Genomic DNA, 72,089 nt, shown 5'->3' with positions numbered 1-72,089 from the left:
AATAAATGCTGGAGAGGGTGTGGAGAAAAGGGAACACTCTTGCACTGCTGGTGGGAATGTGAATTGGTACAGCCACTATGGAGAACAGTATGGAGGTTCCTTAAAAAACTAAAAATAGAACTACCATATGACCCAGCAATCCCACTACTAGGCATATACCCTGAGAAAACCATAATTCAAAAAGAGACATGTACCAAAATGTTCATTGCAGCTCTATTCACAATAGCCCGGAGCTGGAAACAACCTAAGTGTCCATCATCGGATGAATGGATAAAGAAGATGTGGCACATATATACAATGGAATATTACTCAGCCATAAAAAGGAACGAAACTGAGCTATTTGTAATGAGGTGGATAGACCTAGAGTCTGTCATACAGAGTGAAGTAAGTCAGAAAGAGAAAGACAAATACCGTATGCTAACACATATATATGGAATTTAAAAAAAAAAAAATGTCATGAAGAACCTAGGGGTAAAACGGGAATAAAGACACAGACCTACTTGAGAATGGACTTGAGGATATGGGGAAGGGGAAGGGTAAGCTGTGACAAAGTGAAAGAGAGGCATGGACATATATACACTACCAAACGTAAGGTAGATAGATAGTGGGAAGCAGCCGCAGAGCACAGGGAGATCAGCTCGGTGCTTTGTGACTGCCTGGAGGGGTGGGATGGGGAGGGTGGGAGGGAGGGAGATGCATGAGGGAGGGGATGTGGGAACAGATGTATATGTATGACTGATTCACTTTGTTATAAAGCAGAAACTAATAAAAAAAAAATAAATAAAGACTACTAGAAGAGACAAAGAAGGACACTACATACTGATCAAGGGATCGATCAAAGAAGAAGATATAACAATTGTAAATATTTATGCACCCAACATAGGAGCACCTCAATACATAAGGCAAATACTAACTGCCATAAAAGGAGAAATCGATAGTAACACAATCATAGTAGGGGACTTTAACACCCCACTTTCACCAATGGACAGATCATCCAAAATGAAAATAAATAAGGAAACACAAGCTTTAAATGATACATTAAACAAGATGGACTTAATTGATATTTATAGGACATTCCATCCAAAAACAACAGAATACACATTTTTCTCAAGTGCTCATGGAACATTCTCCAGGATAGATCATATCTTGTGTCACAAATCAAGCCTTGGTAAATTTAAGAAAATTGAAATTGTATCAAGTATCTTTTCCGAACACAATGCTATGAGACTAGATATCAATTACAGGAAAAGATCTGTAAAAAATACAAACACATAGAGGCTAAACAATACACTACTTAATAACGAAGTGATCACTGAAGAAATCAAAGAGGAAATTAAAAACTACCTAGAAACAAATGACAATGGAGACACAACGACCCAAAACCTATGGGATGCAGCAAAAGCAGTCCTAAGAGGGAAGTTTATAGCAATACAATCCCACCTTAAGAAACAGGAAACATCTCGAATAAACAACCTAACCTTGCACCTAAAGCAATTAGAGAAAGAAGAACAAAAACATCCAAAGTTAGCAGCAGGAAAGAAATCATAAAAATCAGATCAGAAATAAATGAAAAATAAATGAAGGAAACGATAGGAAAGATCAATAAAACTAAAAGCTGGTTCTTTGAGAAGATAAACAAAATTGACAAACCATTAGCCAGACTCATCAAGAAAAAAAGGGAGAAGACTCAAATCAATAGAATTAGAAATGAAAAAGGAGAAGTAACAACTGACACTGGAGAAATACAAAAGATCATGAGAGATTACTACAAGCAACTCTATGCCAATAAAATGGACAACCTGGAAGAAATGGACAAATTCTTAGAAATGCACAACCTGCCAAGACTGAATCAGGAAGAAATAGAAAATATGAACAGACCACTCACAAGCACTGAAATTGAAACTGTGATTAAAAATCTTCCAACAAACAAAAGCCCAGGACCAGATGGCTTTACAGGCGAATTCTATCAAGCATTTGGAGAAGAGCTAACACCTATCCTTCTCAAACTCTTACAAAATATAGCAGAGGGAGGAACACTCCCAAACTCATTCTACGAGGCCACCATCACCTTGATACCAAAACCAGACAAGGATGTCACAAAGAAAGAAAACTGCAGGCCAATATCACTGATGAACATAGATGCAAAAATCCTCAACAAAATACTAGCAAACAGAATCCAACAGCACATTAAAAGGATCATACACCATGATCAACTGGGGTTTATCCCAGGAATGCAAGGATTCTTCAATATATGCAAATCAATCAACGTGATACACCATATTAACAAATTGAAGGAGAAAAACCATATGATCATCTCAATAGATGCAGAGAAAGCTTTCGACAAAATTCAACACCCATTTATGATAAAAACCCTGCAGAAAGTAGGCATAGAGGGAACTTTCCTCAACATAATAAAGGCCATATATGACAAACCCACAGCCAGCATCGTCCTCAATGGTGAAAAACTGAAACCATTTCCACTAAGATCAGGAACAAGACAAGGTTGCCCACTCTCACCACTGTTATTCAACATAGTTTTGGAAGTTTTAGCCACAGCAATCAGAGAAGAAAAGCAAATAAAAGGAATCCAAATTGGAAAAGAAGAAGTAAAGCTGTCACTGTTTGCAGATGACATGATACTATACATAGAGAATCCTAAAGATGCTACCAGAAAACTACTAGAGCTAATCAATGAATTTGGTAAAGTTGCAGGATACAAAATTAATGCACAGAAATCTCTGGCATTCCTATATACTAATGATGAAAAATCTGAAAGTGAAATCAAGGAAACACTCCCATTTACCATTGCAACAAAAAGAATAAAATATCTAGGAATAAACCTACCTAAGGAGACAAAAGACCTGTATGCAGAAAATTATAAGACAGTGATGAAAGAAATTAAAGATGATACAAATAGATGGAGAGATGTACCATGTTCTTGGATTGGAAGAATCAACATTGTGAAAATGACTCTACTACCCAAAGCAATCTACAGATTCAATGCAATCCCTATCAAACTACCACTGGAATTTTTCACAGAACTAGAACAAAAAATTTCACAATTTGTATGGAAACACAAAAGACCCCGAATAGCCAAAGCAATCTTGAGAATGAAAAATGGAGCTGGAGGAATCAGACTCCCTGACTTCAGACTATACTACAAAGCTACAGTAATCAAGACAGTATGGTACTGGCACAAAAACAGAAAGATAGACCAATGGAGCAGGATAGAAAGCCCAGAGATAAACCCACGGACATATGGTCACCTTATCTTTGATAAAGGAGGCAGGAATGCACAGTGGAGAAAGGACAGTCTCTTCAATAAGTGGTGCTGGGAAAACTGGATATGGACATTTAAAAGTATGAGATTAGATCACTCCCTAACACCATACACAAAAATAAGCTCAAAATGGATTAAAGACCTAAATGTAAGGCCAGACACTATCAAACTCTTAGAGGAAAACATAGGCAGAACACTCTGTGACATAAATCACAGCAAGATCCTTTTTGACCCACCTCTTGAGAAATGGAAATAAAGACAAAAATAAACAAATGTAACCTAATGAAACTTCAAAGCTTTTGCACAGCAAAGGAAACCATAAACAAGATCAAAAGACAACCCTCAGAATGGGAGAAAATATTTGCAAATGAAGCAACTGACAAAGGATTAATCTCCAAAATTTACAAGCAGCTCATGCAGCTCAATAACAAAAAAACAAACAACGCAATCCAAAAGTGGGCAGAAGACCTAAATAAACATTTCTCCACAGAAGATATACAGACTGCCAACAAACACATGAAAGGATGCTCAACATCTTTACTCATTAGAGAAATGCAAATCAAAACTACAATGAGATATCATCTCACACCAGTCAGAATGGCCATCTTCAAAAAATCTAGAAATAATAAATGCTGGAGAGTGTGTGGAAAAAAGGGAACACTCTTGCACTGCTGGTGGGAATGTGAATTGGTACAGCCACTATGGAGAATGGTATGGAGGTTCCTTATAAAACTACAAATAGAACTACCATATGACCCAGCAATCCCACTACTGGGCATATACCCTGAGAAAACTTTAATTCAAAAAGAGACATGTACCAAAATGTTCATAGCAGCCCTATTTACAATAGCCCAGAGATGGAAACAACCTAAGTTTCCATCATCGGATGAATGGGTAAAGAAGATGTGGCACATATATACAATGGAATATTACTCAGCCATAAAAAGAAAGAAAATTGAGCTATTTGTAATGAGGTGGATGGACCTAGAGTCTGTCATACAGAGTGAAGTAAGTCAGAAATAGAAAGACAAATACCGTATGCTGACACATATATATGGAATTTAAGAAAAAAAATGTCATGAAGAACATAGGGGTAAGACAGGAATGAAGACACAGACCTACTAGAGAATGGACTTGAGGATATGGGGACGGGGAAGGGTAAGCTCTGACAAAGCGAAAGAGTGGCATGGACATATATACACTACCAAACGTAAGGTAGATAGCTAGTGGGAAGCAGCCGCATAGCACAGGGAGATCAGCTCGGTGCTTTGTGACCACCTGGAGGGGTGGGATAGGGAGAGTGGGAGGGAGACGCAAAAGGGAGGAGATATGGGAACATATGTATATGTATAACTGATTAAATTTGTTATAAAGCAAATATTAATAATAATAATAATAAAAAATCCACATAAAACTTTAGCGTCAGCCCTCCCTGTCTGCTGTTCAGCATCTTTGCATTCAACCAACCATGGATTGTATGGTACAGTAGTAAGTATTTAGTGAGAAATCTATGGATAAGTGACGTGAAAGTTTAAAGGTCAATTGAAAGCATATATAAAGACATATCTCAGAGATACATAAGTTCAGCTCCAGACCACCCGACTGCAGTAAAACAAATCTCACAAAAATAGCAAGTCACAAATTTTTTGGTTTCCCAGTGCATATAAAATATATGTTTACAAAAAAAAAAAAAGAAACGTAGTGTTTCGGGGCTTCCCTGGTGGCGCAGTAGTTGAGAGTCTGCCTGCCGATGCAGGGGACATGGGTTCCTGCCCCGGTCCAGGAATATCCCACCTGCCGCAGAGCGGCTGGGCCCGTGAGCCATGGCCGCTGAGCCTGAGCGTCCAGAGCCTGTGCTCCACAATGGGAGAGGCCACAACAGTGAGAGGCCCACATACCGCAAAAAAAATAATAAATTTATGTTTACACTATACTGTACTCTAGTAAGTGCACAATAACATTATGCCTAAAAAAATGTACATACCTCAATTAAAAACTACTTTATTGCTAAAAAAAAGCTAACCATTATCTGAGCCTTCAGTGAGTCATCATCTTTTTGCAATAGTAACGTCAGAGATCACTGATCACAGATCACCATAACAAATATAATAATAATGAAGAAGTTTGCAATATTGTAAGAATTACCAAAATGTGACAGAGAGATACAAAGTGAGCAAATGTGGTTGAAAAAACTGGCGTCAATAGACTAGCTCAGTGCAGGGTTGCCACAAACATTCAATTTGTAAAAATCACAATATCTGTGAAGAGCAATAATGCAAGGCATAATAATGTATGCCTATATTAAAAATGTATCAGAAGTCTCATAGAGGTGAAGAGACCCAACTGAAACTCATTTTAGAAGTGGTGCAAATGGTAAAACTTTCTGTTTTGTTCTAGATTTATTCTGTTGTCATTTTGCTTGGACTTTATCTGTAGCCCAGCCTACTTTGTCCACTTGACAAAGGTGGTAAATAGTTAAGCAAATAGACTATTTGAATCATGAAGTTAGCAAGCCTGGTTAATTTAGAAAAATAGTTTTATCTTTTTTTTTTGAACAATTAGTGGGTTTCAACTTATTTTGTTGAATGTAAAGTTCAGGCAGACCTAAGTTTTTCCTCTAGTGTCTGCCATCCTTTGACTCATAAGCCTCAGTTTGTTTATATGAAAAATGGGGATACTATTATTTACCTTGTATGAGTGTTGTGAAAATTAAATGAGACAACAACTTAGTGTAGTAGCTGGTACATTTTAAACTACCATAATTCTAATTTAATTCCTAATGTTGCAGATAATGTAACTGAGGTCCCAAAGTGGTTTCCCAGGGGGGATATAGATCATGAGAGGGAGAGGAAAGAATAGAACCTACTCTTGGGCTCATGGTTCATTGTTATATTTCCAGTGAGATTCTTTCTCAATATTACATGAGCTTAACTAACCAAGCCCTCCTTTGTGTTTGCTGGGGAGGAAACAGCTTTCCTTAACCTTCTTAGGATCGCTGGCTGGGTCTGAAAATTAAACTGATGAAGACAGATCAACAGGAGAAAAGCATACAAACTTATTTAGTATCAGTTTTATGTGACATGGGAGACTTCAAAAGGAAATGAAGACCTGAAGAAACAGTTAAACCTGAGTATTTTTATGACAGATTTAATAAAGAATGGAGCAATATGATGGGGCAAAGAGTATGTGGTAAGTGTAGCAGTCAGGGCCGCATCCCTCTGTGTTGGAGGTAAGTGTGAGTCTTTCCTCTGGGTATAGGCAGGGTACCTCTTACATGAGGATCTTTTGCCCTGCTTCAGGGGAGAAGGGGTGATACTCAGAATGACCTTCCTGTTTCTGTGTTTTTCCTAAAATCCTTCAGCTTAAAATATTTAATTTACCAAGGTGCCATATTTTGGGTTCTAATATGGTAGAGTAATGGAGAGAGATATTTAGAAGTATGACCCAAGATTAAAATGTAAATGAGATATTCAAATGAGGAAGAGAAAAATGTTTCTTGGCATTTTAGTTAGGGCTAGAGAGGTACTCGAAAGAGAAGTGGAAGCAACAGTGGAAATTAAGGCATCTTTGATTGATAAACTAAGACTTCCTTTTGCCTGAATTGAGATTTGACTATTGACCTTGTAGGCTCCATTTTAATTATCTGAAAGAAAAGTCTGAATTGCATCATTAAATTGTCATTTAAGGGGGTACATCCATATTTTCTGAATCCTAAATATTGGAGGAAAATTAATTCCTCATATGGTTGATTTTCTTGGGTTAAGATATTAGAGTTAAGATATTTCTATCCCATTCTTTCTTGATGCATGTGGCTGGCTACACAGGCCACAGGGAGGTGTCTGCCCACTGGAGGGCAGGTAAGCCTCCAGCACTAATGAGCTAGAAAAAGGATTTTAAAATCATGCTTATCAGCACCAGTGTCAGTGTGGTAGAATTAACTCCCCAAAATGGCTGTCACCAGCATCTCCATTCCCAGGGGAGTTCCGGTTGCCGTCTGCCTCTCCAGGAGCTTCTCCAAGATCAGCAAGTGGGTCTGATCCAGGCTGCTTTCAAACTACTGCCTCGATGCTGCTACTTTGGAGAATGTGAGATTTTGTATACTCTTTAAGAGTGGAGTCTCTGTGTCCTCATTCTTTCTTCATGTCTTTAGTTATGGAAAATCTTTTATGCTAGTCTTCAGGTCATTCTCATTGTTGGCTGCTCTGTAAGTAGTTGTGATTTTGGTGTGCCTGTGAAAGGAGGTGAGCTCAGGGTCTTCTTTCTCCACCATCTTGGCCTCATCTCAACATTTTTTTTAATAGCTCATATTTTGAGGAATTTCCCAAGGCATTCATTAGAGTTAGAAAAAAGCAAAATATTTGTATTTTTGCTTATATATCATCAGTTTATATTTATTAAATTACATAATTAAAACTTCCATGAATAGGTCTGAAAACAAAGATAAATGAATTTTGGTAAATATAAAACTCAAGCAGAAAGGACAATCTGTGTACTGGTGCACTAGAGAGACGAGAGAAAGATAATTATGCTTAACTACTTATTTTATTCACTTATATTTTCTTGAAATTTAATGAAAAGTCATGGATTTTTCTCACATAAAATTTTTGATGCCAAAATCTAAATATGTTAAATTTTAAAAGAGTTTTCATGGTTGATATTTTAGATTGGCAGCCTTATAAACACATGGATTGCAAACTTCAGCAATCAACCTCATAAGCTCTTTTAAAAGATAATATTGTTGACCTTTGGCATTGAAAAAATTTTCTCTTAGTATTTGTTCTAAAACGTGTATGATTTTCATTATGTCCTAGGGTAATTTATGGAATAATCAAACTTAACCATCATTTAAACCATCAAATTCACATATTAAAACATATTCCCTGATTTGAATACTCCTCAAACTACGTTAGTTTCAGGATTTTTTTTTAAGTTTCCTCAGTTTTAAATCATGTAACTAGAGAGATAATATCCATTTCATAAAAGCATTGAGATGATTAATCAATGATTTCTAAGTGTATCGCAGATAGAAATTGTAGACCTCAGTGATGAAAATTATAAATTATAATTGTTCTCACCCTTCACCTTTTGGAGACAAATTTGAACTACCAGATAGATGAAGTTTGAGGATTAATAGAAATAGAGAATACATTTTCATGAAGCATCTATGAGCTCATTTTAAAGTGCTTAAAGAAAAAAAATATAGATTTATTCATTTATAAGAAAAATTTTATAGAGAGAGTATATTGTGATTTGCAGCCAAAAGAGTGAGATTCAAGGAGAAACTCTTATTGTAAGACTTTTATTATTTAGTTGTATAACCTCTAAAGTCTAGAGGAGGAAAGAGTATTTCAAGTAAGTTTGGCATTGTCTAGAAAATACTCTCATTCTATAAAATTTTTCTTATAAATGAATAAAGCTATAGTTTTTCTTTAAGTAAAAACAGAAGTTCAAAACTGGTCTATTGACCCCACTGTAATAATAAGGAAGGCTAATAGGTCACCTAAAGGAAACTGGTGGAGGTAAAATCCTTAGAAGTCCAATCTGAACTTGATACAAAATAGATACCAGGAGGAGAGCATTCTAGAAGGAGGTCCTAATTTTTATTCAGAGGGCAAAATTGTTAGAGGAATGGGAGATTCAAAATCCGTTATCAGGATTACTGAATATCCAAGGCCTATAAGCACTATTTACATCTCTTAAAACAGATTAGGGGAAGGATTTTGAAACTGCTTTCAGACAATGTGGGTTCCTTCTGTTATACTGTTGACACTTAAAACAGTCTCAGTAAATCCTGCAAGCGTTCTGCTAATAAATTGTGAGGTTGAGTGCTATGTAAAGCTACAATTTGTAGATGAAGGGGTATTATATATTCATGATATTTGCATATATGATGTTTTATGTGCATTTGTCTCCTCTTACTTCTAAGATTTTTGTATGCCTAGACCTAATTACCTCTCACCATGATAATCACCCTGTTCTGTGCAAAGTAAGCAGTAAATAAATAATTAGGGTGTTTTTTTCAGGTCCAGGAAATTGCAATTTTTTTTTTTTTTTTTTTTTTTTGCGGTACGCGGGCCTCTCACTGTTGTGGCCTCTCCCGTTGCAGAGCACAGGCTCCGGAAGCGCAGGCTCATCGGCCATGGCTCATGGGCCTAGCCGCTCTGCCGCATGTGGGATCTTCCCAAACCAGGGCACGAACCCATGTCCCCTGCATCGGCAGGCAGACTCTCAACCACTGCACCACCAGGGAAGCCCAAATTTTTGGATTTTAAAAAATTATCATGGTAACCACATTCAGTTGCTTTGCTGTTGTTATAGGTAAACAAATCAGAAAGAAAAATTAGTAAAGATGATTAAATTTTGAGACTTTGGAAAAACTTTCAGTTATTCAATCAAGATATTCTCTTCCATCAAATACTTTTTACACAATTTTTCCAGTTTTAAAATTTGAATTTTGTGAAAGTGTGAGACCTAGATACTGAAAGGTTTGAGGAGTTGTTTTTCTTAGTATTGTTTTGTTGGTACTGCTGTTAATCACCAGCATGACAGTGAGACCACAGTTGAGAAGAAAGCTGTTGTACAGTTGAAGGAGGCACATTAGATGTAGAGGAGGTGAGCTGGGGGAAGGCATAGCCCAAGGGAACTAGAATCTAAAGAGATGACTGATGTTGGTGCTGTAGTCACAAACACGAATGGAAGTAGCAGCGACAGGCAGCAGTGGCTTAAGAATTTGTACCTTACAGGCAGAGTCTGAAGCGTGTTGGCAGCACATGGCAGAAGTGCTGGGGGAAGAGGTCAAAGGGGTTGAAAGATTGGTGGTTTAGGGAGGCAAAGTGGCATAAAGAAAAGACAAGGAACGTTGTTTGGGGATGATATTGGCTCACACACATGTTGCTTCTACCTTAGGTTGTGTCATAAAGACTCCAGCATTATTTTCATCGTTGGAAATGACTCTTGCCAACAAAGTGTGATTGGCATGCATAAGTTGAATAAACAGGTTTTAATGTATGACCTCTTCTATTGCTTCTGGTGACTTCCTTATATAAGAACAAGGCTATTACACAAGTCAAACTACTTACATTGCTTCTAGCCATCCTTTCTCCTTGCCTCCTCCTCATGTCCCACTACCCTTCCCAGTTACTCAAGTTGTTTGTCTCTTTGACAAGAAGGATTGAAAACCACTCTTCTATTTCGTGTCTGAATATGAAAGCTATTGGGTGGAAAGCTGACTTCTGCTTGGAAGCTGAATTTTTTCTTCTTTGGCCACAGTCTGATTCATAGTCAGCTACACATTAGGAGATAAAAGCCTTTCCACCAATTCCAATTAAAGAATTGGAGAAAGGAAGCCTTAGTGAATACAGATCATTCATTCAGTTACCTTTTGTGAGCACCTAGATAAGCCATGGCCAATGAATGCAAGACTTTGCAAGATTTCTCTAAATCTGATTTATTATTTTTGGATATCCTCTATTTCTTTCTAATAATTAGTAACAAATCCCTTTAAAATGAGAGAGGGCTTGCACAGGAAGAGCAGGTAATTGAGAAGACTCTGTGTGGAGTCATGTTCTATAACTGTTCTGGAGTCACACTTCCTTCTCTCTTTGCTTGGAAAATGTTCTGACTCAGTGCCCTGGAAAAGTGGTCTATTGTTATCCCAGGAATACAGTGTTTTAATAAAAGTTAGAGAAAGATGCAAAATGTGCTATCCTGAGACACTTTATAACTAATCTATCACTGTTGCACTTGAGGACATGGGGAGGGGGAAGGGTAAGCTGGGACGAAGTGAGAGAGTAGCGTTGACATATATACAATACCAAATGTAAAATAGATAGCTAGTAGGAAGCAGCTGCATAACACAGGGACATCAGCTCGGTGCTTTGTGACCAACTAGAGTGGTGGGATAGGGAGGATGGGAGGGAGACGCAAGAGGGAGGGGGCATGGTGATATATGTATACGTATAGGTGATTCACTTTGTTATACAGCAGAAACTAACACAACGTTGTAAAACAATTATACTCCAATAAACATGTTAAAAAAAAAGATGTACTTGGTAAAGTTATTAATGACTTCAATTTATTTTTTATTTCTCTAAAGAAACTTTTTGTCAAATAGGAAATGAGAGAAATAGATCTGGTTGCAAAGATTACTCATGCTTTCCTTTCCTATGTGAAGAGTACAAGAACTTCTGGAAAAACAATGTTAATCTATCAGGGACAACACAATGTTAATGTCTCTGCTATGTGGTCTATCAAAAACTGCATCAAGAAAATAACACATCAGTGCAATTTTTAAGGAGTTTTTCAGATCCAAAAGTCCAAAGAAATTCACATAACAATTACTTTTGTGATTTCATCTTTGTTGGTTTCCCTCCAAGTTACTTACCTCCAAGAATGCTTTTCTTTTCTGTCCTGTTTTCTTTCACTGACAGATAATTTTTATTTAGGGAATCCTGCTTTTTATCACTATTATGAGTCTTTTAACTTTAGAAGTTTATTGTTATGTTTTCCAAAGCCAGTTAGATATTCCTCTGGCATAATTTAATTACAGACTTTAAGATTTCACATTGCTTAATCCCCCTCTTCATCAATCTACTGTAAATTTGATTTGTTTTCACACTAAGCATAGTGCCTGGCACAAAGGCAATGGTTGTGAAATCTTTGGTAAATGGATGACAGTATTATTTGCCAGAATTCTGGACACATTCATGGGATATGAACAATTTTAAACTCTTCAATTAACGAATCCATGTGTAACAATATGATTTTTGCCCTTAAAGTACAATAAATATTTATTGATGATGTTGGCAATGACACAGTTACCGGAATAAAGAACGAAGACCTACAGACCTCCCTGCAAGAGAAGGATGGATCAGCTTCTATTTCCTATTGCATTGTACAAACACATAACAAATATTGATATTGATATTGATATGACTAGGAAAACAATTTTTCTTGTTTAGACAAGTTAAAATAAGATTTCCTTCATGGTGGAGACATAGTCATTGTTTAGGTAGGATGCATAATGCCCTTGTTTTACTGATTTAGTTGAATAGTGTGTGGTTTTTTTTTTATTTGTTTGTTTGGTTTGGTCATACTTACATTTTATTTCATTTGCATTTCCAAATGAGCTTCTCTTCAGGACTTCAAATTGATTCATTTGTGTATCCTCCCAGATCGTCCATTGTGCTTTTATTGTTCTGTGATATTTTTGTTGTTGTTTGCTTGGTCTTTTTTTTTTTTTTTTTTTTTAATCTCAGCACTGGAAGAATGCTTTATCACCAAACCATGGTGGTTATTAATAGGCTGATGGGCTAACTGGGCATTTCATATATTTATTTTTATACAAAAGAAGGATAACTTTTGCTGTTATTGCTCTGCTTATGTAATTGATGTGCTTAAAGTAAGAATCTTTTTTTTTTTATAGTTTTCAAGTTTTGAGAGTTTATCCATTAAACAGATTTGGAACAGGTAATGGGTATTGAACTGTGATTTGTGCATCCTTCATACCCTGTTGATTTTGAGATATGTCAAGATTTTATTTCCTCATTTTGTGAGCAAGATAAACATCTGATTTACACAAATAAGCAAAAAAAAACTTTACACACAGCATTCTTTCTATTACACCAGTGAGCTGTTTACATACTAATATTGTAGCTCTCCAAACAGTTCTTATATAAGATTTTAGAACAACTAGTCTACAAAAGCATGCTCAGAATTGCATGCTACTATGGTTGAAAAAAATGCAAGGCCCATGATGTCAAGGTCCGCACATGGCTTTTTTATTCCTAGTGCCAACAGGTAGTGTGGTGCATGGTACATATTCAAGAAATGTTTGGTGAAAAATATTGTGCAGCCTGGAATGAATTGTTCTGTAGGGAAATGTATTCTAGTTTGCAGTCTTGAAAATTCTTTTCATTTGTATTTGTACATATATATGAGGCTTCTTTAAGAATGAGAAAATAATAATTTATTTTGAACAGCTATTATTCATTAGGCAGTGTGCTAAGTAACATGTATAATTTCCTTAATTTTTTAATTTTATGATATTGACTTTATCCCATCTACAGGATGAGGAGAATGAGAGAGGAAAGTATATCTGGAGTCCTTTAAAAGCAGAAGGGTTTTCTCCATTTGAGTTAATGTAAGAGTGGTTCTGTTTGAAGTCAGGTAAGAGGTAAGATACATTTTTATACTTTCTGGAGCTGTGAAACCACTATTTCAATTAAACTACACCTAACTGTGCCATGTTGACTTAGAAAAATGACTTACAAACTTATATTTTTCAAATAAGCAGATTACAGAATGAAATAAAAATGTATATTTTAGCAATTAAGCAAAAGCACAATAATTTATAATAATATTTTTTTCTCTTAATAGAAACTTTTAGGTTTATCACTTTAAAGCACCAACGCAAATAGAAATGTAAGATATGAAAGACTAAAGGCCAAAATAACCACTCTATTATCTATTAATGTAATTTCAAGGCAACTGGCACCATGTTATCTGTTTTCCCTGATAGCAATATTACTATTTAATCTGTTATTATAAATTTAAGAGTAAACATTAATAGTTTGTGCCATTTGATTAAAATGTAAATCACCCCAAATCTTTGGGGATTGTCACCCATTCCTTGTTTACAGATGCATGAAACTAGAACATTTTCCTTTTAATATAAGAACAGTGGCTTTTCTTAGAAATCACATCACTGACCCATAGAGCGTTTGTGTATACTTGTCAGAATGGGATAGGTTGAAAAGGGGCAGCAGGAAAAAATACCTTCCTATCAATTATTTGTGTCAATAATTACCTGCTTGTCATGCAGAGGTGAGGATAATGAGTGTGGAAGAAGGAAGGAGGATGGGAAGGGGATAGCCTAGTGGTTTTTAAATCCAAGCAATTCTATTTTCTTGACCACAATAGAAGTATATCTTTACATAATTCACACATTACAGAAGAATGAAAAAAGTAATCAGGAAGCAAAAATGCATTGATTATTGGCTATTTTTGCAATAGAATAAACTTTTCTGAGAATCACAATATCACTCAATCTCCATCTATTCCCTAGCCTTGAGAGGCATATTTCTCCATGAGCAGGTCTTTGGTAGAAAAACTAAGTCCTGTGGCATCACCTCAAAGGGCTTTACTGGGTGTGTTTATCGGGGATTCTTTTTCCAGCCAGCCTTAGACATAGCTCATCTTCATATTCATCAGTTGATAAATGAGTTTGGTAGCTTAGTGATAGAAACCTAGAGTCCATTAACAAGAAAACACAAAAATAAGTCTAAGACAATAAAAGAATATCCCACAGATTTGGGAAATTCTATATTTAATGGCTTGTATAAATGTACTTCTATGCTATGTTCTGTATATGAAGGAAGAAAAAAGGATCCTCCTCAGCAGAGAGCTTTATTTTTAGTGGAATTTAGATATATTATCCTTTTACTAACTGTGTAGGTGATGTCTTTTCTGCTATAAAGTGTAGTTTTTCCCATATTAAGAAAGAAACAAGAAGGAAGGAAGGATGGTAGAGAGGTCAAGGTAGGGAGGGAGATTGACATGGAGGTCAATCACTGGACCCCATTTCCCTCTGCAGCTAATTTCCTTGGTAATCTTTCGGTAAGAATTGGTTTCATTTTTCATTATTCATTCCCTTTCTAACACCCTTCATTTTGATTTCTACCACGTTGTATTGTCATCTAATTGTCTGCCAGTAGGTACCACAATAAGCTTGTGGAATGGCATTTTGATTTTATAGGCTAGGTGGGAAACAGGATCAGGGAAGTTCAAGATCACCCCGTTTGTCAATGGTAAGCTGAGATTAAAACTGAGGTTTTCAAGACTAAAATGTGTATTTCAAAATCTCCTTATTTCAGTGTCTTCCTTTGTATTCATTCATTGGTCTGATATTAAAGCCTTCCATGCTCTCTCATAAACCTCTATTTTTATCTTTCTCTCTCAGGAATGCTTTACAAAGACACCTTACATAGCCAATTTAGTTGGATAACAATTCTGAAATTATTGGGAAACACTTATTGGATGGGGTGCTCACTAAGCCCCAAGACTTCATATACAGTTGTCACTTGGTATCGCTGTGGGATATGCAGATACCAAAACCCTAGGATGCTCAAGTCCCTTATATAAAATGGTGTAGTATTTGCATATAAGTGACACACATTCTCCCGTATATTTTAAATCATCTCTAAATTACTTATAATGCCTAATACAATGTAAATGCTATTTATATAGTTGTAAACACAACACAAATGCTATGTAAATAGTTGCTGGTGCATAGCAAGTTCAAGTTTTGTTCTTGGAACTTTCTGGAATTTAAAAAGAATAATTGAATATTTTCTATCCACAGTTGGTTGAATCCTCAAATGTGGAACCAATGGATACAGAGGGCCAATGGTACATTTAATCTGGACAAAATTGAGACAGGTCAGGGCCAGGCTGAAACCTGTGGGTGTTTCAGGAAGGCTAACTTGCTCCCCGCTCAAACAATATTCTTCAAATATTTGTTTAGCATTTAGTTAGACAGGACAATGAGCCTTGGATAAGGAATAAGCACAGAAGTGATACACCCTAAGGTGACCACAGCAACACAGCCCACTTTGAGAATAAAAGCTTTACAATTTCTCCTCTGCAAACAGTCAAGTTGTGTTAGTGGCCTTTGACAAGGATGGGGTAGGGAGTTGCTGAGTGCTCACAGTGTCCCTTCCCAGTCCAAATGGCTAATTTAAGTGTTCCTTCTCACCACACACTATAATCTTTCTTCAAGAAGTTTCTAGAAATGTAACTGCCTTTATCTCATATATAGGGGATGTTCTCAGACCCTTACTGATTGATGCTCTGAATGTCTGACCCAGATAACCTGACTTTATTATTTTTTTCCATTTATTTATTTATTTGTTTATTTATTTATTTATGGCTGCGTTGGGTCTTCGTTGCTTCGAGCGGGCTTTCTCTAGTTGTGGCGAGCAGGGGTTACTCTTCATTGCAGTGCACAGCCTTCTCATTGTGGTGGCTTCTCTTGTTGTGGAGCACGGGCTCTAGGTGCGCAGGCTTCAGTACTTGTGGCACACGAGCTCAGTAGTTGAGGCATGGGGGCCCTAGAGCACAGGCTCAGTAGTTGTGGCGCATGGCTTTAGTGGCTCCGCCAGCATGTGGGATCTTCCCAGACCAGGGCTTGAACCCGTATCCCCACATTGGCTGGTGGATTCTTAACCACTGTGCCACTAGGGATGTCCCAGAAAACCTGACTTTATATTTATTTGCTTGTTTGGTGTTTTTTTGTGTTTTTGAATTTTAGAAATTTATTTTTGTATAGCAGGTTCTTATTAGTTATCCATTTTATACATATTAGTGTATATATGTCAATCCCAATCTCCCAATTCAACATACCACCCTCCCCATCACTTTCCCCCCTTGGTGTCCATACGTTTGTTCTCTATACCAGATAACCTGACTTTAAATTCTCACTGATGACAACATTATTATTTCCATTTAATGGGAACATATCAGCATTTAAACCCTGGTGGGAGTTCAAACTCCATGCTCTTTTTGAAGTAATATACCAACTTTTCTACCCTCTTTGCTACCTCAGAGTCCTTACTTGCTCCATTTGACCTGCCTGGAATTCCTTTTTACTTGTTACTTGACCCGCTCCATTGACTCTGGCTACTCTTGTCCACTTGATTATCTTCCCAACTTTTACTGCTCTGATATAATTCTAAGCTAGTTTTATTCATCTCTCTAAGACTGCTCTTCTTCAGTCTTACAAATCCTTGTCCCATATTTTAAATGTTTCTTCTTCATCCATCTATGTTAATGGCAGAAGTGACCTTAGAGATTCAATGGGAATTGATGGTACCCCTTCCACCACTTGTCTTCAATATGTTCTCACTGCCTCAGTTTCCCCTCCTTGCCATGGTCTTTAAGATTTTTACGTACATCACTAAGATTTCCTGAAAGATGAAATTCTGCATTTTCAGCTGCTAGTGGATATTTCCACTTCAACACCTACCAAGACATCATTGATTGTTTTAATCAAATTGGCCCCTGCCCTCTCCCCTTTTAAGCCAGATTGCTCTCCATCCATCTTACCACTCCCAGTATAAATGACCTTTTTTGTGACTCTTGCTTCCCAAGGCTTAATTTCCATCATAGCTGCTTTGTTTCTGTTATCTCTGCTTCCATAAAGCTCATCTCTCACCTCTTAATGCCAAAACACTTAGGAGAGGCTCTAACTGATCTCTCTGCCTCCATCCCCCTTTCCACCAGCACATGTTCTATGTTCCTATAGGATTAGCCTTCTGAAAATCTAATTGGTATCAATATCTGTCACCTATCTGTTTACAAAACCCCAATATCTTCCTCTTGTAGGAGATTAAAATCCATACTCCTTAGTACCTCCAAGCAGGCCCAAAGTTACTTCAACTTTGTTTTCATTTTGTTCTCTCAAGAGCATATAGCTTCACTTTATTCATCGATCCCCAGCAGACCTGCTCTTGGCATCTCCCACTGGCCTAGGATGCCTCTTTTCCTGTCTTTATCTACCAAGCCCTAGTCATTTTCAAGGTCAAGATTCAATAGTACTTCTTTCATGGATTCTTCTCAGACAACCCCACTGGGAAAGGATCTCACTGTTTCTGGACAACCCTAACTTCAACCAGATCTGTATGTAGCCAGTGAATTCAACCATCACTCAGTAATTTCTAACTGCCTGTGGGTCAATACCTTTCACAGTGGCAGGTAGAATTGATCAGGGAAACATATCCATCTATCATGAAGACAGCCAAAATGACTAGATCATTCATGACCAGTCATGATGCCATCCCTTTGATAGTGAAGATAGCCCCTGTCACACTGGTCCCCTTTCAGCATCTGCACCTGGCTACAATCTTTAAGTAAGGGGGAGAAAAAGGCAAATTGTGACTATTGTTCCACTTCATACTTTATGTTTTAAACTGTGTCACATACATTTTTGAGCATAGTTATAAGTCACTAAATTTTATTGGCATAAAGAGAGAACTTTACAGTTTTAAAAAGACAAATTTATTTTTGGTTGCTGAATCAAATATGATTTAAAGTTTCAGGATGTTTACATTTTATTAGTAACAAGTTGATAGCACATGGGTTTCTTTCTGTTTCTTACAAAGTCAGCAGCCCTACTTTGACTCTCTATTTTGTTCTATTATCAGAGGAGTTTTTTGATACATGTATAAGCAAATATTTTCTTATAGTGCAGCAGAACTGGGATGCTCAAATGTTTTAACAAATCAGGTTTTCCAGTTAATTTGGGTTTATTCAAACCCAAGATACTGAATGTCTTTGATTACTCAGGAGTATTTCTAGATATGAGACATCCTAAGATTGTATTTCAGCATATTCATCTGCATTCATGAAGTTTTTGTAAGTATAAACTTCTTTTGAGTTTTACAGAACTGCTAATCTCAATTTAAAATTGGCAAATTTTCTTGTCACAAGTTCGCTTTATCAATTTCTCAAGTAAAAATACAATACAAAATAAGTGAGTAGCTAATATTTATTGAACACCTAGTACATGATAGGTAGGGTTGCCATATTTCATGAATAAAAGTACAAGACACTCATTTGAATTTCAGATAACAATAAATATTTTTTTAGTATATGTATGTCTCATAATATTTGTGGCATATATATGTACTAAAGAATTCTTATTGCTTATCTGAAATGTAATTGGAGGTCCCATATTTTATCTGGCAACCATAAATATATGGATTATATCTTTGTTTTCACCAATTTATGAGTTAGTTGTCAGAATTAACCCCGTTTCACAGGCAGAAAGACTGAAGTTTAGAGAGTTTAAAGAAATTACCCAAAAGTCATAAGTTAGTAAGTGAAAGGAGTATTTGTTCTCATGTCTGCTTAATTTCAGAACTGAAGTTCTTCATCTTATTTCCTCACATTAAATTCTTAGAATTGGAATTTCTGGCTGAGAAGTTACAGATAATTTAAAGACTTTTGATTAGTATTAACTTGCCACCCAGAATGTGAACAAATTTACACTCCCAACAAGGTCTATTTACCTGAACCCTCACCAACATTGGTATGATTTTCAAAAATCCTTGCTACTTTAATTAATAAACCATAAAATAACATTTATTTAATTTTAGTGAAGTTGTACCCTTTTACATGACTATTTGTATTCTTTTGTGAGGTAAGTTTCTTTAAGGTTGAAAATTTGAAAGCCATCAGGAATGATGTTTCTGCAGCTTGATTCTTAAACTCGATTGTGCACGAGATCACCTGGAGGGCTTGTTAAGATACATATTTCTGGTCCCCACCTTCAGAACTTCTGATTCAGTAAGTTTTGGGTGAGACCAGATAATTTCCATTTCTAGCAAGCCCCAGGTATTGCCAATGCTGCTGTTCTAGGAGCCATACTTTGAGCATCACTGGTCTATAGGAAGGTTCAAGATCATAATATAAAAAAAAATTGCCATTCACTGTTTAGCATAATTGTTACTGATCTCCAAGTTATAACTCATTGCCATGCAAGAGGATCACTTTAATAAAAGTCTGAGTACCAAGTTTGATAGAGGACACATTACTTTGATCGCTTTTAAATAATGCAATAAAGTATTTTTTCAACGAATTTGCCAATGATAAAAAATAAAAGCATCAGCTATTTAGGCTGCGAATGGAACTTTAATGCTTCTCTTTGTGCTACATATAAAAAGAAATTCTGAGTCTATTAAGAATATGACACAACTTTCCCTGAGTTGTTCAGAGCAGCTTTCATCAAAAAAGAAAAACTATTTGGTATGCACTTAATTGAGCATAGCAGTCGGTTAAGTATTGGTAAATAAGTGGACCTTCAAGGAACTCCAGGCCGTGAAAATGTACCTTTTTAAGCTCTGTGGGCAGGAGCCATGTTTGTCTTGTTCATTACTGTATCCTCAGCACCTAGAACAGTACTGATGTGGTGTCAGTGGTCAATGCATGGACACTGGGTGGATATAGGAAAGAGTTCCAAGTTCCCTAACACTGTTGCTCAGGATGACTCCAGATTTTACTTATTTCCTAAAAGGTTTTGGGAAGGAAAAAAAAAATGATAAAGAGGTAAGTTCCCAATAATAAGGGATGTAACCAGGCTTGGGAACACAGTTCTTGGGTGATTTCCTTTAACAGAGTGAAGGGAAGACTTGATATCTTTATAGAATAACATAAAGTAAGTGAAAAACATCATAATGCTTGACTTGAGGCTGGGAGACTAAGAAGAAATTACTTCTTAGTTAGGAAGGTGAGTCTTAGAGAGAAGGGGCAGGAATAGGTTAAGATATTTTGCTCTGCATTTTAAGTCATAATAGCAGAGATTTTGCTCATTGGTAGTTATAACATAAAGACCCATATAAATATGACTCTATGTTCATTTCTAAGGCACTGAGCCCTACATTGGAGGACAAACTACCGAGCGATCACTTCAGCAGAGAACCTGGTCAGTATTATCTGAACTGAGGAGAACTCCTCTACTTTCTTCTGCTCATCACCTTACGTGTATGTGTGACTCCTGGCTGATTACAATAAAAAAAAAAAGGCTTAAATCAGGACCCTACAGAGAGGCACTAATATGCCATTAATTGTTTGACACATTATAGAAAAAGTGATAAGCTCTTTTAATCAGTCAGACAAGAATAAACAAATAACCCTTTAAAAAAAGTCATCATAACATGATCATTCTCTTCATCCTAGTTCGCTTGAGGTCTGTGTCTCAGCCTTAAAGGCTTCAGTTCTCCAATGATTTCCCATTTCTGATATATTCCTCAGTATGGGTCATTGTTTCTGATTTACGTGTATACCTTGTAATTCCTCAGGAATGCAATGTTTTTTCTTGGAATTAAGACTTCGCATATGCTGTCAATCATGTATCTCCACATTTATCTACTCCTACTAATTCTTTATTTTTTAACTTGTAGTTTTCTTTATCTGGTCTTTCTTGAATTTCCTACCTCCTAGCCCTATGTTAAATGTATTACCCTCCTCTGTGTTCTCCCAGTGACCTGTGCTCACTTTCATCATAACGTTAATTGTATGATATCATTGTTTTATACATGCTTGTTTCCTAGTTTACTTTTAGTCCTGGAAATTTCTTGAAATCAAGGACAGTTTCAGCCATCATTATTCACTGGATACTAGACACACAATAAGCTGTATAGATGTACACTACATCAGAGTTGAATGGATACACAAATTAATGAAGCCAGCAGAGCTAAGAAGCCAGGTGCATTTCAAGAAGTGGTTTGAAAGGAAAAATAGTCATGGGAAAAATTGGCACAGTAGACAAGACCAGAATATAGGCTTTGTTATAATTATCCTGATATATCTTTCAAAAATCAATTGTTTGAAATTTCAATTTAAAGGTAAACATTCTTAGTTGCAAAAATTAAAGCCTAGTCTATCTCATTTAAGGTGAAAGAGACTTTACAAAGGACATTAAGAGGTATTCACATTTTTCAAGAGGACAAAAAGTTAAGCTCTGGCTGGGTAGTCAGGAACTATCTAATACTCATATTATAGATCAGGTGCCTCTAGAGGAAACTTTACACCCATAGCTGCCAGGCACAGATGGCTTACAGCAGAGCCTCTGAGCCTGAGAGTATCTGCTTAGACCTCTGTTGTTGCTGCCTCTGAGAATTGAACATCCTTCTGCCCTTTGCCACCTTCACATAATTCTTCCCTCATCACATCACTCTCTTCCTAAAATAAATCTCAGGATCATGTTTCTGACTAGCCCATCTACAGAACCTGAATACATGTGTCCCAGCTGCAAGAGAGGCTGGCAAAAGGCTATTCTACCAGGGGAAAAATGACTCATTGAATAGAAAGCTACAAAATTTAGAAGGGAATTTCAGAAGGTTCGAATAAAACAAATGTCCACTCTACCACCTTAAGAACATGCATGGGAGCTGGGGTTGAATTAAGTAGCTTTTGAAATCCCTTTTCCTATGGGACTCTGTTATATCCATTAGCTTCTCCTGTTGGCCTTGATATGTCCGAAAATGCCTTTGAGTTTTGGGTAGAGAGCTTAGTTACCCAGACTTATTTTTATGGCTCCTAACATTTCAGTGGCAATGTTCTTTTCTCTGCTGTTCTTTGGAAGACACACCAGTAAGTATTTAGCTCTCATTCTGTGATCTTTTGCAATGCCCTGACAATCCAAAGTTTTTTTTTTGTTTGTTTGTTTGATTTAGTTTGAATAAGTGTTACTGATATTTTAAAAGTGAACAAGTTGACACTGAAATTACATCAAATGATGTGAAATAGCAGAAGTTCATATTTGGTCACCCCAAGCACTTGATGGCTATGCCTGAACCTGAGGTCTTAAGGGAATAAAAAGGCACAAATTAAGGGCTGACATAGGAAAAGAAGCATTTGGTGGTAATTTTAGCCTTCAGAGCCTCTCAAGGAGTCATGAAGTGTCTTGAAGATGTCCACTTAAAAGGTGAAATTAGAAAATAACGAAGAAAATTCCACTAGATTTGATTTTTACTGAGCTTTCTTTGGGCAGTTTTGTGTCACACTTAGAGTCAGTTGGGTCTCATGATAGGTGTTGAAGTCAGCAGAGCTGGGTTACTTTGTGGCACCAATAAACATTTGTTTTAAACACACACGCCATCCTCCAAATCCTTTCTCCCTATGCAGTCAATACTCTGATAAGGTTGTAAAACTGAATAGAAAGTATTTGGCCCAACTCTTCTGTTTTATTAGCTGAAGAGAATAAAGGCTAATGAATAGGGTGGAGAAAAAAAGGCATTCCCAAATCTCTCAGCAGGACAAGATCTTCTAATGCATTGTCTATAACACCTCATCTTCCCTTATAGATTTATATTCACCATCTCCACTTTATTGTTGCCTACTCATTGATCTCAGGAGTGCTCTCAAACAAGTCACAAGAATATCAAGTATTGTGTTTCCTTAGCACTCAGGCCACTTAACTTTGCAGCATTTAATCTGTGGACCGTGTTCCTGTTTTGCCTCTCTTTTACCACAAATTCTACAGCAAGGCAGGCTCTTGTTTGCCTTACCTATATTTCCAGTTCTGTCCCTGACTCTGCTTCCTTCCTTTGTTTCTAAAAGTGGGTATTTCTATCCCTGGTCCTTTTCCTAGTATTCTGTACACAGTGACAATTGACAGTCAAACATCGAGCCCTCTACAAGTCTTCATCAATCACATCTATTTAGATGATTTCCAAAATTTATGCCATACCATAGCTGATCATGGCTGTTCAAGATTCAGGAGATGTGTCTTAACTGAGTGGCTATTTCCCAACTTTAACCCTTATTAACTGCAGGACCTTGGGCAAGATATTCAACCTCTCTGGGCCTCAGTTCCTCACCTGTAATATGGGAATAAAAATAGTACACCTATCCTATTGAAATGTGTATGGATTCAAATGGCTTAGTATTTGTTAATGCTTAGATAATTATCTGGCAGTGTAAAGTGCCATGTACATAGATGAAAGAAATAAAACATAGATGTGGAAACCATGAGCACATAGGTGGTAATGTGGTGGACATGGAAAGAGGATAAATGAGGAAACCCTCAAAAATACATGCATTTGTAAGTTCAAGGAGTAGGAGAGAAGACCACATAGAGTGAAACACCCTACCCTGGACCGAACGTTAATGGATTTTCTCATGCTTTCCACCCTCATGACTGCTTAGCTCACTCTGCTTCCTCTTGCTAGGTTATCACCTTTCCTCTTGTCCACCTGTCTCACATAATACAAATCTTCCTGGTTCTTCAGAGTTTACTCCAGATGACTCCTCACTAAAAGTACTTTGTATTGAGATCACCATCCCTCTTCTTGAGATGATCTCATTGTTATTTGAGTATCTTCCAAAATTATCTGTAAAATTTCTTTGGGTATAAAATTTGTGTCATACACAAGTTTTCCTTCCTCAGGTCCCCTGATATCCTATCTTCCCTATAGCTGGTATTCACTTTTCAAAACATTGTCAGATAAATGAGCCACATAGTGAATCACTGTAGGTTATGAAGGATGGTGTGTGTGTGTGTTTAGTGAAGGGGAGGAAGAGAGAGGAAAATTGGAAGGAAAATTAGAGAGTAAGTCCACCAAATTTCTCCACACAGTTCTGTAGGATATATAACACAGTTTTAATAGTTTAGTACAAATATAAATATGTCAGCCAACACTTCCATGTTTTTCTGACAACTATTTCTTATTTCTCATAGAGAGATCTTGGAGTTAAAGCCTTTAGAGTTTTTCTGACCCAATCCTCTGATGAGGACACTGAGTATAGGAAAGTAGAGTACCTGTGTGACATTCCCCCATAGTTCACTTAGAGGTAGCAGGAGTCATAGAGACTTGGTGTCTCCCATTGTCTCTGCTGATTGGTAACTATGTAATTTGAAGCATCCAAGCCTGTTTGTTTTTACCTGTGAAATTAGCTGAATATCTGTCTAGCCTTGTATGTAACTTAATGGAGGTTCAACAAAGAGTGAATATTGAATGTTTTTTTTTTTGTTTTGTTTTTAGCAGTGTGATTCAGCAGTGGTGATATTGCCTACATGAAGCTCATCTGAAGTGACACCACTGATGCAACTATGGCTGTTTGTGTGGGGAATGGCAGGTCAGGGGCTATAATCTGGGTCTCTTGTTTCTTAATCTGGGGATGTTACTGGTGGCTTGGTATATTTTGTGAAATAAAGATAAGCTACCTGATATAATAAACCCAATATTTCAGTGGCTTTATGTAATATACAATAGAATTATATTTATCCCCAATGTCACAACCCAATGCAAGAAAAGGGAGAGGGGCTCTGGTCTATTCAGTTCTCTGTGGACCCAGGAACCTCACAACTTGTCCTCTCAATCTGGCTAGATGACTAGGAAGGACAGCTGAGGATTTGCAGGAATGAGGTGTCAAAGTGGAGGACCTTACTCTATCCTGCATTCCTCTGGCCAGATTTAGCCCCATGACTGGATCTGTGTGGAAAGAAATGCAACACAACAGTGTGAATGGTAGGGAAAGGGGAGTTGGTGAATGAATAAGCTGTTTCTATCACAAATGCCATTTTTTCTAAGGTTCCAAAGTACAGTGTCTGTAAATGATTCCATTTAACCCTATTCTTGAGGAAATTGTAGGTCATGGGAATTGTATTTGCTTATGTAAGACTTTATCTAATGCTCATATCATACAATTCTTTAAACAGAGTTCATGAAACTAGTTGTAACACAATGATATCTTAAGAACTTTGAGGTACATGGCTTTTATTTTTCAATTTTTAATCATGGATATCACATAGCTATCATGGGGTTCTATTAGGAGGACGACAATTCTACTGTGTCCAACATTTTGTTTTGTTTTGTTTTAATGCAAACATGGAATTAAATTTAAAATATGTATCATTTGCTCATGTTTCATTGAGTTAAGTGGTTTTAGTTCCAACCAAATTGGTTTATTCATTAAAATATTAAATATTAAACATTAAAAAAGCAATAAGTTTGCATGCCATAAATTATCTTGAACAAGTAGGTTGATTCTTGAAATCAGTATGCCTGACTATTAGATTAATATAAATGTTCTGTATGACTTGGAAAATGCAGTGGGGAATATAGAAACTTTGACTAAATATCCTGAGCTTCACAGGAGTATCAGAAGTACTGTTTAAAAAAAAAAAAGACATCCATAACCTGTGTCTGTGTCTGGAAAGGAATTCAAAGTATTTTGTGGTATCATTGGATACGTAGACAAGAAACTCACAATTCCTACCTTACTGTTCATGGAGTAAAAATTTTAAAAAATCAATGAGTAACTCAGGAAATCATAAATGTTGCTTTCCAGGAAATGAGTTGAATTATTTATTTTTCTTTTTAATAATTTTAAATATTTTTATACAATTTAAAGGTTATTTTCCATTTACAGTTATCACAAAATATTGGCTCTATTCCCTTTGTCATACAATACGTCCTTGAGCCTATCTTACACCCAATAGTTTATACTTCCCACTCTCACAGCCCTATATTGCCCATTCCCTCTCCCCACTGGTAACCCCAAATTGTTCTCTGTATCTGTGAGTCTGCTTCTTTTTTGTTATATTCACTAGTTTGTTGTATTTTTAAATTTTTATTTATTTATTTATTTATTTATTTATTTATTTTGCGGTACATGGGCCTCTCACTGCTGTGGCCTCTCCCGTTGCGGAGCACAGGCTCCAGACGTGCAGGCTCAGCAGCCATGGCTCACGGGCCTAACCGCTCCGTGGCATGTGGGATCTTCCCGGACTGGGGCACGAACCTGTGTCCCCTGCATTGGCAGGCGGACTCTCAACCACTGCGTCACCAGAGAAGCCCTGTTGTATTTTTTAGATTCCATTTATAAGTGATATCATACAGTATTTGTCTTTCTCGAAATTGACAAAGTATTTAACTTTGTAAGAAGATGGAATAATTTAGGGCTCATTAAAGGATAATAGATTATTTAAGGAAAAGGTAAGGAATATTATATAAAGACATTATAAGAAAGATATATACAATTACATAAAAATATCTTAAATAGTTTTACTAGTAGTCCTGTAAGAGTGGCTTTCATTAAAATCCACTGTTTTTATAATTTTTCTTTTTAAAATATCAAAGAAAATTAGAAAATAGGATATTTGTATTTAGGTATTGTTATTAAGGTAATGCTAAGATACACCTAAATTTTTTTTAAAAAAGTAAAAATGATGCTTATAAAATATGCTAAGATGAATTTAGCCTTATAGAAAGATATTTGCCTCAGAGAACGAAATGCCTTAGTGGGCTTGGTTATTTCAATAACAACATTCTATTTGGATTTTAAAAGGATGTTAATTCCTTAATGAACAGAAGTTCTTTTGAATGTTATATGGCTTTCCTTTTTAGGCTGCTAGGAGCCAAAATATTTTGTTAATACTTTATTAAAACCACTATTCAGAAAGTTATAAAAAGAATGAGATAACTGTTTGCCTTTCTTTTAACAAACGCAACACACACATTACCCACCTCTGAGGTATTTCTTTTTTCTCACTGAAACCAGATGCCAACCAAGGAGAGCCCATCAATCGACTTCACAGCCCTCACAATTGTATTCTTTTTGAATCAGTGAGGCAGAGCTGCATGACATGTGTCAGCAGCTATGGATGGACTTAGGCTAAGTAGCCCATTTATCTGTATTCTCCATCAGATGATTTGTGTTTTGGCTTAAAAAAATTAAATCAAAGTAAAACAAACACACAAATCCAAATACATATTAAAAATACAAATTGTTATAAAAAACCTGTGAAACAAAACAGCAGTCTATTAAACCACCTTCCATAGCTGAAACAATAATTTCTTAATAACTGCAGCTCTGATATTTGCTTCCATATCTATGAATAAGCAACACTTAGTCATATATTTATTCTCCTTTAAGGAAGGTAAAGATTTACCTTACCAATAGTAACCCCATGCACCTCTCCATCTCCTTTACAAATATAAATTTTTAGATTATTATAATTATTCTTTTGGTTTACTAATTCTACTTAAAATAATATGCATAAACTTGAATTTCTTGTCCCAGAAAATCTAGGTCATTTCTCTTGACTTCCAATGGTGTAGATGAGGATATTAGTACTCCCATCCTTTCTACAACTTTTCATCAATGATCAATATCTATCAGCCATAATTTTATCTGTATACTGTCAAATTAATACCTTTTAGATTCTATTCTGTTCTTTTTATATTACAAAATTCAAAACCTTTATTTATTATTTTCCTGATGATTATGGAAACACTGCTCTCTATGATGCAAATTGTTATGCCATGATTAGATTTTCTCTTTAACCCCTGTGAACTCTAAGGAGAGTATTTCAAACATGAAGTTCAAATGGATTCTCTTTTCTCATGTTTCATCATTTGATAAAAACTTGCCATATATTTAAGTTTGTTTAACACTGGGTAAAGTTCAATTCTCATTTTATTGTATTTTTTTGGGTTTTGTTAAGAAATTACAGATTTTTACACTGGGTAACTTTTGAATGGAATGCTTTATACCTTCTCTTGAGGATATTTTGCTCATAACTCACTGACTTCCTGTTCTAGTTTGGACCAATATCATTCTAGACCAGCTGTGTGGGCATCTTTTGTAAGTTCTTTTTTTTTTTTTAAACCATATTCTTTCTTATATCCTTTCTTTCTCCTTCCTCAAAAAAAGATAAGAGAAGTATATTCTTACATACTGAAATTTCTTCTTTTAAAATTTTCTTTTAAACTTTATTTATTTTATATTTTATTTTTGGCTGCGTGGGGTCTTTGTTGCTGCACGTGGGCTTTATTTAGTTCTGGCGATTGGGGGTTACTCTTCCCTCTTGTGGTGCATGGGTTTTTCATGGTGGTGGCTTCTCGTTGCAGTGGCTTCTCTTGTTCTGGAACATGGGCTCTAGGTGCGTGGGCTTCAGTAGTTGTGGCACACGGGCTTAGTTGCTCTGTGGCATGTGGGATCTTCCTGGACCTGTATCCGCTACACTGGCAGGCAGATTCTTAACCACCAGGGAAGTCCTGAAATTTCTTTATTGTGATCTTACATTTGGTTGAGAGTTCGTATGGATAATAAAATTACAGTTTAAAATTATCTTCTCAGAACTTTCATAGCATATAGTGCTGCTTATTTCAAATTTGATGCCAATTTTACTCACATGCATATGCTTTGGTTTTATCAGAGGAGAAATATTTGAATCATTTGTCTTTTGTTTTCTGAAAATGTACAAGATAGAGTATAGAACTGTCTATGGGTTTTTTATTTTTTTTTTTATTTTTTTTTTACATTCTTTTGGTCCCTTTCAATGTGAAGATCTGTGTCTTTACTGCTGGGAAGTATTTTTCTAGTTTTTTAACTTTATAATTTTCTACCTTCTCTTTCTTCTGTTCTCTCTTGCTGGAATATCTATTAATTGAATATTGGGCCTATTTGGTTGATTCTCAGCCTCTTATTTTTCTTCTGCTTCTTTCTTTTAACTTACAACAGGTTCTTCTTATTCCTCAATGGTTCCATTTTTTGAATCTTATTTTATTTTCTTGAGGATTTACAATGAGATCATTTTTTTTGTTTTCTTTTATTCCATGACATTATGTTTGGTTTTTTTTAGGATTCAGGTGTTTGTCTCTTTTTTTGTTGTTGTTGTTGGTTGATTGTTTTTTGCTGATGTTTTAGTCTTGATTATTCACTTTCTGGTTGCTATTTTCTTCATGTGTCTGGTGATCAGAAATTTTCTATTGATATTTTATGATGATAGAATTGGATTAGTTATTCTGTGCCACTATACTGAGAGTGCTCTTTTGCTATGCATGTGAGTTTGCTTACATAATAAGCCTCCTCTGAACAAAGAACCTAACCAGTGTTCTGTGAGGGGATGAGGTGATCAATTTTGAGGTTTTGCCTGGTGAAAAGTGGGCAGTAGGCAGCCAACAGCTTGAAAATTTGGTACATTGTTTTCTCGAACTGAAAATTTATACAGGGGATTATCTCTTATTGTTTGCTTCCAATTTGGCCACTTCTAAACTTAGATTTACAATAGAAAGTGCTTGAAACATCCAGCAATCTGCACACTCTTTATTTCTGAGCAAGATTCCTATATTGTATGAATTCTTGTTTCCTTGATATGAGTTGGTTTGTGCAATGTAGAAGAAAACCTAAAAAACAAAACAAAACAAACTTTTGCTGCCCTCTTTTAATAGTTTAATCAAACAACTTCTAATGAGGAGATGAAGGATCCAAATTCTCTCCATTCTCACTTCATGTGCTCTGGGTAGAGATCTATTTCTCCTTAGGTCCTGGAGTAAAGCATGTGACCCAGAGTTGAGGGAATTAATTCATCCCATTTACTTGGCCACATGATTCTTTCTAGAATAAGCAAGTATTTATCCATATGGAAAAAATTTTAATTAATTTATATTATATACAAAAATATATTTCAGATGGATCAAACCACTAAATATGAAAAAAATATCTAAAAACTATTGATCTAAAGTAAAATCATTTCATGATCTTGAGGTAGTAAAAAGTTTTTTAAAGTATATTCCAAAATCACAAACCATCAAAGAGAATATTGAAATACTTGATGACAGTAAAATATAAATCTTTTGTGTTTTTGACAAGCTATAAACTACAAGAAGAAATTGGCAAGACAATTTCTGTTATTAAACTATAGATTATAATAGATATGATCTAAATAACTCCTGTCAAGTAGAAAGAAAACAACAAGAAATCCTGAATAAAAACTCTAGAATATTTACCAAAGTAGATATGTATAAGAATGTTTATTTCAGCTGTGTTGTAGTAGTAACAATTTGGAAGCGACATGAATGTCCAACAGTCAAATTAGAATATTCTACAGACATCACATATACTAACAACATAATGAACTAGTTCTACATGTATTTACGTGGATAAATCTAACAAATCTCACATATGTTGAGCACAAAAAACAAGTTGCAGAAGCATATATATTCTGAGACTTTTATAAAATATTTGAGGCATGTAATTAAATTATGTGTGTGTGTTTATTTATTTACAGATTAAGTGTACAAACAGTAAAAGCAAACAAGTTAGTGATTATTATCTGGAAGGTGGGAAGAGGCAGGTAAGGGGATAGGATATACATCAAGAATATGTATATAGAGTGATCTTCAATTATAATTGAAATGTTTTATTTCTTAAGCTAGGCTTTTATTTTAATGTCTAAATATGTTTTCATTAATTAAAAATTAAAAACAGAGAATCTGATCTGGATGACATCATTTGAACTTCTGCATCCAAAAGCCAGCCCTAACCATGTGGGCAATGATGCATTTTTGGTTTGTCAGTTGTAACGTAAAGAATGCCAACTTATACAGGCAGGTACTGCTATTATTGTCACTTACCAGTTGAAAATCAGAGATTTAAATTTGCGATTGGGAAATACAGAATATCTGAGACTGAATATTGAGATCTTGAAGGCACTTAATATCAGGCAGATTAGCTTCTTTGAAGATGGGTCCCAAATGGAGATCTCTAAACTTTTCTTAAATGGAAATGCAAGAATGAGCCAAGTTTTGCAATTCTGAGAAAACTCATTAAAATCTTAGCTCATCGATCAGACAAAAAAAGTGGAAATTAATACATTAAACTCTTTTCCTTGTGTGTTTGAAATTTGACACTTGCTTGTTTTGTGAATTGAAGGATTAACCCTTGTAGTCTAATGACTTGTTAAAGTCCAAAGAGATTCCTCCTAAATAGGTTATATGTTATGTCCCACATGTGCAAAGCTCTGATATTTCTGATTTCTTCAAACTTGTATCACTACATTGTCCAAGTAAAATCATTATAGTAATAATTTTTGAAGTATTTGACAAGCATTCCATATCATACATACTTTCTCTTTATATTAATCTCATTTTATTTTAAATGGTCAATGGCAACTTTGACTAAGTGTTAAAACAGCACTGCATCATAACTACTAATTTTCCAAATGTTTATATGAATAGTTTATAAGGTTCTCAAATCTACTCCAAATCTCTGAATTATAATCTCAAGGGGGTATAGCCTCATATCTTAAAAAATCCCCCTAGATGGTTCTAGTCATTAGCTATATTTGAAAATAAAAAGAGGTTAAATGATTCGTATCACTACTCATATTTAGATATTTAGTGACAACTTGATATTTCATTTTTACTTGCATATTGATTTTATGTTGATTATCTGATGTATTTGCGTTGCTTGATTACAAGGTATGTCATTCCATACATTGATTTGCTTTACTGTCATGAGATTTACATCATGAGATTAATTTAGTTTTGTAAGCAATCATAAACTCCAAAATTATATATCTATCGTTACAAGCAATGTCTTTTTTCACAACCCATAACCAGTGATCAGCATTTGCTATTTTTATTCCCCTAGTAAAATACTTTTATTATTTAAAACAATGAAGCAGGGTTTAGATTAAATGCAGCTGAACCAGATGGAGCTGAGATATTTAAACTTAAGAACATAAAAAATATTACAGTTTTTCGGACCAAAGGTGCATCTTAATTTCCTTTATTTGACAGGGACATCAGGAAGGTTAAATTGGATTAGTTGGTAGTTATACTTCATGACATGAACCTCTAAAGTTACAAGATAGATCTTGAACCCTATTCTTTGTTAGGTGCTAGTTATGGATTAATTTTACTCACATATTTTTCAAATCCCTCTTAATTTGTTCTATTTCTTAGATCATCTGTTCTGTGTTCTTAGTGAATTCTGTATTTTTATTAGCTGCTCTATAAATAATAGGACTTGATTTTTATCTTATTTTGTTTTCTTTAGCTTCAAAGTATATTCTTTCTTGTAAACATCCTGGATAACTGGGCAGGTTTGTGTCCACTTTTATCTCACTCTAATGATGTCATAGATAATGACACAGCCTTTTCAGACAATTTCCGGATAGAAGAAATTTCTTTAGAAATGGAAGCTACTGCATCTCTTTGGCTATTTTAATGTCCTAGTCTGTAGATTTTTCTAAATCATGTGCTTCCTTGTTAAAACACTTCTGCAACAGGTACATTAGGTCTTTTGTGTAAGGACTATACATTTGGTTTTATTTTCTAAACCTCTCATGATTAATGCTATTAACATATTATAAAGTTTATATTTTCAATCTATTTAATCGAGAAACTAACTGGCTATGGTTTTTGCCTTCTAGAAGCTCTCAATAGAAGACTATGGTAGAGAATCTAAAATTGTCTTTTTTGACTAGGAAAAGAACCATTCATTCATTCATTTGTTATTCAACACGTGTCTTTTTTGAGTGTCTACCCTGTGTCAGGCACACTTCTAGGTGCTGAAGATATAACAATGGGGGGAAGAATCTCTGTCCTCATGGATGTAGCTTACATTCCATGTGTGTAGGAGATGCAAAATAAAATAATTAGACAAGTAAATAATAGTGTGGTAGGTAATGAGATGCATTAAGGAGAAAAAAAGTAAAGTAGGTCATGGGGAGTCAGATAACATTGGGCCTTCTATGTAATACACACAAAAAAATTTGTCTTTTACTCTGAGTGAGAAGGGAGAACATTGGAGGATTTGAAAAAAACATAATCTAGCCTATTTTTAGTGATATCAACCAAGCAGTCACATTCAGATAAGATTCCAGGAAGGCAAGGTGAGTAGCAGGAAGGGTGATGTGCAACCTATTGCTTTAATCCAGGAGAGAGATGATGATGGTTTGGGCAAGTGTAGGGTCAGTGACACATGGTTAGAATGTGGGTGTATTTAGAAAGCCAAACCACATAAACTTGTTGAGAAAAAGAGAAGTTTCAAAGGAATTATCATGTCTTTTGGCCAAAGCAAATAGAAATAAATTATGTCAACTGAGATAGTGAAGACTAAGAATTTACTGGTTTGAGGGAAAATTTCAAGAGTTACTGTATTCAAACCATAGCCTAACTGCAATTTAGTGGGTAGTTTGAAATCCCGATGAGAATCCTATTCTATAGACTTTTGTTGGTTCCAGTTAGAATGTGGATCTAAGCAGAGTCATCAAAAAGTGAACTGTAAGACTCATCAGAACATCAGATCAGTTCCTGGAAATGACCTGGAGGTATTTAGGGAGACGTCTTTTCATATACATTTATCTCCAACTGCTCTGATGTGAGAAGACTTTCTTTAGAGTCATTCCATAGCGTCCCATGAAAGTGAGCCTCAGTGAGTCCTTAATATATTCTAAGACCCTTTTATGAATGGCTGCTGAACTGCCTTCTCCAGGGAGGCCTTGTGCTGGCTGCAGAGACAGACTTTGAAAGAGGGTCTGCTCTCTGGTCACAGATTCTTATATCATATAAGTGTTTCTCCTGAAAGTTCTGTTGCTGACCCTAGCCACAGCAACGAGAAATCTGAAAGCCATGTGGGCAGCCACAGCCTTAGTTCCTGACAATAACCAGTATGACAATACATTGGGTGGCATTCTGGCCTTTCCTGCATTCAGACAATAATAAAACTCCATACACAATATTTTACTTTCTCATAAGAATATATTTTATATTTCCTTTAGGACTTCCTCTATTAATATGCAAATATTAATCCTTAGGTGTTTGGCTTCACAAATATAAACTGGCTCTGGGTAAATGAAGGAAAGAAGAAATTTTTTAAGAATTTGGAGATCCCAGAGGGAAACTGTATGGTGAAGAGTGAGTTCACTAGGGAAAGGAAGCTGATTGCTCCATCAGTGCAAGAAGTGGCACAAAGTTGAGCCTCTCATGGGGTCACAGCTGAAATAAACGAACTCCAATGATTTTCAGTTTGTTGTCTGCCTCCTCAAGAGTTTAAATCTCAGAGGAAGAATACCCAATTCATTGGATCCTTTAGCTGGGCCAGACCTACGCCCAACCATTGGGTGCATGACTGACATTTGTCCACCAAAATGTACTTAATGTAATGGTGCAACCAGAAAAAGGAGGAATAAAAGCAAATATCACGTGTCTACAATGAGGGACATTTTGAATCAGAGAAGAAAAGAATGGTTATTTAACATATTATTGAGGGCTCTTCAAAAAAAAATCATGTAATAAATCAGAACAGTTAGAATTCTACTTTCCACCAATAGGCATTCCAGAGGAAATAAAGAGTGAAGCATTCAAACTAAATTAAAAAAAAAATCAGGGTAAGGAAATGCACCCAAATAAAGTGAAAATCAAGGAAAAATAAGAAAGAAAGAAAATTGGAAGAATTTATTGCTTTAGATATGAGGAGCATTCCATTTCTCAGAAAAAGGACCAAAATAATTAGAAGTCATATAATAAAGTTGGGAAATTCATATTATACTTAGCACACACAGAGTTAATATCTTTAATAACTTCTACAAATCAATATGAAAAAGTGAACACCCCAATAGAAATATGAGCATAGAACTTTAACTGACATTTTACAGAGAAGAAATGTAAATGGCCAAAGAATATGTGAAAATACATTCAATCTCCCTAGCATTCAAAGAAATAAAACGAAAATAACAATGAGATGTCATAATAATGATTTTCTAAATTGTCAATGATATTAAAAATCATTATACCAAGTATTTAAGCGACTACAGTGAAAGGGAGGCTCCCTTGATAATGGTTAGAGGTTTTCTGAGCTGATTGTAAGTACATGCCTTTTTCAGTTGAGGTTTGATAGTAAAGATTTTATTGGCAGTTTGTTGTTTTTGCTGAAAGTAAAAGAAACCAACTCTGGTAGGCTTATTCAAAAGAAAGCATTGTTGTCAGGGGATTATGGTATCTCAAGGAATCTAAAATGGTGCTGAGCAGCCTGGACTTGATGATAGCATGAATCTTGTAGCTCTAGGAAACTGATCAATAGAGGTCTTGACAATGGGAAGAATCAAGGCAGCTCTTGGAATTACCTCTCTCTAGAGCACTGGTAATGTCACACTGCCCAGCCATGACAAGGTGCTTATTATGCCTATAGCTCAGCTGTTTACAGACTATACTATAGGAGCCTATATTGAAGCCTTGTCATGTGTGATGAAGTATAGTTCTAGAGAGCTGAGCTGACTCACATGTCATTTTTATGTAAACTAAAATAGAGATAGGGAAAGGAAGGAATCCAGTGAGAATGATCCATGGTCCTGCCACTGATATTAACTCACATCATAGAGCCAACCAATCTGTATTCATTTGGTTCTTACTATATGTTGAGAATTATGCTAGGTACTAGAAATTAATGCACCCCATCTTTCATTATGGACAGTTTACTCTTTAAGAAAATTACACCTTGAGATCTTGCTAGCTCCGTTCTTTAGATGCCTTCATGCATGTTTTTTGGTGTCATGTTTTTGTGGTGGTTATGCATGATTTTGCTTGCAATTTATAAATAATATCTTGCGGGCTTCCCTGGTGGCGCAGTGGTTGAGAGTCTGCCTGCAGATGCGGGGGACGCGGGTTCGTGCCCTGGTTCAGGAGGATCCCACATGCCGTGGAGCGGTTGGGCCCGTGATCCATGGCTGCTGAGCCTGTGCGTCCGGAGCCTGTGCTCCGTGGCGGGAGAGGCCACAACAGTGAGAGGCCCGCGTGCCACAAAAAAATAATAATAATAATAATAATAATAATATCTTGCTAAGCTTTATACTCCACAAATTCTATGTTTGTAATTTTTTTAATGAAAAATAGTGTTTGGAGTTTTATATTTGCTTGTATATGTTAGAAAAGTTTCAAGTGCCTTCAGTAAACTTTGAAATTCCTATTTATTTATTTATTTTTTTTTTTTTTTTTTTTTTTTTTTTTTTTTTTTTTTTTGTCCTGGGCATCATTATTATTATTTTTTCGTTTTGTTTTTTTTTTTTTTTTTTTTTTTTTTTATATATGTCCATGCCGCTCTTTCACTTTGTCACAGCTTACCCTTCCCCCTCCCCATATCCTCAAGTCCATTCTCTAGTAGGTCTGTGTCTTTATTCCTGTCTTACCCCTATGTTCTTCATGACCTTTTTTTTTCTTAAATTCCATATATATGTGTCAGCATACAGTATTTGTCTTTCTCTTTCTGACTTACTTCACTCTGTATGACAGACTCTAGGTCCATCCACCTCATTACAAATAGTTCAATTTCATTTCTTTTTATGGCTGAGTAATATTCCATTGTATGTATGTGCCACATCTTCTTTACCCATTCATCCAATGATGGACACTTAGGTTGTTTCCATCTCCGGGCTATTGTAAATAGGGCTGCTATGAACATTTTGGTACATGTCTCTTTTTGAATTATGGTTTTCTCAGGGTATATGCCCAGTAGTGGGATTGCAGGGTCATATGGTAGTTCTATTTGTAGTTTTTTAAGGAACCTCCATACCGTTCTCCATAGTGGCTGTACCAATTCACATTCCCACCAGCAGTGCAAGAGTGTTCCCTTTTTTCCACACCCTCTCCAGCATTTATTGTTTCTAGATTTTTTGATGATGGCCATTCTGACTGGTGTGAGATGATATCTCATTGTAGTTTTGATTTGCATTTCTCTAATTAGTAAAGATGTTGAGCATCCTTTCATGTGTTTGTTGGCAGTCTGTATATCTTCTGTGGAGAAATGTCTATTTAGGTCTTCTGCCCATTTTTGGATTGGGTTGTTTGTTTTTTTGTTATTGAGCTGCATGAGCTGCTTATAAATTTTGGAGATTAATCCTTTGTCAGTTGCTTCATTTGCAAATATTTTCTCCCATTCTGAGGGTTGTCTTTTGGTCTTGTTTATGGTTTCCTTTGCTGTGCAAAAGCTTTTAAGTTTCATTAGGTCCCATGTGTTTATTTTTGTCTTTATTTCCATTTCTCTAGGAGGTGGGTCAAAAAGGATCTTGCTGTGATTTATGTCATAGAGTGTTCTGCCTATGTTGTCCTCTAAGAGTTTGATAGTGTCTGGCCTTACATTTAGGTCTTTAATCCATTTTGAGCTTATTTTTGTGTATGGTGTTAGGGAGTGATCGAATCTCATACTTTTACATGTCCCTGTCCAGTTTTCCCAACACCACTTATTGAAGAGACTGTCCTTTCTCCACTGTACATTCCTGCCTCCTTTATCAAAGATAAGGTGACCATATGTCCGTGGGTTTATCTCTGGGCTTTCTATCCTGTTCCATTGATCTATCTTTCTGTTTCTGTGCCAGTACCATACTGTCTTGATTACTGCAGCTTTGTAGTATAGTCTGAAGTCAGGGAGCCTGATTCCTCCAGCTCCATTTTTCGTTCTCAAGATTGCTTTGGCTATTCGGGGTCTTTTGTGTTTCCATACAAATTGTGAAATTTTTTGTTCTAGTTCTGTGAAAAATGCCAGTGGTATTTTGATAGGGATTGCATTGAATCTGTAGATTGCTTTGGGTAGTAGAGTCATTTTCACAATGTTGATTCTTCCAATCCAAGAACATGGTACATCTCTCCATCTATTTGTATCATCTTTAATTTCTTTCATCAGTGTCTTATAATTTTCTGCATACAGGTCTTTTGTCTCCTTAGGTAGGTTTATTCCTAGATATTTTATTCTTTTTGTTGCAATGGTAAATGGGAGTGTTTCCTTGATTTCACTTTCAGATTTTTCATCATTAGTATATAGGAATGCCAGAGATTTCTGTGCATTAATTTTGTATCCTGCAACTTTACCAAATTCATTGATTAGCTCTAGTAGTTTTCTGGTAGCATCTTTAGGATTCTCTATGTATAGTATCATGTCATCTGCAAACAGTGACAGCTTTACTTCTTCTTTTCCAATTTGGATTCCTTTTATTTGCTTTTCTTCTCTGATTGCTGTGGCTAAAACTTCCAAAACTATGTTGAATAAGAGTGGTGAGAGTGGGCAACCTTGTCTTGTTCCTGATCTTAGTGGAAATGGTTTCAGTTTTTCACCATTGAGGACGATGCTGGCTGTGGGTTTGTCATATATGGCCTTTATTATGTTGAGGAAAGTTCCCTCTATGCCTACTTTCTGCAGGGTTTTTATCATGAATGGGTGTTGAATTTTGTCGAAAGCTTTCTCTGCATCTATTGAGATGATCATATGGTTTTTCTCCTTCAATTTGTTAATATGGTGTATCACGTTGATTGATTTGCGTATATTGAAGAATCCTTGCATTCCTGGGATAAACCCCACTTGATCATGGTGTATGATCCTTTTAATGTGCTGTTGGATTCTGTTTGCTAGTATTTTGTTGAGGATTTTTGCATCTATGTTCATCAGTGATATTGGCCTGTAGTTTTCTTTCTTTGTGACATCCTTGTCTGGTTTTGGTATCAAGGTGATGGTGGCCTCGTAGAATGAGTTTGGGAGTGTTCCTCCCTCTGCTATATTTTGGAAGAGTTTGAGAAGGATAGGCGTTAGCTCTTCTCTAAATGCTTGATAGAATTCGCCTGTGAAGCCATCTGGTCCTGGGCTTTTGTTTGTTGGAAGATTTTTTATCACAGTTTCAATTTCAGTGCTTGTGATTGGTCTGTTCATATGTTCTATTTCTTCCTGATTCAGTCTTGGCAGGTTGTGCATTTCTAAGAATTTGTCCATTTCTTCCAGGTTGTCCATTTTATTGGCATAGAGTTGCTTATAGTAATCTCTCACGATCTTTTGTATTTCTGCAGTGTCAGTTGTTACTTCTCCTTTTTCATTTCTAATTCTATTGATTTGAGTCTTCTCCCTTTTTTTCTTGATGAGTCTGGCTAATGGTTTATCAATTTTGTTTATCTTCTCAAAGAACCAGCTTTTAGTTTTATTGATCTTTGCTATTGTTTCCTTCATTTCTTTTTCATTTATTTCTGATCTGATTTTTATGATTTCTTTCCTTCTGCTAACTTTGGGATGTTTTTGTTCTTCTTTCTCTAATTGCTTTAGGTGCAAGGTTAGGTTGTTTAGTCGAGATATTTCCTGTTTCTTAAGGTGGGATTGTATTGCTATAAACTTCCCTCTTAGAACTGCTTTTGCTGCATCCCATAGGTTTTGGGTCGTCGTGTCTCCATTGTCATTTGTTTCTAGGTATTTTTTTATTTCCTCTTTGATTTCTTCAGTGATCACTTCGTTATTAAGTAATGTATTGTTTAGCCTCCATGTGTTTGTATTTTTTATAGCTCTTTTCCTGTAATTGATATCTAGTCTCATAGCATTGTGGTCGGAAAAGATACTTGATACAATTTCAATTTTCTTAAATTTACCAAGGCTTGATTTGTGACCCAAGATATGATCTATCCTGGAGAATGTTCCATGAGCACTTGAGAAAAATGTGTATTCTGTTGTTTTTGGATGGAATGTCCTATAAATATCAATTAAGTCCATCTTGTTTAATGTATCATTTAAAGCTTGTGTTTCCTTATTTATTTTCATTTTGGATGATCTGTCCATTGGTGAAAGTGGGGTGTTAAAGTCCCCTACTATGATTGTGTTACTGTCGATTTCTCCTTTTATGGCTGTTAGTGTTTGCCTTATGTATTGAGGTGCTCCTATGTTGGGTGCATAAATATTTACAATTGTTATATCTTCTTCTTGGATCGATCCCTTGATCATTATGTAGTGTCCTTCTTTGTCTCTTCTAGTAGTCTTTATTTTAAAGTCTATTTTGTCTGATATGAGAATTGCTACTCCAGCTTTCTTTTGGTTTCCATTTGCATGGAATATCTTTTTCCATCCCCTTACTTTCAGTCTGTATGTGTCTCTAGGTCTGAAGTGGGTCTCTTGTAGACAGCATATATATGGGTCTTGTTTTTGTATCCATTCAGCCAATCTGTGTCTTTTGGTGGGAGCGTTTAGTCCATTTACATTTAAGGTAATTATCGATATGTATGTTCCTATTCCCATTTTCTTAATTGTTTTGGGTTCGTTATTGTAGGTCTTTTCCTTCTGTTGTGTTTCTTGCCTAGAGAAGTTCCTTTAGCATTTGTTGTAAAGCTGGTTTGGTGGTGCTGAACTCTCTCAGCTTTTGCTTGTCTGTAAAGGTTTTAATTTCTCCATCAAATCTGAATGAGATCCTTGCTGGGTAGAGTAATCTTGGTTGCAGGTTTCTCTCCTTCATCACTTTAATTATGTCCTGCCACTCCCTTCTGGCTTGTAGAGTTTCTGCTGAGAGATCAGCTGTTATCCTGATGGGGATTCCCTTGTGTGTTATTTGTTGTTTTTGCCTTGCTGCTTTTAATATGATTTCTTTGTGTTTAATTTTTGACAGTTTGATTAATATGTGTCTTGGCGTATTTCTCCTTGGATTTATTCTGTATGGGACTCTCTGTGCTTCTTGGACTTGATTAACTATTTCCTTTCCCATATTAGGGAAGTTTTCAACTATAATCTCTTCAAATATTTTCTCAGTCCCTTTCTTTTTCTCTTCTTCTTCTGGAACCCCTATAATTCGAATGTTGGTGCGTTTAATGTTGTCCCAGAGGTCTCTGATATTGTCCTCTGTTCTTTTCATTCTTTTCTCTTTATTTTGCTCTGCATTAGTTATTTCCACTATTTTATCTTCCACCTCACTTATCCGTTCTTCTGCCTCAGTTATTCTGCTATTGATCCCATCTAGAGTATTTTTCATTTCATTTATTGTGTTTTTAATCGATGCTTGATTCATCTTTAGTTCTACTAGGTCCTTGTTAACTGTTTCTTGCATTTTGTCTATTCTATTTCCAAGATTTTGGATCATCTTTACTATCATTATTCTGAATTCTTTTTCAGATAGACTGCCTATTACCTCTTCATTTGTTAGGTCTGGTGGGTTTTTATCTTGCTCCTTCTCCTGCTGTGTGTTTTTCTGTCTTCTCATTTTGCTTATGTTACTGTGTTTGGGGTCTCCTTTTTGCCGGCTGCAGGTTCGTAGTTCCTGTTGTTTTTGGTGTCTGTCCCCAGTGGCTAAGGTTGGTTTAGTGGGTTGTGTAGGTTTCCTGGTCGAGGGGACTAGTGCCTGTGTTCTGGTGGATGAGGCTGGATCTTGTCTTTCTGGTGGGCAGGTCCACGTCTGGTGGTGTGTTTTGGGGTGTCTGCAGACTTTTTATGATTTTAGGCCACCTCTCTGCTAATGGGTGGCGTTGTGTTCCTGTCTTGCTAGTTGTTTGGCATAGGGTGTCCAGCACTGTAGCTTGCTGGTCGTTGAGTGAAGCTGGGTGCTGGTGTTGAGATGGAGATCTCTGGAAGATTTTCGCCGTTTGATATTATGTGGAGCTGGGAGGTCTCTTGTGGACCAGTGTCCTGAAGTTGGCTCTCCCACCTCAGAGGCACAGTACTGACTCCTGGCTCCTCAATTTGGGATGATTTGTTGTCTATTCATGTATTCCACAGATGCAGGGTACATCAAGTTGATTGTGGAGCTTTAATCCGCTGCTTCTGAGGCTGCTGGGAGAGGTTTCCCTTTCTCTTCTTTGTTCTCACAGCTCCCGGGTCTCAGCTTTGGATTTGGCCCCGCCTCTGCGTGTAGGTCGCCGGAGGGCGTCTGTTCTTCGCTCAGACAGGAAAGGGTTTGAAATTCCTATTTATATAAAAATGTAAATTACAAATCATTCTCTAATAAAGGAAACCACTTGGTAGAGTTTAGTCTATAGGCAACACATATTATTGGTCAAGTCTAAGTTACTTATTCAAATGTCTGTATGGGGTAAGCCTATTTTTAAAATATATATATATATTTTAATTTTTTTATTAATGAAACTGCCCTATATCTCAATTTTTAATGAGACATACCAGAACAATATTAGAAAAGAAGAATGATGCAATAAACTATATATGAAAAATTATATATGGAAGTAAGCACAATAATTAAAATCATGGACTCTGACATTTAATGACTGGATGAGCAATAGTAAATTATAAAATTTCTCTGGGTATAATTATTATTATAATGGAAACATTAATAGTTTATACCTCACAGTTTTATGTGAGGATAAATGAGCTAATACGTGTGAAGTACTTAGCAAAGTAGCTGGCAAATAACGTTAGTCAATGTTCATATTATTATCAATGTAAATATCAGATATATTGGAGCAGTGATACACACAAACAGATGATAAGTAGGAAGTATGGAGCATACATTATTACCCTAGGTTAATCTATGATCAAGTCATGATTTAAAGAGCTGGACTAATATAGTAATTAAAAAAACTTGAACTTGAAACATGATCTACAGATAGTTTGATTATTGAACCCAAGTAAAGTGAACAGAACCTTAATTTTTAAAAATTTTAAGACTTTATTATATTTTTAAAGCAGTTTTACATTCACAGAAAAATTGAGAGGAAGTTACAGAGATTTCCCATATACCCCTTGTCCCCACATATGCCCCATAGCCTTCCCCATTATAAACACCTCCCCACAAGAGTGGTACATTTGTTACAGTTGATGGAACTACATTGACACATCATAATCACCCAAAATTCATAGTTTATCTTAGGGTTCACTCTTGCTGTTGTATTTTCTATGGGTGCGGACAAATATATAATGACATACATCCATAACATTGATTTTTAAGAAGTGTTAGCTGGCATTATAAATGGTTAAAATATTGTCTAGAATTGATTGTTGATCATATTATCGAAAAGCACTTTCTGGACTTTGAACGTATTAGTTTCCAGCATGAATAGCATTTGCAATGACAGTTATAGAGCTTTAAGGACAAGCTATTTAAAAGGTAAAAATGTATTTATTCAGGCTTTATTTATTTAAGGGCAGCAGTTGACTGTGTTTTAGAGTGGTAACTTGAAGAAAAGCATAGCAAACAAACTTGGAAAGGGAAGAGGAAAATCTTCTGAACAGAACAACGATGTTATGAATTTAAAAGTAAAGAATATAAAGGACTAAAGATTGAATAGATTAATTTTCAAAGGACCAACTTGAGGGAAAAATATAAAACTATATGATATGGTGTATTCTGATTTAAATGTATATGCTGAAGTTCTTTTGACAGGGAAGAAATATAATGGGAAAGTAAAAGCAAGAATGCCATCACACATCAACAAATATGATACTCAAGATATTCATCTGAATTCCCACTTAGATGTTGAATTTAAAAGCTATCAGCAACAGCAAAACAAACAAACAGATGGGTGGTAGTGGAAATTAAATAAAAATATTAAATATCCTAAATTGACTGAATTCATATAGTTATAAAGTAGGCTTCAGCCCACTTATCAATTATATACTTACATTGGAGGCAAGGGATTGAAGCAGCTCACACACCTTTGTATCCCCCAAATCACTGAGAACAGTGACTTGGATATAGAAGATATTCATCAAATATTAGATGAAAGAAGAATTCATGGAATGCAAAATTGGTGGAAGACATAGTCCTTGCATTTATAGAACTTCCACTTTTCAGGGACAGACTCAAATAACAAACATCCATTTATTGACTAATATTTATAAAATGCAAAACACATGAAATGTTAGGTGATAGTCACGTAATAAAATAGTATATGTTGTAATTTTGTAGAGTCAACAAAAAGAATTTTAAAAAATCCATGTGATTCTTAGTGTGTATAGAAGACTATACAGGAGGAAACAATGGAGGAGAGAGACATTGATTCGGCCTTTGAAGAATGGAGAAATTTCAGAAAGGTGGAATGAGAAAACATAGAGAAAATGTTGTCTTAAAACTATCAGTTTTGTGGGGACCTTCAAGATGATGGAGTACTAAGACATGGAGATCACCTTCCTCCCCACAAACACATCAAAAATACATCTACATATAGAACAACTCCTACAGAATACCTATTGAATGCTGGCAGAAGACATCAGGTTTCCCAAGGGTTGCCAGAGGGTGATCTACATTCAGAGGTGTGGCCAAAACCAAAGCTGAACCCCAGGAGCTGTGGGAACAAAGCAGAAAAGAGAACTTACTCTGTGCAGTCTCAGGAGCAGTGGATGAAATTCCCGCAATCAACCTGATGTACCCTGCATCTGTGGAATACCTGAATAGACAATGAATAATCCTAAAATTGAGGCAGTGGACTTTGGGAGCAATTGTAGACTTGGGGTTTGCTGTCTGCGACTGACTTGTTTAGGATTTTTATGTTTATATTAGTATAGTTTTTAGCACTTGTTATCATTGGTGGATTTGTATATTGGTTTGGTTGTTCTCTTTTTTTATTAATATTAGTTTTAAAATCTTTTTATTTTAATAATTTTTTCATTTTTCCATTATAATAATTTTATTTTTTTATTTTTTATTTATTTCTTTTTTTTCCCCTCCCTTTTCTTCTGAGCCATGTAGCTGACAGGGACTTGGTGCTCTGGCCTGGTGTCAGGCTTGAGCCTCTGAGGTGGGAGAGCTGAATTCAGTGCTCTCCAGCCCCACATAATATCAAACGGAAAGGACTCTCCCAGAGATCTCCATCTCAGTGCTAAGAAACAGCTCCACCCAATAGCCAGCAAGATCCAGTGCTGGATGCCCCATGGCAAACAACTGGCAAGACAGGACCACAACCCCACCCATTAGCAGAGAGCTGCCTAAAATCATACCAACTTCAAAGACACCCCAAAACACACCACTGGATGTGGTTCTACCCACCAGAAAGACAAGATACATTCCCACATAGAAGAACACAGGCACCAGTACACTCCACCAGGAAGCCTACACAACCCACTGAACCAAACTCACCAACTGGGGGCAGATATCAAATACAATGGGGAGTATGAACCCACAGCCTGCAAAAACGAGACCCCAAACTCAGTAAGTTGAGCAAAAAGAGAAGACAGATAAAAATACAGCAGATGAAGGAGCAAGGTAAAACCCATCACACCAAACAAATGAAGAGGAAATATGCAGTCTACCTGAAAAATAATTCATAGTAATAATAGTAAAGATGATCCAAAATCTTGGAAATAGAATGGAGAAAATACAAGAAACATTTAACAAGGACCTAGAACAACTAAAGAGCAAACAAACAATGATGAACAACACAATAAATGAAATTAAAAATTCTCTAGGAGGAATCAATAGCAGAATAACTGAGGCAGAGAATGGATAAGTGATCTGGAAGATAAAATAGGACAAATAACTATCATGGAGCAGAGTAAAGAAAAAAGAATGAAAATAATTGAGGACACTGTAAGAAACCTCTGGGACAACATTAATTGCACCAATATTCAAATAATAGGGGTCCCAGAAGAAGAAACAAATAAAGGATCTGAGAAAATATTTGAGGAGATTATACTTGAAAACTTCCCAAACATGAGAAAGGAAATAGTCAAGTCCAGGAAGTGCAGAGAGTCCCATAAAGGATAAATCCAAGGAAAAACACGCCAAGACACATATTAATCAAACTATCAAAAATTAAATACAAAGGATCAATATTAAAAGCCACAAGAGAAAAGGAACAAATAAGATACAAGGGAATCCCCATAAGATTAACAGCTGATCTTTCAGCAGAAACTCTGCAAGCCAGAAGGGAGTGGCAGGACATAATTAAAGTGATGAAAGGAAAAAACCTTCAACCAAGATTACTCCACCCAGAAAGGTTCTCATTCAGATTTGACGGAGAAATTAAAAACTTTACAGACAAGCAAAAGCTAATAGAATTCAGCACCAACAAACCAGCTTTACAACATATGCTAAAGGAACTTCTCAAGGCAGGAAACACAGGAGAAGGAAAAGACCTACAAAAACAAACCCAAAATAATTAAGAGAAAGGTAATAGGAACATACATATCAATAATTACACTAAATGTAAATGGATTAAATCTTTCAATCAAAGACATAGACTGGCTGAATGGATACAAAAACAAGAGCCATATATACGCAGTCTTCAAGAGACCCACTTAGGATCTAGGGACACATACAGACTGAAAGTGACGGGATGGAAAAAATATTCCATGCAAATGGAAATCAAAAGAAAGTAAGAGTAGCAATTCTCATATCAGACAAAATAGATGTTAAAATAAACAGTACTACAAGATATAAAGAATGACAATACATAGTGATCAAGTGATCAATCCAAGAAGATGACATAACAATTGTAAATATTTATGCATCAACATAGGAGCACCTCAATACATAAGACAAATGCTAACAGTCATACAAGGGGAAATTGACAGTAACACAATCATAGTAGGGGACTTTAACAACACACTTTCACCAATGGAGAGGTCATCCAAAATGAAAAAAAATAAGGAAACAGAAGCTTTAACTGACACATTAAACAATATGGACTTAATTGATATTTACAGGACATTCCACCCAAAAACAACAGAATACACTTTCTTTTCAAGTCCTCATGGAACATTCTCCAGGAGAGATCATATCTTGGGTCACAAATCAAGACTTGGTAAATTTAAGAAAACTGAATTCGTATCACGGATCTCTTCTGCCCACAACACTATGACACTAGATATCAATTGCAGGAAAAAAAAAAAGCTGTAAAAAATACAAACACATGGATGCTAAACAACACACTACTAACCAACCAAGAGATTACTGAAGAAATCAAAGAGGAAATCAAAAAAATACCTAGAAACAAATGACAATGGAGACACGACGACCCAAAACCTATGGGATGCAGCAAAAGCAGTTCTAAGGGGGAAGTTTATAGCAATACAATCCCACTTCAAGAAACAAGAAAAATCATAAATAAACAACCTAACCTTACACCTAAAACAATTAGAGAAAGAACAAAAAACTCCCAAAGTTAGCAGAAGGAAAGAAATCATAAAAATCAGATCAGAAATAAATGAAAAAAAAATGAAGGGCACAATAGCAAAGATCAATTAAACTAAAAGCTGGTTCTTCGAGGAGATAAACAAAATTGATAAAACATTAGCCAGACTCATCAAGAAAAAAAGGGAGAAGACTCAAATCAATAGAATTAGAAATGAAAAAGGAGAAGTAACAACTGACACTGCAGAAATACAAAAGATCATGAGAGATTACTACAAGCAACTCTATGCCAATAAAATGGACAAACTGGAAGAAATCAACAAATTTGTAGAAAAGCACAACCTTCCAAGACTGAACCAGGAAGAAATAGAAAATATGAACAGACCAATAGCAAGCACTGAAATTGAAACTGTGATTAAAACTCTCCCAACAAACAAAAGCCCAGGAACAGATGGCTTCACAGGGGAATTCTGTCAAACATTTAGAGACTAGCTAACACCCAACCTTCTCAAACTCTTCCAAAAAATTGCAGAGGAAGGAGCACTCCCAAACTCATTCTATGAGGCCATCATTACCCTGATACAAAAATCAGACAAAGATGTCACAAAAAAAGAAAACTACAGTCCAATATCACTGATGAACATAGACACAAAAATCCTCAAAAAATACTAGCAAACAGAATCCAACCACACAGTAAAAGGGTCATACACCATGAACAGTGGGGTTTACCCCAGGAATGCAAGGAGTCTTCAATATACACAAATAATCAATGTGATACACCATATTAACAAACTGAAGGATAAAAACCATATGAAAATCTCAATAAATGCAGAAAAATCTTTTGAGAAAATTCAACACCCATTTATGACAAAAACCCTCCAGAAAGTATACGTAGAGGGAACTTACCTTAACATAATAAAGGCCATATATAACATACCCACAGCCAACATTGCTCTCAGTGGTGAAAAACTGAATTAGTTTCCTATAATATCAGGAACAAGACGAGGTTGCCCTCTCTCACCACTATAATTCAACATGTTTGGAAGTATTAATAACAGCAATCAAAGAAGAAAAAGAAATAAAAGGAATCCAAAGTGGAAAAGAAGAGGTAAAACCATCACTGTTTGCAGATGACATGATACTATACATAGAGAATCCTAAAGATGCTAACAAAAACCTACTAGACCGAATCAATGAATTTGCTAAAGTAACAGGACACAAAATTAATGCACAGAAATCTCTTGCATTCCTATACACTAATGGTGAAAAATCTGAAAGAGAGATTAAGGAAACAATCACATTCACCATTGCAACAAAAAGAATAAAATACCTAGGAATAAAACTACCTAAGGAGACAAAAGACCTGTATGTAGAAAACTATAAGACACTGATGAAAGAAATTAAAGTTAATGCAAACCGATGGAGAGATATACCATGTTCTTGGACTGGAAGAATCAACACTGTGAAAATGACTATACTATCCAAAGCAGTCTACAGATTCAATGCAATCCCTATCAAACTACCAATGACATTTTTCAAGGAACTAGAACAAAAAATTTCACAATTTGTAAGGAAACACAAAAGACTCTGAATAGCCAAAGCAATCTTGAGAAAGAAAAATGGAGCTGGAGGAATCAGGCTCCCTGACATCAGACTATACTACAAAGCTACAGTAATCAAGACAGTATGGTACTGGCACAAAAACAGAAATATAGATCAATAGAACAAGATAGAAAGCCCAGAGATAAACCCACGAACATATGGTCACCTTATTTTTGATAAAGGAACCAATATATACAATGGAGAAAAGACAGCCTCTTCAATAAGTGGTGCTGGGAAAACTTGACAGCTACATGTGAAAGAATGAAATTAGAACACTCCCTTACACCATACACAAAAATAAACTCAAAATGGATTAGGGACCTAAATGTAAGGCCAGATACTATCAAACTCTTAGAGGAACATATAGGCAGAACACTCTATGACATAAATCACAGCAAGATCCTTTTTGACCCACCTCTTAGAGAAATGGAAATAAACACAAAAATAAACAAATGAGACCTAATGAAACTTAAAAGCTTTTGCACAGCAAAGCAAACTATAAACAAGATGAAAAGACAACCCTCAGACTGGGAGAAACTATTTGCAAATGAAGCAACTGACAAAGGATTAATCTCCAAAATATACAAGCAGATCATGCAGCTCAATATCAAAAAAACAAACAACAAAAAATGGGTAGAAGACCTTAATTGACATTTCTTCAAAGAGGATATACAGATTGCCAACAAACACATGAAAGGATGCTCAACATCACTAATCATTAGAGAAATGCAGATCAAAATTACAATGAGGTATCACCTCACACTGGTCAGAATGGCCATCATCAAAAAATCTACAAACAATAAATGCTGGAGAGGGTGCAGAGAAAAGGGAACCCTCTTGCACTCTTGGTGGGAATGTAAATTGATACAGCCACTATGGAGAACAGTACGGAGGTTCCTTAAAAAACTAAAAATAGAACCACCGTATGACACAGCAATCCCACTACTGGGCATGTACCCTGAGAAACCCATCATTCAAAAAGAATAATGTACCACAATGTTCATTGAAGCACTATTTAAAATAGCCAGGACATGGAAGTAACCTAAGTGTCCATCAACAGATGAATGGATAAAGAAGATGAGGCACATACATACAATGGAATATTATCCATAAAAAGAAAAGAAATTGAGTTATTTGTAGTGAGGTGTATGGACCTAGAGTTTGTCATATAGAGTGAAGTTAGTCAGAAAGAGAAAAAAAAATTACCAATGCTAACACATATATATGGAATCTAAAAAAAAAAAATACATTGCTCTAATAAACCTAGGGACAGGACAGGAATAAAGATGCAGATGTAGAGAATGGACTTGAGAACATGGGGAGGGGGAATGGTAAGCTGGGATGAAGTGAGAGAATAGAATTCACATATATACCCTACCAAATATAAAATAGATAGCTAGTGGGAAGGAGTCACATAGCACAGGGAGATCAGTCGGTGCTTTGTGACCACTTAGAGGAGTGGGATAAGGAGGGTGGGAGGGAGACACAAGAGAGAAGGGATACAGGCATATATGTATACATATAGCTGATTCACTTTGTTATACAGCAGAAATTAGCACAACATTGTAAAGCAATTATACTCCAATAAAGATATTAAATTTAAAAATAAATAAATAAATAAAACTATCAACTTCAAGGTAAATTACAAGAAACATTATTAATTCTTATGGTATTGGTGTGAACACAAAGGCAATGAAGAAGCTGTAATGAATGGATATGGGGGTGTTTATTCTTAACCTATTTTATCAATTCCATCTGAAGCTGCTAATTAAAGGCATCATAATTTATTTCCACATGATGAAACTAGGAACTGTCACAGTGCTAGATCTATTAGAAGGAAATATGTCTTTTGGTTCGGTTAATTCAATTCCACAAGTATTTATTAAGCACTTATCTGAGCAAAGCACTATAGAATCATCCATGTACAAGCAATTAAAATTTAACTGGTTCAGAGAATATTTGCTACATCATTTCACTTTAAAAAGTTAACTGTTACCATATCCCTTCTTGGTCTTCTTATAGAAGTGTCTTAATTTAGAGGCTTGAGATTAGAATAAATGTGATATCACTCAAGCTGAGTATCTTAATTTTCATATTCAAACTGGGTTTAGAGAAGTAGCATTATTAAAATAATAGTGTGCCTCTTTTGAATGCTATTTATAATATACTTTCACATTTATTAATGTATTGGATTCTGGGGCAAATCATCAAAGTTGATTGGACATATATAATTTTTATTTTGCATATCAAGAAATTGAGGCTGAGATGTTTAAATGATTTTCCAAGAGATTTCTACTGGTTGACTATTTGGAAACCACACTTTGGACACAAGATATTTAAGAGAAAAATCAAATGTTCTTTCTAACTGTACAATGATGCAACAGAAGTAGTCATGCTGTCTTGCAATCCAGTGAGGAATTTAGTTCACAAAGACTTTTCCACCCTCTCTGAAGAGATTGAAGAGTCATTTGTAAGAAAAGCTTGTTGAGGTGGTCATCTGAATGGCCTGCTAGTGTTGTGGCTCTAACTACACAAAGATATACATAGGCAAGTAAAATGGGGAAAATTATACAAAATTTTCAAGAAATGTGATCAGTGTAGACTAGTAGTTCTTGCCCAGGAACTTTTGTCTTTCTTCCCCCACAGAATAATCAGCAAAATCTGTAACATTTTTGATTGTCACAACTGGGAGTGTAGGTGCAACTGGTAGGGAAAGACCAGGGATGCTGTTAAATATCTTACAATGCATAGGACAGCACACCACCACCACCACCACCACCACCACCACCACCACACACACACACACACACAGACACACACACATGCACACAAAACAAATAACTATTTGGTATGAACTATAAATAGTGTTGAGGTTGAAATAAAACCTAGTATGGACAACCAAGAAAATTCAGGTAAAAATAAAATGACATTTAAAAAAATATGTGAGTCTTGATGTACTTTTAATGATTACATAATCTACACAACCATCTCAACATTCTTTTGAGTCGAAATCATCTAGATTTGGGAGTTGCCATGTTTACTTATTTCCCTCTGTAAATATTTTCTTTCTCTATAATGGCAGTTTGAAAGATAAATGAAAGAAAAACATCCCCTTATGTGATTCCTGCCGTCACATTATTATTATTATTATTATTATTTTAATCAGCAAATAATGCTACAGGCTGAAGTTTCTGAGTGTACAATTCACTTTTGTTTGGTTGAAAGGGGCTTTTAGTGAGATGATTCCAGGTCAGGGGATGGTGAGTCATAGGACTCATGAAACAAAACAAAACAAATGTAACATACAGCTGTCCTTGTCAATTCATTACTCCTTGTTTGGACTTCCTGTTGAAACAGCTCAGAGGTCAGTTTGGTTTGGTCAGGCTACTTCTGCTGTAGTGCATGGATACATCTATTAAAACTGGTTAATTTGAGAATCAGTTAACAATTGATGTTTGTTCCTCTCCATTTAATATTTATAAGTGTAAATTTTGAGGACAAAAGGAAAACATGTGACTAAAAATGAAAGCAGAAACCATTTCATGGAGAATCCTGTAAAACATATCAAGGAGTGTGAACTTTATCCAGTAGATGATAGAAGACATGACTTGGGTATAATCAAGGGTGTGTCCCATGTGGTCAACTCTGCTTTTTAGATGAATTAATGTGATAGCTCTGTGGATGATGGATTTTACTCATCTAGATGGAAGAGAAGGAGAACAATTAGAGGATTCTGAGTCTATTATTGCATTAATAAATATTTGTTGAATGAAGGTATTCAATGATTAGATTGTGTACAGTAAAATATCCTGACCAATATATATAGTACACATACCACTTCAGCTAACTTTTACTCATTTTATTCATGTAGGCAATATATATATTATTGAGTTATACAACTTGTGATAGTCTCTATGTTATGGCTGGATACAACTTATTATGGAAATCTAAAAACTGAGAACAAAAAAGTTCTCTTCCCCCTACATTTCCAGCACACAGGATAGGCAAGGAACAAGACAACTGCTGTAATCACTCCTATTCAATGACTAGAACAAAGGGAATCACACAGTAACCCACTGGGGATCTTCCTTGATAGGCTCCACTTCTGGTCCTGCGAGTAGCTCTCAAGTTCATTGTTCTCCAAGGCTTCGACTCTACCTTCTCTGTGTGTTCTCCTGTTCTATGGCATTTCATAACATCTGAGGGAGGCATTGAAGAAAGCCGCTCCTTGCTGGCTGATCTACATTCTCAGCCTGCACCTTGTCCCTAGAAATTTGGGGGACCTGTGATTGTTTAACTTCTTTAACAGTCACAGTCTCTTTGGTCTAGTTTTACAGCACTTTTGGCAATATGACTGTCTCAAAAACGTGTTTTTAATAGATATGATTTCAGTCACTACCATGTGCCAGTATATCTATAGACTTACAGATATTTTGAGATTATTAGACTTCTGTAGATTGTGTCTTTAGCCTCTTTTCTCCAAGCCATTTTATTGAAAAAAAAATTACTGGAGGGCATCTTAATCCAATCAGAGGTCTTAACAAAAGGTGTGACAGTGTTGCCTTAGGCTGGTCTTTCTCCCCAGCTCTCTCTTAATCTGACAATCATTTCCAGACTGAAGAGGCTGGGAGATGAGAATCAGTTACATCTTGAAACTTTTAAAGTCCTGGCATGTTTGGATTCTCTCTTCCACTTTTATCTCTTCTTGTAGAAAGGCCAATTCTTTCCTGAGCTCATCTCTCACTCATGATATTTATCAACCATGGCTTCTAACAAACAACTCATGTTAGCAATATTCTGCCTCAATATCTCCTTGCCCAAACCTACAGATTCATTAGGTATATTTTCTGCCTTCTAAGTTCCTTCAGGTGACCGTTTTGCCAACTATTTGGCCATAAATATTTCCCCATTTGTCTAGACAGAATTAACAGTTTCCATGCTGCCTTCCACTCAGGCTCCAAAGTCATGTGACACATATTTCAGATTTTGGCTTCGTCAACACACATCTCCTCGGTATCAATGACTATGTTTATACGCTATTGCTATAATGATGCTATGAACCCATTACTCCCCAAATCTCAGTGGTTTAAAAGAATATGTATTGATTCCTCATTCGCAAATCTGTGGATTGGCTGCAGCAGCTCCACGCCAGGCTGACCCCATGGTCAGGTTCTGGATTGCACCACATGACCTCTCCATCAAAAGACTCCTTTGATGGAGCAGCTCTAATATAAGTATGCTGTTGTCATGCCAGAGCAAAGAGGGCAGGAGGGCTGTCAGACACTTTTACTGACTCTTAAAGATGTCACTGGAAATTGACACTCCTTTACTTTCACCCCTATTCCATTGGTCAGTCCACATCACGTGGACAAGTCCAATACCAATGGGATGGGGATATATCCTCCTCCCAGGGCAGATGAGCAAGGGACACACTACTATATGTAAAATAGATAACCAACAAGGACCTACAGTATAGCACAGGGAACTATACTCAATATTTTGTAATAATCTATAAGGGAAAGAATTTGAAAAAGAATATTGTTTCTAACATGACATTGTAAATCAACTATACTTCAATAAAAAATAAATTAATTTAGAAAAAAGAAGTTAGTATGTGTCAGGCATGGTGTGTATTGGGGTCTATGTGGCTCCACAGGAATAAGTGCTTCCATGGCTTTACAAACATTTATGCTTAACAAAGCAATGGCATTTGTAAAATCAACACTATGGTTCCCTTTCTTCTGAGAATTCATATAAACATATTCCCAAAATAATAAAAATGAGAATAATTTGCCTAATTTGTTTCATACACCCTAAAATATAATTCAGTAGGTGAGGATATATCTATTTTCTGTTAACTGTTTAAAAAATATGGCCCAGGGTTATGGTATGTTCTTTAGGGTCACTTAGATATTGTGAAACTCATAATTAAATTAAAAGTTTGGTTTGCTAGCTTAATGCTTATTCCTAATTTAATGAGATTAATTACCTTTCAAAGAGGAGTTTTAAAAAAGACTGTTTTGATTTATACATGTCCATAAATGTAGCATGTTTGCTATGGAACAAAGATCATAATTTGCAACAGATTTTGAGAATTAATACTTATATTAAAACTTCAAAAAAATGTTCAGGTTAATTCTAGTACATCACCTAAGAGAAAAATAGTGCTCAAGAATCAGTTTAACATGGGAGAAAGATGACTTTGTCATTAAAAATCAATCAAAAGTAAACTTTCAAAGTTCAAAAAAGAAAACTATGTATTAAAATGAAAAATGGCTTTTATCAGTCATTTTATTTTAAAATTTTAATAACTGCACTAAAATAAATATGATTTAATGAATGAGAGAATAACACGGATAGGTTGCCATGGAAAAAGTCTCTTTGATCCTATAATGATAAAAATTTTTTGACTAAAAGAAGAAATTTAAGTGCAAGATGAAAATGATGCAGGGTTAAGGAAGAAAATACAGGAAGAGACTTATTATCAATAGTAAGTTATTAGTTGCTGTTCCCTAAACATCAGAGGAGGTTGCAGGACTGCATAAGTAGAGCAAGAGACATATCCTAAAGCTGATTGTAGTGAAAAAGATATTTTTTCTCCAGTTCTCATAAGTGTTGGAATATTGGTCAAGTTTCAAGCTTAGGACTGCAGTACACAAACAGGTGCCTGTGCCGACTCCTCAGTTTTGTTTAGTAGAACATCCACATGAAATAGGCTTGAGCTTCCTCCTCTAGTTTACTATCTACATAAGTGTACTGAGTTATTTCTTTTTTACTGTGCTTTTTACTTATTTTCTTGTACACGATCTCCTCCGTGTTCACCCTGATGCATCCATCTGCTTCCAAAAGCATGAAGAATGTTATGGCATGAATGCAAAGAGAAAAGGAGAAAAGCTGTATGTAGCTCTGACACCCAAAATACCATTTTAAAGTCCTCAGTAAGGCAATATGCTTGGGAGTTGGTTTTACCTAGAGGGAACTGTATTTTCTAAATTTCTTCATTTCCTTCTATAACATTATCAAGAGCCTGGTTTTAATCATAGAATCTTCACCCTTTATTAAAGGAGGAGAAAATAACCATCCAGACCTGCTTGTCCCAGTTCAACTTGGTGTGGTGAGAGGATGAGGTGGAGTGAGGAAGGGGGGGGCCTTGTTTAACCTCTGTGAAGGCTTCTGCCTTGTTGGAGTTAAGGGATTTTTATGATATTTGGTGAGGTAGAGGGAACAATGTAGACCAGAGGGGCTTTGATCTCATTTCCTTTGGGGACCCTAAGAGGAGAAGTCCCTGCACAGTCTGTGAGGTGGCTGCCTTGGGTAGAAGAGGCAGTTCATTCTGGGAAGGTATTGGGTACAAGAGAGCAGGCTTTGCCCCAGAAAGTCCACCTCAGCTCCTGGGTTGATAAACACATCCAGATGGAAGGAACAGAAGGAAGCTTAGTGTGCTGGCTGATTAGCATGATGGAGGGCTGAGGAGTTAGAGTAGCTGAATGGAAAGGACCTGAAGTCAAGAGCTGCCCTATGGCCCAACTGGTGAGGGACCACATGGGAGTTATTGTTAGAGGTCAGGAGTCCATGGCGTCAGGGGGAGGTAAGGACGAGCTATCTCCTGTCAGCACAGAGATGAAATAGCTTCCCTTGGGCACTGACAGAGACAAAAGGCACATCATTATTTCACCAGGCAGAATGAATGCCTGCGGGGTGTCCAGTTAACCACACTGGTAAATGGCATCACAGCAGGTGACCAAAGTGCTAGTGAAGAGTATTAGGAAGGAGCCAAGTGCTCTCCACATAAGCTTCTCCCAGTATATACTCAGATACCATCTTAGCAAAGACATGGGGAAGAAGAGGTAATCTCTAAGACAGCACTCATCCCCCAAGGAGGAACTGTCTGAAGTGTTTGCTTTGTTAGATTGGAAGTCTTCATTTTTTCCTATACTATCTAGTTGAATGCGCTTCTGTGAGGAAAGTTCACACCATAAATGTAGTAAATAAATTTAAAACAGCATTACCTTTTTCTTACACATTGGAGTATGTGGGAGTAATTCATGAACACACTACTTAAAAATATCCAGCTTAGGGCTTCCCTGGTGGCGCAGTGGTTGAGAGTCCACCTGTCGATGCAGGGGACACGGGTTCGTGCTCCGGCCCGGGAAGATCCCACATGCCGCGGAGCGGCTAGGCCCGTGAGCCATGGTCGTTGAGCCTGCGCGTCCAGAGCCTGTGCTCCAAAACGGGAGAGGCCACAACAGTGAGAGGCCCGCGTAACACACACACAAAAAAAAAAAAAAAAAAAAAAAAATCCAGCTTAGTCGATGTGAAATTTAAGAAGTCAGTCTTATCAAATGTGAAAGATAATAAAACTATTTCAATGGCTTTTCTGGGAGGCCACTACACATGTGCCTGATTCTTTGTTCATACTTTGCCTCATCATTACTGGGCCCAGATAACAAATGAGAGTTGAAAGCTGATGCTGGGACCTGAGTTTGGTCTGCAGATGTGTTCTGTTTGGACTTCACAGTGTTATAAAACTTTGAACCAATATTTATAAATATAGAGGTTTCACATAAAAACTCAAATGTCTGTACATTTCTTCAGAAAGTGTACAGAAATGATAACGAATGGCTAGAGCTGAGTAGGACCTGTCCCTTGAAAGTAAGGAAAAATTCCTCCATTTTCTGCAGTCACTACTACACTTTCTTTGAATTAATTATGAATTAATTTTTTATTAATAAATTTTTTAACATCTAGCTCAGGACACTCATTTTCTTTATTTGCCCTGGCTTCTTCTACTTTCTTGAAATTATAAACCTTGACTTAAAGCATGTGGAGAAAACAAGGGCTCTTGGACCTGCAGGTATGCCTGATTTTTATTTCAGATTTTCATTCTTATTTTTTAGATATATTTCCTAAGGATGGAACATTTTGTTTCATATATTTGCTCTAAGGTTTGTCTAATTAACTCAGCTTCATTTTCTAAGACATGGCCACTTGCACTTCTTTATACCTTATAGGACTAGCATTTGGAATTCCAAGTATCTTAGGTAATGATGGTGCCCTGTTGGGTTGTAATTCTATATTTTATAAATGCAGAGTTTCCAAAATAAAAAAAGATACAGTTTTGACCATATAATATGACAAAACAGTCTGGGAGGAGAATTGATTGTTTTACAAATCCAAGAAAATGTTGACTAATCTCTGAGTAACAGGGTTGCAGTCCCACTTTGGGAATATCTGAAACTAGATTAGGTGGTACTCTAAGAACTAAGTGTCAGCACCCTCTCTGCCCCAATAATCTCCTCACCTCCCCCTCTCCATCTCTCTCTCCCTATCTCCCTCCTTCCCTCTCTCCCTCTTTTCCTTTTAAAAAAATTTTTTTATTAGTTTCTGCTTTATAACAAAGTGAATCAGTCATACATATACATCTGTTCCCACATCCCTTCCCTCTTGCGTCTCCCTCCCTCCCACCCTCCCTATCCCACCCCTCCAGGCGGTCTCCCTTCTTTGCATTTTTCTGTGTAAGGGATTCATTCTCTTTTTTCAGAATGATTCCCTCCATATAGTGGGAAACCAACTTCAGCACGAGTTCCTTCAGAGCTTGCGATGCTATGACTCCATACGATTTCCAAAGAAGGGGAATGACTGGATGAATTGAGATAAGCTGTGCACTTCCAGAGCTGATTGCAGCCCAATCATAAGGTGTTTGTAAAGATCCCAATTCCTTCCAAGTTACCAAGAGAATGGAAAAGTGCTAGGCAGGAAATACCAGGCAGGTCCATGACAGAAACCAAAGCAGTAACCTGTCTTTTAACTAAACAGGTCAGTTAAACAGACCATTGTGTATATTGTGTATGTTTGTAGTTAGAGAAAGGTGTGCTAAAATTTCAGTTCTTCTGCTTATTAGATGACTTAAGTTCCCCACAGGTCCTTCACTTATAAAATGAAAAAAGAATACCTTACTTCATGGAATTTTTAGTCAGTGAGTTGATGGATTAAAATAGTAGCACAATGTTAGTGCCTGATAAAAGTCAATTCCTTTTCTTCTTATCAAAAATTGGTAACTTCTAAGATTTTGAAATTATGAAATGTTGGCATCTAAAAGTGGCCTTTATGATTATATTTTTCCCTGAGTGTTCAACTTACTGACATTCAAATCATTTGAATGAGAGGATTTGGAATTAAATGGGAATACTCAAAGACCTATTGTTTGTGTGTGACAAAGTGGGAATTAGAATGCAAGGTTACTAGAGTACATTATTTATTCAAATGAATTTTGATAAGTGCCTACAAAGTGCCAGGTAGTATCCTAAGAATTTGAGATCTATCAGTGGAAAAAAATAGACAAAAACCTCTGCCTTGTGGAAATTATTCTAGTGGGAAGGGACAGAAATTAACCAACAAACCAAAGGGTTAAAGAAATTATGTAGTATGCCAGAAAGCAATAAGAGCCATGGAGAATATTTGCCTTAGCAAGGAAGGCAAACAGGGAGTGTGGTAGTTGGGACAGGGTAATTCTCAAATAGTGTGGTCAATGTAGAATTTAGAGAATATGAAATTTGAGCAGAGATTTAAAGGATGTGAAGGAGTTATAACTGAAGATATCTGGGGAATGGGTATTCCAATCTGAGGGAACATCCAGTGTAAATGCTTTAACAGGACAGTGTCAGGTGTTTTGTAGAAACAGCAAAGGTGCCCATGTAGTGGCAGAGAAGTGGGTGGGGAAACATAGAAGATAAGGTGAGAGATATAAACAGATATACACTATTCTGAGTTTTTTATTGAATAACTTCCCTTCTGAATGTAGTAGGGAAACCACTGGGAATATTTTATTTGAGAAGTGATAATATCTGAGTTACGTTCTTAACAAGAAAATTCTAGCAACTTGCTGAGAATAGATCACAAGGTAAAAGGGATGAAAATAGGGAGACTGTTAGGAGATCAGATGAGAGATAATGGTGGATTGGACCAGGTGTCTACAGTGAAGGTGGAAAGTACTTGTCTTATTCTCAATATTTTCTCAAAATAGAAACAACAAGATTTCCTGATGATTGAAGTGTGGGATGTAAGAAATGTATAGATGTCTCTGATAGAGTGTCAAAAGTTTTTGCCTTGAGTAATTAATGGGTAGAGTATGGAAAGATAATTTTTTGGGATGGAATTCAGAGGTTCTGTTTTGGATGTGTTAAGTTTAAGATGTCTACTTTCCAAGTGCAAATGAATGGGTAAATGAAGGAAAAAGGTGAATATAGAGGTATGGGGTTTGGAGAAGAGTCTTGACTAGGGACATAAATTTAGGATTAGTCTGCTAACAGATGGTATTTAAATTCATGAGACAGTGAGATCCCAAAAATATTTGAGTCTAGGTAGTAAAGAGGACAGAGAACATCCCTGGGATACACCAACATTAAGTGGTAGGGAAAAAAGGAGAAACTAGTAAAGAAAACTAGAGAATGGTCAGTGAGGTAGACATAAAAACAAGAGAGTATGGGGTTCTGAAACCCAAGTAAAGAGAGTATAACAAGGAGGAAGACATCATGACTGTACTGAGTATCACTGACCAGTCAAGTAATGGGGGAAATAGAAATTGATCACTAAATTTAGCAACATACAGGTAATGACTCACCTTGCTAAAAGTACTGTTGATGGAGTAGTACAGGCAAAAGCTTGATAGAGTGGGTTTAACCCAGAGGATAGGAATTGGGGGGAATCAGTTCAAACAACTTAATGGAGTTTTGCTGCATCAGTGAGTAAAGGAATATGACAGTAGATGGTGTAAAGAGGAACATTTTTAGTACGTTGAAGGTAATTCAGTAGAGAGAAAACTGATGTAGAAGAGATGAGAAAATCTTTGTTAGGCAAGAAGGAGTGGATCTGCTCATGGAGTGGAATTGTCTTTAGATGTTTAGAGAGAAATATGAATACCTGATCTACATATCCAGGATAAATGGGTACCTACTGTATGGTAAGAGTCTATAAAACTTTTTGATTTCTTCTATTTATTTTCAGGGAAAGATAAAGTGACAGTAACAACCAAGAGTGAGGATAAGAAATCATTCTTAAGGAGAGCAAGAAAGAGAACACATAGACCAGGGAAGTTTGTGGTTATGGATTTAGAATGGTACCAGTTGTGAGTTTTCTCCAACTATGTTCAGTGCATGGGATGAGCTCCATAGGAGGTAGAGGTTTACCCAGAGCACTCTAAGAAATTTCCTGTGGCTGCTGTAACAAATCACCTTAGACTAGGTGGTTTAAAATAACAGAAATTTATTTTCTCATAGTTCTAGAGGTCAGAGTCTGAAATCAAGGAGTCAGCACATCTGAACTCTCTCCAAAGACTCTAGGGGAGAATCTGTTTTTTTGGCCTCTTCCAATTTCTGGCTGCTGTTGGCATTTCTTGACTTGTGGCTGCATCACACCAATCTCTGCTCCTCTGGTCACATTTTCTCCTTCTCTTCTCTCTGGCTTGTGGCCACATCACTCGAATTGCTATCTCTGTCTTTGTATCACCTTCTCTGTGTGTCTTCTGTGTGTCATTTCTAAGAACACTTGTCATTGGCTTTAAGGTCCACCTGGATAATCCAGGATGATCTCCTCATCTCAAAATCTTTGACATAATTACATTTGCAAAGACCCTTTTTTCTAAGTAAGAAAACATTCACGGTTCTTAGAATGAGGACATGGACATATCTTTTTGGGGACCACGATTCAGCCACAATGAGGAGCAAGGAACTTAGATTGGATGTAATAACTCCCTTGATTGTGTATTTTAAGCTTCCTGAAAAGGAAAAGAGGGCTTCATGGGGTATGACATGTGAAAAAGATGTTGGGATCAAAGGAGTTGGCATTTAGGTGAAGTTGAAGGACTGTCGGAATCATAGTACTAGAAAAAAAATGACACAGAATGACTGAAGTGGTAGAAAGACATATATGAAATTGTGACACATGTTTATTAAATAAAGATAAATAAGAAAATACTATATAGCATAAATTACAGGAATACTCCCTAATATAAAGTAGTGATTTCTCTTCCTGTACTATTTCATTCCAGCTGTCACAGAAGCTCCGTTTTCCTTGATGTTACTGCAGCTATACATCTTAGCAACTGTGGTCATAGGGAGCCAAGGGCTTTAGCCTTTAGGAGCTTGGAGGCATAAGTTAGATAGGATAGTTTAAAAATACAACTAGAGGCATTCCCACCTGTCTCTCAATAGTTTCTCTCAATAAACTTGTCCTTTAGGCAGTGATGGTTAAACAGTTTGGGTGATGCCTCAAGAGAGTGTGTTTTCCCAGATCCTTTTGTTTTTTCCCTCTGCAGTCCCAACAGAAAGGTCCACTGCATTCTCTATGTGATCTTTAACAACTGCATGAAGAATTGTTATTTAGAATCACAGCTCTTTTCTCTCTTCCTCTCTTCTCCTCCACTTCTCCCCCAACTTTGTTTTCCCCAAAAGGCTGAGGTCAGATGAAATTTATTAAGTGTTTGAGAAAGGGTTTCCATCTCTGGTTATTTGAATGTTATGTATGAAATGAGTTTGAAATTCATTTCCTCATTCTAATCCTCAATTTAATTGATCCAATTCTGCATCTATTCAGCAAACAAACATTGAGCACTCACTATGTGCACTAGGGATACTAATACCCCAAAGACACAGATTCTGCATTCAACTTACTGTCTAGTGCAGGGACCAGTAAACTATGACCCATGAGTCAAATCCAGCCCACAGCTGGTTTCTGTACAGGCTTCAAGCTAAAGAAGTTTTTCATATTTATGAGGGGTTATAAAAAAAATAAGTAGCATATGTTGCAGAGACCATATACGACTCACAAAAGCATAAAATGTTGATTTTCTGGTCCTTTATAGAAAAAATTTCTCGACCCCTAGTCCGGTGAGAAAATATATGGCGATAATAACACCAACATCCCAAATTGTTGGAATTTGTTGCAGGTTATGTGCTATATTTCCCTGGCCAGCCTAAATCTCTTTTCTTCTAATAAGAGATTGTCTTTTGGCAACAAACCCTACCCTGATCTCAGGTATCAACAAACCTACTCAAGATGAGGTAGGGTGAGCCTGACTCCATTACTCTTAGTTTAGTGTTGTGTACTTAGGACTAGTTAGTCTTGCTTTTGAATATCTCTGATCACAAAAAAAAAAAAAAAAAAAAAAAAAAAAAAAAATTATTCACACAGCTCAAGTAGGCCCAGTAAGATCCAAACATGGGATTTTGCAGTAATTATTGGGAAAGAAAAACTATATTTCTTCTGGAGTTATTAGATGAATGATAATTAAAAACTTGAGCTTTTTCAGGACCACTCCTTCTAAGAGGGCTTACATGAGAAACAGACTAACTCTGAGGAATAAAGAGACAAAAATGAAAAAGAGACCAAGTGCTGAAGATACTGTTTGAGCCCTGGATTCAATTGTACCAGGAGCTAATTCTTGTTTTGGGATTTGTGTTTTGTTTTGTTTTGTGAGGTAATAAAATTACTATTTTTATTTAAAGTAGTTTAAACTAAGTTTCTGTTACTGTAACATAAGGTATCCCACCAATGACAAATTCAATGAGAAAATGAATGTTAAATAATCTATACATAATAAGTGTTTATGAAATCCTCTTCATTAAAATCAATACTTAGTATGCTATAAGAAATATAACATATTTACATTTGGAAGGTATTTTAAGGTTTCATTCAATCTAGCTCCCTTGTTTTGCTGAACTGGAGACTGTAGGACCCCAGAAAATTTAAAAGAAATTTAAAAACTTCAAAATGGAAAAATCACAACGCTGTGTGCTACTTACTAACTGAGATGTATTTAATTTTGTATGGTAATGGCTACGAGCAGCATCTAATACATCTGTGGCAGTCAGAGAAAGCTTCCTTAAAGAGGCAATGGCTTAGTTGGTTTTGAAGGAAGATCATCTTTGCTTAGTCAAAAAAAATTAGGGTCAGTTGGTGAGTCCTAGAGGTTAATTATTCTCCACAGAGAGAATACACTCTGTAAAGGCATGAATGTGAAAGAAAACACATATCTTTCTGAAGTGCAAAGTTAAATTCAGAGGAACATTAAGTAGTGAAGCATAAGTAGAAAGAATGAGGTTATAGAGGCAACCTAGGGTTAGGTCATGACAGTTCTCATGTGCCAGTAAGACTATGAGAAGGATTGCAGGCTCTAAATTTAGGATCTGAGGAGAAAACAACAATGTGGCAGTTCAGCTGCTGTTCTATTATTCCAGGAGAACAATGTGTGAGTCCAAGCTTTGATTGATCTGGAGACAAGAAGATGAAGAAAGGATGGGAGTCCAGGTAGAGCTTTTGAGGAGGTGGGAGGTATTTAAGAGGTATGTAACAGACAAGCTCTGATGAATAATTCCATGTGGGAAGTGAAACAGATGGAAGAGTTGCTGAATAGGTGTAGTTTGGGGCTGCTAGATGGATGGATGCTGGTTATATTCTCTGATAACAGAGAATAAGGAAGAGAAACCTGCAAAAATTTTTGCTCATTCAGTTTTGTTGTGAAGTGTAAGCGTGGGAGAAACATGACGAGTTCTGTTTTTGACATTTCGAGTTTGATGTGTTCACGGTCATTAAGTAGTGTTGATCATTAAATAGTGAGGGCTGGGGTACAGAAGGGAGAGTTGGAGATTCAGTTTTCAATAATCACCATGTGGATGGAAGTGGAAAACATGTGACGGAATGAGATGTTATAAGGAGAGATAGTTGCTTCTCTTGATTTATTCCAGGTCTTTCTCTTTATTAAAATTTAATATAATGAGCAAAATATTTATTTTAAATATAGAATATAGCAATGAATTTTAAACAAATCATCAATATAGTTCATGTCTACATACTTCAGTAATCCTGGGAATTCTAGAATTTCTGTAAGGAATTCTAGATATTATAACATTTTTTTTCATAGAAATTTTGAACCCTGTAAACTCTACAACAAAATTATTCTCCTCTTATTGAAGAATGAGGAAATAGTGTGGTATTATGCATAGAATCTCAGACTGGAAATCAGTTCAAATTGTCTACTCGTCCTACTTCTAACTGGCTGTGCTACTCTGAGAAATTTGCCTAATGTCAGTGGAATCCTTCTCCCCATCTATAAAATAAGGCGGTTAAAGCGAATGTTCTACAGGCATCCTCGCTGCTCAAACATTCTAAAAGTCTAAGTGTCTATGGATCAATGAGTAATTTGCTTTTCCTTAATTTCATTCTCGTGACACTCTTGACATTAAGAAATGGAAGCAGATCTGATGAGCTCAGAGGTTGTGCTTTAAAAAGCAAACTAGAGATATGTAGAAATTAACAACAATTTTAGACCCAAAATTAATCAAGCTGCAATCTGTGGTTGTTTATCATTTCAATATTTACATTGAATTACCCTTCCTGATCCACTCAGCTAGGGAAGCCAGGGTTAGCACAGCCAGAGTAACCAGAGCCCCCATTTACTCCATGATCCCTTGTTGCCAATGACTCAACACAAAGAGTTTGGTTTTAGGACTATCCATTTAGTGAGTCTGCCTTGATATTTAGTGTTATGTAAGTTCATTGATTCCAACGTTATAAATTATTCAGAATATTGAAAGTGGCATGTATTTGTGTCTTTTGAAGGCAGGTTTTTCAATTTAGCCAAAACATTTCACATTTAACTCTAAAACTTCTTCTAATAACTAGATGATTGGGTATACAGAACCAAAGTAATTCAATTAGAAAATGTATTTTAGTCATGGAAAACTGACAACATAATGGATAGAACTTGTTTAAGTGAATGAACACATTATCAAATAAAGAATGATTGACTTTTCAGAAGTCACAGAACCTGAAAAATATAAAACGTTATAGATAAAATGTGTCATTCACCTGTGATTTTGAAAGTAGGCAAGCAGATCCAGTTTGAATATTTTACTCAGATATGTTTAAAACTCTCCTTAGTAAAGTAAAATAACAAATTTTTAATAAAAACATATGCATAAACTCTCAAAAGACAGACAAGCATGACTCATAGGTATTCTATATAGAGCACCTATTTGTTTCTAGGTCCTGATAGAACCACAGCCTAAATGAATAAAGGCCACATAACAGGTGCCATGAGTATTGATTTTAGTGAGGCATTTGATATAGTGTTTAATGGAATCTTATTCCCCAAATAATGAGCAATCACATATGTTGAATACTGGCTGAAGGAACATGAACAAAAGGTGGTATGAAATGTCTACCTGTTTGTAAACTACAATTTCAGAAGTTTTACTGTGAGGCCCTGGAAGGAAACAAAGGAGAATGGAGGAACAAATTTTGGAAAACCTTCCAGAAATAAAAGTGAACATTTGGCTCATTGGTATACAGAATGAATTAAAAATAATACAATGTTCTGATCTAATATTTTTTTTCTTTAACATTTATATTAATATCCTTTCACCTGTGTTGTAATTCAGACTGTAATGAGGGCTTGCACAACAAACTTATGGTTACCAAAGGGGAAGGGGTTGGGGGAAGAATAAATTAGGAGTTTAGCATTAGCATATACACAGTATTGTATATAAAATAAACAACAAGGTCCTACTGTATAGCATAGGGAACTATATTTAATATCCTGTGATAAATGATAATGGAAAGTAATCTGATTAACTGAATCACTTCACTGTACACCAGAAACTAACACAATATTATAAATCAACTATACTTTAACTTAAAAAAAAAGCGAAAAGAAAAATAAAAGGATTTTTCATTCACATTTTTGAGGCATTTAGGACATAGTTTGTGTCTATCTTTTTGCATATATCATAATCTTAAGACAATGTTTTATCATTGTCTTATCTCTGTATTTTCCCCTTATTCATGGCAGATACTTATTAGTTATTCTTTAAATTTATCATAACTCTTTTCTTCCCTCATTTGTACCTTTTCTTGACTTGAACTTACAAGTAACCTCAAAAAAACAAACAAACAAACAAACAAAAAAAAAAAACCCAGAAAAAACTTACCAAATTGTCTTATAACCTTGAGCATGTTTTTTAGTGGAAAAATTGGTGGGGGGAGGAGTAAGGAATCTGTCTTAATTTATTACATGAACATGCTGTATAAAACTTAATTTTAAAATATGGAAAGGTAATTTTTTCATTAAAAAAAATCCTTCAACCTAAATATGTATTACTAATATTCTCTCCTCTTTTTGGATACATTATAAGAAAAAAATGCTTGAAACAATTGTTAAGACCATATGTTCTGGTAATAACATTCATAAGACTGAAATATAATTGTTAATACAACGAAGGTCTCATCATTTATGTAGAATAAAGTCTATGTGGAGTATTTTAGGAATCAGGGTTGAATTATTCATGGTGTTAACGTATTGTATGTTTTCCTAAAATAATGTTTACACAGAAGATTCATAGCTGTTTTCAATCTATAATTTTTTTTAAATTTCATTTAAATGTATCAGTGTTATTCTTTCCATTTAATAGAGAAAATGGGGACATGGTCAGGATGAGTAAGTGCATCAGGTACTGAGAAAGATAGTAAAATAAGGTCTGAAATTAATGTATGATAGTCTTTAATTTTCTGATATTGTCAGGAATGTAATCCTGCAGAATTAGTAGGTGTGTTTCTCCATCAATAGCCACTTTAATTGAAATGTAGTGTATTTTTAAATATTTGAATTCTACCTCTTTGTCATGGGAGCTCAGTATAAATTGCTATAAAGTTACTGTAATACTTGTTTTCAAACAACAAAATAAAATTATCTCTCTTTGTTTATTTTGATCCTTTGAAGGGGTATTTAACTGTTGGTTAATTTACACTGTTTTATTCCTGGCAAAATTCCAGACGATCCTCAAAGTCATAGGAACTATTATTACAGCATAAGACATAAAAGAAAATGCTGTTGTCTTAGAAACAGACTTTCCCTTAGTACCTTCCTATAGTGGCACATGGGCTGCCAGTTACATATAGCATTTGCATGGGGCTGGGAGAGCAATTTGTAAGCTATGAGAACATTCTATTCTTTTAACTTCTATCATCATGCTTTGTATCTCAGAGGATAAATAATTTTTTAAAGCAGTGAGATAAAATGTGGAATTATTAATTTTCTTTTAGCTTTTATCAACTGTGTATCCCCACCCATGAGATCCTGCATTGGAAATTGTAGATTGCAAAGGGCACACTTGAGAAGACTTCTGAATAATACCATTGATACTAGGATCTCATGATATGTTAAAAAAAAAAAAGTTCAAGAGAACAAAGCAGGTCGCAGGTCACAGGATGAAAAGGTTCTTTTCTGAGAAACCTCCATACTGTTTTCCACAGTGGCTGCACCAATTTACATTCCCTTCAAGAGTGTAGGAGGGTTCCCATTTCTCCACAGCTTGGCCAACATTTGTTATTTGTGTTCTTTTTGATGATAGCCATTCTGACAGGTGTGTGGTGATATCTCATTGTGGTTAATAAATCAGACAGAGAAAGAAAAATACTCTATGTTGTCACTTATATGTGGAATCTCAAAAATAAAACAAACAACTGTATATAACAAAACAGAAGCAGACTCACTGATTAGAGAACAAACTAGTGGTTATCAGTGGGGAGAGGGAACGGGGGGGGAGATAGGGGTAGGGGATCAGGAGGTACAAACTACTATGTATAAAATATATAAGCTACATGGGTATATTGTACTGAACAGCATAAACATAGTCATTATTTTGTAAAAACGTTAAATGGAGTATAATGTATAAAAATACTGAATCACTATGATGTACCCCTGAAACTAATATAATATTGTGAATCAATTATACTCCAATAAAAAAATTAAAACAGTAAAAATATTTTTGTGGAGAAAAGGTCTTTTTATGAGAGAATCTCAAAAGTGAAATGATTTCTTCAGCATAAGATACTTATTACCCCAGCACTTATTTATTGAGTACCTCCTACTTGCTAGACGCTGTTCTGGGCACTGGTAATGGGGCATGAAGAAACCTGCTTCTGCCCTCATGAGACTTACCTTCTGGTGGGAAGAAACAGGCATGAAGTCAAAAAACAAGTAAAGGATGTGTCAAAGTAAAATAAATGGTGTGTCTTCTAGTGTTGTGATACAGGGATGAAAAAGCAGCAGGAAAGCAAGCCAGGAAAGAAAATATGGAGAGAGGGAAGGAGGGAGAGAGAGAGAGAATGTGTGTGTGTTGGAGGGCACAGGGGTGGGGTGCGGTGCCATTTTAAATAGAACAGGTGAGAGAGGCTCCCAGATACTAACATTTGAGGAGATAACTGAGGAAGATGAGAAACGAGTCTGTCTAGAGACACTTTTTATCTATGTAGCAACATAACTCTGATCATTCTTAAAATATTCAGAAACACAATGCAGATTTCACTTCATTACAACTATTATGAATTTTTCCCCTTAGAACCATTGTATTTATACTGCCACATACTGAGTAGAATCAAAATACACAGCATTTCAGGGTTTAAACATAGAATTGATTAAATGCATTGAAATATAACATGTTACAGGGTCAAGGGCTTGCTGCCTGATACATAAACACATAGTGAAATAGAGAGATGTTGAACTCCACTTTGTAATGCAGAAAGGTATGTACAGATGATGCACTGTGGTTCTTTTGTTTGTCTCATATTCCTTTCTCAGATACGATAGGAAAAATGTACTCCGTGTTGTATTGTGGTTGAATTTCTCGTATTCAGTAAATACACAGAAGGATATAATGAACCAAAAAAGAGTACAAGGCTATTCTTTTTGAGTCCTAGCCTTGCCTTTAATCATTTCCATGGGTATTGGTTTCACTGACCCTTACATTAATCATTCCTTGGCAAAAAGAGATGAGCAATACTATTGCCCCTGTTTTGTAAATAAGAAAGAGGATCATAGGAAGGCTAAAAGATCTGCCTCAAGCAATTCTAACTATAAAGCTCTGGTAAAGCCCTTTGAAGAAGCTATTTGTCTTAAATGACAGTTCTAAGTTTTAACCGCTAGAGTCCAGAGCAAACTAAATCTGAAACAGTATATTGAAATAAAAAGACCTCTCAATTCTATTTGCATTTGCAACACTATCTAGCCCTGTGCCTTTTAGAATCGTTACTTTGTAACTTGGGAAGCCATTAGATATTGTCATTTATCAGACATTTTTTACTGAGAGCTTTTTTCTAGACCAGGCATGGTATGAAGTTTTGGTAAAGTTATGCGCTGAGTTCTGAAAGAGTTCATTTACTAGTAGAGAAATTCATAAACAAAACAATGACATAACAGTGTGTTCAGCACTATGTAACAGGTGAGGACAGTGTGAGATGGGAAGTGGAAGAGGGACACACAAACAAAACAGAAATCAGGATGGGAGAGCTGGCTTCTCAGAGATTTGACAACAAAGTAACAAGCTGAAGCAAACTAGAGTTGGGGTTGATTGATGAGGAAGGTATCACAGGCAGAGGGAGACAGTGCAAAGGTCCAGGGGCAAGAAATAGCAAGATTTTAGATGCATAATTATTTCAGTACTGTTGGGAGGTAGAGGATAAAGAGGAGAAGAGTAGGAAAGCTCAGTTTCCAACGATCATCAAGAAGAAGTGCTTATTTGTTCATCCCAATCTCCTAATTTATCCTTTCCCCCTACGTTTCCCCTTGGGTATCCATAAGTTTGATCTCGAGATCTGTGAGTCTATTTCTGTTTAGTAGATAACTAATAAGGACCTACTGTATTGTACAAAGAACTCTACTCAATATTCTGTAATAACCTACATGGGAAAAGAATCTGAAAAAGAATGGATATATGTATATGTATAACAGATTGACTTTGCTGTACACCTGAAACTAACATACCATTGTAAATCAACTATACTTCAATGAAAAATTTTTTAAAAATCTAGCATAGGGCAAGCAGGAAAAGCAAGCAAAATAAAGTGCTTATTGATCACAGTAAATGGTTTTGCTTTGAACCTGAATACAGAGGGACATTTTGACATGCATTGAAGCATAGAGAACGACCTACTGTATTTGAAATTTATAAGATCATACTAGACAGAACAAAGGATTCATTTGAATAGAGAAGTTATGAGGCTGTACCAAGACTCCAAAAGATAAGTTATGAGGGAGTGAACTAAAATAGCAAATGTGGAATAGATTAGGAAAGGTCGATTCAAGAGATATTTACAAAGTGAAATCTATAGGATTCAATAGGAAACTGTATGTGAAGGAGGAAAGAATGGATAATTAGAGTATTCAGGGTAATTTTCAGTAGTAATGTAGACAAGGTCAAGGTTTTAGAATTGAAAGTATAGAAAGAGAACATATTCTGGAGCCATCTGTAGTCTTTACAGTTGCTGGCCATTGGACAAAGGAATAAATGAGGGTTCATTTGGCCAAAGTACACTAACTTTTATTTACAGGTCAGGGGCTTTTGTATTAGTGGACCCAGGGGCCAAAGTCATCACAGACTCAAATTCCATTCATCCTCTACAGTCATCCTAAAGCCTGCTTTCCTTCAGAGATGTAAGATGGATACGGCCATTTCAAGAGAAACAGTTAAAAAGAGACATGTCCAGAGGTACAAAGGAAGACTATTTCTGGGATTGTTGTTGTAGGAATTCAGAGTCATCCTCTGAATTCCTCAGCACACCTCGTATGATATTGGGAAGACCTAGGTCACATGCTCACCAACTAATATAATGAGGTGATGATGACTGGTTTTGCAAATTCGGGTTTAGTGTTAGGTAAAGGCTCAGTCTCTCTGAGTCAAGTGTGAGGAGTAGAAAAAGGGAACAAAATCAGAGCTCTGCCCATAAAAGGAGGGGAAATTAACGTTATGGCACAGCACTTATCTAGTGTGGCTTAAGAATACCTACCTTGAATGTATATGAAAATAGGGGAAGTAAACATGATTTTCCTAAATAAAAAGATGGAGCAAGATTTCGTATGCATATTGTGGGGGAGAGAGGAGGAGATGAAAAGAGATGAAAAGAGAGTATAAGATGAAAAACTAAAAATTTTGGAGATTATTTAATGCAAATTAAATATACCTATGCTTTATTAATCTTCCTTCCCCACTGAACTCTCATATTTGTGGCATTACTATTTTCTAGGATTATTGCTTTAAAATTTATTTGATTGTTCTCCTTTGT

This window comes from Hyperoodon ampullatus, assembly GCF_949752795.1.
Source record: "Hyperoodon ampullatus genome assembly, chromosome: 16".
NCBI classification, from domain to species: domain Eukaryota; kingdom Metazoa; phylum Chordata; class Mammalia; order Artiodactyla; family Ziphiidae; genus Hyperoodon; species Hyperoodon ampullatus.
Note: the sequence above shows the minus strand (reverse complement) of the source record.